Below are 69,778 nucleotides of genomic sequence, written 5' to 3'. Positions count from 1 at the left end.
TTTTTTTTTTCTTCCTTCCTTCCCTACCCCTCGCTCCTCCCCAAGCGGTGAGTTTTCAGTGTAAATACCATTTTATTCGGTGCTGGTATGGGATTTGGATCAAAGTGACCTATTTTAAAGACCTTTTCTTGCTTCCCCTCAGCAATGCATGTGGCGGCCGATTCCGTTAGCCAAATAGCGTTTCCCAACCATTTTAATTTGTCAGATTAAAACATCTCATGGAGGCTGGATTTCTGTAACCCGTGTGTGGGGATGGGATGTCTTTAGAAATACGGTTCAGCCTGCTTTGCTGCAGGCATCTGTGGAGCGTTAGAGTTCACCTTTGTCACTGTGAAAGAAGAAATAAATATAAAGGCAATACCTGGACGCCTGTAATGTGCAGTTGTACCATTGTGCTGGGCGCGGTACAAGAAAAGGGGGGGAGAAGCAGGGATTAAAATGGTTGTTGTCAAATGTAGATCTTTATGTGTCTTAGGAAAAATGACACAACGGCATTACCCTCGAGGACTTTATTTTCTTAGAAAAACACTTCGTGTTTATCGTGCTTGTCTCTGCTGCTTATCGTGGTACAGAGTATTTCATTAGGTGGCATTTTAGTGGCTGTGTGGGTTAAATAGCAGTTGCATTAACTAGTTGAACAAATTGTGTCCTTCACCTTAGACTATTGCATTTTGAGAGTCCTTAGAGCAGTGTGTCCATGCATGCCAAGGGTGGATTAATAAGATGTTACCTAAAGGTTTGGATCTTATTGATTCCTCACTATTAATGCTATTTATAGGGCATTTGGCATGGGTCTTGTCTTATGTATTTGGTTAAAGGTTATCAGGTTGGAGTGCTTCAAATGAAATGTTCCCAAAATACCACCCCTAATGCTATGCGTATGTATATTGTTGAACTGTATAGTTCAAATCTTCAATGTCTGAAAAATATCTTTAGTACCTAGCACATCATAATAGTGAAAACACAGTGGAAAACACTGATATGTTTTTGACACTGGTGAAGGTTTGTTTTCATATTTAAAGATTACAAAATAACCATTTCTGAACACTGGTGAAGGTTTGTTTTCATATTTCGAGATTACAAAATAACCATTTCTGTTGCAATAAATACAATTTTAGATACATTTTTCTTCTAACTACTTTGAGTCTGTGTTTTCTCTGCTTTTCTGCCTGTTCATAGTGAGCATGTCATAGTTTTTGCTACTTAAGTCCAAGGGCAAACCTAATCAACGGTTGGTTTGAGCCTTCATATTAGATTCTCCACAATATTGGCCTAGTTCTGACTGGTATGTTTGCCATTTTTAGGCCTCCTCTTCCTTTTATCTCTAGACTGAAATACATTGATAAACTTGAACCTTAATTTGTCCTTTGAACTTGAGAGAATGTTTTTGGCAGTTAAGAATGTCTCACTGAAGAGAAAGTGGTTCTGGTAGAGCATCTTATATTTAATCCTGCTGCAATACAACTGCCTGAAGTAAAAACTCCTTGGATAGTTTGATATTCTTTTAACTAGATGGAAATTAAGTGCTATATGTAGAGGACCAGATGTTGATGTTAAAATTATGTACAGATAAGATGACTTAGGCCTCAAGTTAGGCTGTTGGAAAAAGTTATCTATTGTATATCTCTCCATTAAATTCTGATGTAAGCTAAGCGGAAGAACTTTAACTGTTTACTGCCATCTAAATGACATTTCCATTTGTGAAGTTTTCATCTTCGCCCATCCGTTTTTGTCACCAGAATAACATATTTTTAATGAGTTGTAGGACAGCCTCAGTTTTTATGCTTGGTGAGATATGTTAGAAGAGAAGCAAATATCACACTAATAATTACATCCTCAGATGTATCCTCGTATTGGATTTCCTGTAGCGAGGGTGTTTTGTGGAGAACAATAGATAAGGCAACAAATTCAGAGATTTCTTTTAAAGATGTTTTAGGTAGCTGACTCTGCAGAAGAAGTGAGTTCCACTTGGACACAACCATTGCACACTCAACAGGAACATTAGGTGGTTTCCAGGTACTTTGTTTTCAGGTGCTAATTCTCTTTCTATCAAAGACAGACTGGATATACTACTGCTGTTGTCTCTCATTGATCTTTTGCAAGGATATACTTATGATCTAACTTAATAGAGACTACAATCATTTGTCAGATATGCCTGGTATAAGTTTATTTGACAGTATAGATGTTTTGTCACATAAGAAAATGTTTAGGGTTGACCTGGCTCTCTTTGTGATCCAGAAGTGGCAAGGAAGCTGTGATAAATACCACCTTCTTATTCCATTCTCCATGTATTTTGGAGAACATTTGTGTAATCACCAAGATCCTATCTTAAAAAACATTTTCTTCTGTTTTTCTGTTCATATTAAAATCATGTAAACAACATATTGTCATGTTGAAGAGCACACTAGGAACTATAGAATTCTTTGGTATTACTACTGGTGACCCAGGCTCTTGCTTCTGAATTAAGTTATGGGTGGACATCCCATTTTTCCAGTTCAAGTATACTGTGTAGTGTGAAGATTTTTGGTTTCATTACCTTTTGTGAACCTGGACAAAGGAAAGAAATTAAACTTCTACTCTGGCTAGAATCATGTCTGAATTAGAAGTTACCCTGGGTCTGACAGCAGGGCTTCAGTTATGGGAGACACAGATGTCCTCCCTTGGTTAACCAAGTGTGAGACAAGCTTGGCTGTATTGGTACAGAGTGAGGGGATATAACACCTGAAACTGATGGCAGCTCTTTCTTTGGTAATTCTTGAATATCTCTCTCACTCTTCTCCACAAACTGCTCATTCTTGACCAGTGTGACACAGGATGAAGCCCTGGTCTGTGTGGCCTCATGCTCACTGGTGAGTTCCTGTTGCACTAGAAGTTGGTTTCAGTGTGTGGTCCTCTCCTCCACCTGTTTGTCCATCTGTGTCATTCCACTGGCTCTGGTCTTTGATCCTGCACTGAGCCACAGCAGCAGAAACCTAGCCTAAGGAGAAATGCATAGAGTTTTTTTGTCAGTTTGGTGATTGGAAATGGCTCAGTGCAGTTAGGTGATGTTGGAGACAACCCAAGGGATTGGGCTGCACCACGACAGTCAGCAATTAGATCAGTTTATGCTGCCACAGAACCACAGCTTGTTCAAAGAGAAATATTTGAAGATGGAGGTGATTGGTGGCACTTAGGTTTCAGGAGTCTGTTTTCATTGTTCTTTAAGATGCTGAGGAGTTGTTCATCATACATTGATTTCTGTGTGGAGAAGAGACTGGAAAAAATCCAATGGATGCAGGGTCAGAAAACCACTAATCCCCTTATGTGAAGTTCCAGAGGGAGCTCAGCTGTGCAGAGCTGTGAAGCAGAGTCCTTCCTGTGAAAGCAGAACTTAAAATATAAAAACATGGTATTAGAGGTGAAGTGTAAAGTGTCTGAGGGGAAAAAGTGTGCATGAAATGGGAGGAAAGGATGCGGAGCTGTTTAAAAGCAGAGTTGGCTTTTAGACACCATACTCCCTCCTGGCCTAAGTGCTCATTTACAGCACAAAACATGGAGGGAGGAATACTTTCTGAAGGCTCTGAGAAACACAATGGACATTAGACAGCACAATGGGTGCTCCAAATGTGGTTTCTTAGAGCAGTTTTTAAACAAATATTTGGTGATCACTGGAATGACAGTATTTTTTTAATTACCAAAGGAAAGCCATTGAGAACTTTCAATACTTTGTCAGAAATTACTGCACTGTTACTAGTCTTGATTTGTATTTTTTTTTTAATATCCTGCTAAGTATTGTGTTCTTTGCCAGAAGAAAAGACAAGGTAGTCACTGTAAACATGCATGAAATTGCCAAAGTAGCAGTAAGTTTTGTCTAAATAGACAAGTTTCTTCAGTTTAATCAGAACTTGCCGAGCCCAGTGATGCAGTTAGTTGCACACCTACCTTGTAGCTTAGAGATGAGGTTTTCCTTCTCTTAGGGGTATGGTGAGGACAGTCCAGTGTGAGTTACAGTGACAATGGCTTCCTAATACTAGTGGACAGTAGCTAATAGTTTTACTGTCTCTTGTATTGCTTGGCTAGAAGCAGTTTTGATTTTTCTCTGGGGGTCAGGATGGGGTGACAGCATGAGATTTACATATTGAATATTTTCCTTAGCATGGAAAAGGCTAGAAATGTTTTGTTTTGGCAAAAACTTAGATCCTGAGGAAAGAAGTAAAAATCACAGAACTCTCAAGCTGGCAGGCTCTGCAGTTTTCTGTGTCTGATCTTCCACTGACCCTTACTACACTCCTGGCTACAGCCATGCAAATATTGTCTTTAGAGTGAGATGTAGTTTTATAAAAACAGTTTTCTCCTACGCTCATCAAGTGTAGTGTGTTTACAGGACAGCCTTCTATTAGAATGTGGGTGAGTGGTGCCTGTGAATTTAGTTGTAAGCTTTTGCTGCATGTCAGTGATGTCAAGCCATGTTTGAAAAGTAAATTGTGATGTTTAATGTTCATGTCAGAGATTCTTTCTTATAGCTTTTGGACTGAAAGCCAATATGTATTACACCTGAACTCTTAAAATGCCAATAAAGTTGCTTGTGGCCTTTCACTTAGTTCAGCTAAGCTTCAAAACCCCTTTTTCTTCCCTTTTATCCGATGGCAGTCACTGAGCATCTGTACACAGATTTGGGGAGCTTAGGTCCTTTAGGATCAGTGCTTCTCTTTGCATTGCTAGTTCAGCTTCATTCTGGTGTGGCTGAATGTCTAACCTGTGGAAGGCTTTGAGATCCAGGAGCATGGGAAAGTGAAGTATGTGAATGCAAGTATGTTGAAAGGGTAGGGAACATTTCTTGCAACAGTTTTTGGCTTGTTCCCCGTCCATGTGTTCGGTCTGTTTTCCAAGCATCCAGCAATCCTTCCTCTTCCCTGACGTACCACTACTCAAAGGCAATAACAGACCCATGAGCCTGTTCCCAGAGAATTGTTTTATTGGGATTTCTGGAGGAGAATCACATGTGGTATTGCACGTTTATTTTTGCCTCCCTCCCCCTTCTTAATATGCAGTTCTTATTCCCCGCCTCAGTCCCCTTTTAATTGGTGACTGTCACTCCCTCCCCCAGCTGAGGAGATGAGGAGAGAGGTTATTTTTGCTAATGCTCTTTCTCAAATAGGCCACGGGTAGACAGTAAGTAGTGCAGTAACTTTCTCCATGGGAAAGCATCAGCTATTAGGATTTCTCAAGCTGTGTCGCGGTGGCAGTGCAACATGTTTCTTCCTTAGTTCTGGCTTGCAGTTGTCACTAGTGTGAGCTCCTCCCAGTTCCCACTTCCTTGTAACCCAATCTGAATAAAGATCATGGGATTTGAATGTGCCTTGCTTTGCTGCTGCTGCTCTGGATGTTTGGGTTGTCTCTGTTGTTCACAAGCTGCATGCCGTGGTCTTTGCTTTTTGGCTTTGCCTGTTCCAAAGAGCAGTTGACAGTTGTTAAAATCAGTTCTTGGCCAGCCATGATTTGATGCGATTAAACTGTGTTAAATGTGTTCCAGAACTGTTTCTTGGCCTAGATAGCAAACTAGTCAAACCCTGCTTATGAAATCTATATATGTATGATTTGGCCGTGTACCCCTAGATAAGCTCAGGGGTCAAATGGAACCCAGGAGCTGTGCACAGCACAGGATCTTCTGCCTTTAAATCTACCACCCTCCTGCATCTCCTTGGGCTTTTTTATCACTCTTTGTGTATCGAAGTCATTACTTGAGGATTATTTACTGCACTAACTGTAGTAATGTGGTTTCACCACCCATAGAGACTAACTGTTGCAGTGATATGATTTTTCCTTAGCATCAGCTGGACTGGTACAAACCCCACTTTATACTTGCTCAATGTGTTCTAGGGTGCAGATAGGCTCCTAGATTGAGAGTTTTCTGAAGCTTTGCAACTTTAATTAAAAAAGAGGGTAACCTAGGCCTTGACAAAATTTCATGCTGGCTTCTAGAAGTGTGTATCAAAGTTGGGAAGGAAATAATGATATGTTTCAGAGGCAGTGTCTTGCTAGGAATGCCAAGCTCCGTTTTCATTGTAGGTTAATTGCCATATAGGCAAGCACTGAACTCTTACCTGGGTTTTTGGCTTAATTTTCCTTTTTCCCTTTCCACACAAAACCCCCTCTAACCCATGCTTTGAAGTATTTAAAACTAGGTTAGTCTCTGGCTGGAGGTGTGTGGTAGAACCTCCTGTTAATTCTTGCTGGGACCTGCCCGTTTTGCAGCAAGAATGCAGGCGAACCAATCTGAATGCTCATCGTCTGTCCTTTGTGGAGGGTGGAAGATTTGTTTTTCCTTCATTTAACACAACACAAGGGCAGAGGAATCCTAAAGCATCTCTGTTCCAAAAGCCACGTCAAGTGTCCAGAGCAGTGCAAGTGTGCCCGTGGAGGTGGGGAGGAGGGCTTCTTGAGGATGCCTGGTCTGAGTTTAGTTGATTGCATGACAGTCACTGGACATGCTTCATTCTCCCACTCTTAGAAGATGCTGCTGTGAGCTGCCAGCTCAAATGTTGACCACTTTCTTAGCAGATCAACCTACACAGCAGTCCTGAGCTGACCAGAACCTTAAAAACTTCACTCTGTTGCTGCCTGGGAAGTCAGTACAGGGTCACAAACATTAAAATAGCCTGTACTTCAGAAGAGCTCATGGTGTGTATTTTGTCCAGAATAAAATGGTATGGAAGAAGCAGGTTCTCATCTTCACCATTACCTTTGATTTCACTGCAATATTGATGTCTTGAAATAGTTAGCAAAAACAAGACTGGGCAAAAGATTTGTTCCTTATTTGACAATAGCAAGCAGAGTGTTCTAGATACTAGACTAATATTGAAAAGAGTTTACTTATAAAGAACGTGATTTACCTTCACTAGCTCATAATTAGTCACAAAAACATAACATCTAAATAATTATTTTCTAGTTTTATTGGAAAAGATTGGGCGTGCAGGTTTTGATGCACACTTTTTAAAGTATTTTGGAAAAGTCCCTACATTTTTCCAAATATTTTAATGGTAGGTACTTTTTCTTAAATAGCTCCTATCTCTTGGAAATATTAATTCACAAATTATTTTAAGTATCTTGTATATTCCCACATTGCAGGAACTGGTAATTGTGGGTGACTGCAGCCAGGCCATCACATGGGGCTCTGGAGTCTTTCCACAGTGGCTGATCTAACACCAGCACCAGGGTGTGTGATCCTCAGTTAAATATCTTCCCATTGCACTCTCTGATACTGAAAATTAATTACTGTAGTGAGTGTAAGTTTGTATAATCACTCTGCTTTTTGTAGGCATTACAAATATTTTTGTATAAATAGAAATAGCTATCATTAATATTTATATTATGAGAAATGAAATATTAATACACAAATAGATATTTAAGTAAGCTGTAATACAGAAAGATTATCTTACATATGTGATGTTTTTATTCTTTCCTCTGAGCTGGCAGGATAATAATAGTAATGCCCCATTCTGAATTTCATGCATAAATCTCAAGGTATTTTAAATGGATGACAAATGCATATTTATTTTTCACATTTATAAGGTGAGAATACTGAGGTGCAGGTGGAGGAGTGAGTGATTCGCCCAGCATAGCTGGTGGCAGAGGTGGAAGAATTTCTCTCTGTGGTCCTCCGCTAACATCTGACCAGTAAGACTGCAGTAACTCCTGAGTTATAAAGTAGAAGCAGAAATACATGAGATGCTGCATTGCCCATGGGGTGTGGTGGAACAGCACCGACCTCAAAGTTGAGCAGCACCACTGTCCTAGATCTCTTCCTGAAAGTCTGGCTGACCTACTAATAATGCAGGGGCTGGGTTTTTGTTTCATCGTATGAACCCTACATAAATTTTTTCTTATCATAATGTCAGTTTGATGCTGTTGATGAATGAGCTGGCTAAATCTTGAAATTTGTAATATTATATATTACTGTGATGTGACTTCTTGTTTTTATTTTTATATAAATCTGAAAGGGACCTTTAATGCATTGTAAATCATTCCCTGAAGCTGATGAACAACAAACTAAGTGTTTTCATTTGGGGAGTCAGTCACATGCAGGGATAACTGAGGACTGCTCACCTAAGTAAAAAAACTATTCTTGTGCATATAAAATTGCAGGACTTGGGGATTGTCTGGACATCTTTATGGAGATCTGTGGAGGCAGAGCATATCCTTTTATCCTGTTTGTGCAGTCTTTACTACAGGGGAATCTCACATCTTCTTAAGGGTCTAGTTATTGTGAAATGCAAATGCATAGTGCTTTTTATGCATGTTTTCTGTAAAAAGCTGAAAGCATTCTTACCTGATGCACCATGAGGGGAGAAGAGCTTTGAGCCCCTGTACCTGACAGGAATCTGTGAGCATTGCTGAGGGAGCCATTGCTCAGCTCATCACAAGTAACTTTAATCTGTTCTAGATATTCCTTTAACTGTCTCTGCAGAGAGGTTTACAGTGTTGGTGTTCGTTTAGAGCATATCTATATAGTAAAATTGCTGGGGCATATTTGGAAATAATAAAATAGAGGATTTTGTTGCTTCAGTCATGTTATTTTTAAACTGGAATAACCCCAAAAGCGTAAAAACTTTGAAATTTGAGTACCTGTGTGGAAGTCCTCAATATTTTGAGACCTTGATTTTTTTTCTGAGAGATTTTTGTTCAGTGTTGCCATAGTCATGGAATATGAAATTTCTCCAGGTTTTCTCCCAGATTTGCTTTCAGTGTTGGAACCTGTGCTGGTTTGAAAGAGTTCCTACCTGTTTATCATGCGCATTGCAAAATCTACCAACCTATTTACATAGGTGTTGGGGAAACAAGGATGATACGGACTAGCATGAGTGCTAGGGAGCAGCCTGAGTGGAGGGAGAGTGTGGTGTGAGTTGTGATTCTACTTGTCTGCTTATTTTCTGGTTTGGAGGCAGCGAGCACCTGCTGATTTAGGGTTTTTCTGTCTGTGATTTCATGCCTGTGATTAGCATTTCTAAGGACGTGACACATACGGTCTCACCACTAAAATACGTTCTGTAAGTTCCTGAACAGAAAATTACAGAGGTGGTCACTGTCCATCTGTCCTGACTAGTCTCCAGAGTTAACCCAGCAGGACCCGGCACGCTTCACTGGGCCCGTCCCCTATAACAGATCTTGGACTTCAAACTTAGGAGTAAATTTTCTTCTCTGAATAGTGTTACCATCTCCTTTTGATGCTTCCTTAATGGCAGTCACTTGTCTCATTTTCTTTCTTTTTAATCACTGGGGCAGGAGATTGAGATATTTAGATAGTATATTCCAGTGTCTTACCATTTTATTGTTCAAAGTCTGAAAGTCAAATGCTATAGAAACCTTCAGGTGATTCACAGAGATCTGTAATTGTATTTTATCTGAAATCAACCATTTGTTTTGCCAGAATTTCTCCAGGTAGATGATGAATAGTAATAAGAGGACTTGTAAGTTCTGGGGCGTTATGAGAGATCCTACATGGTAGTGTCCTTAAAAAATGTTTTTCTGGACCAAATCTGAGAATGTGGCCTGGTTAGTTGAGGTTATTGTTGGAGCATTGTCCCCAAGTTAATAGCAAGGCCATGTTTATTTTGCTGCTTGGAGAAATTATTTGTATTCTGTCTGAATTGAACAGGCTGCTAATACTGATTAGCTGGTGCTTAAGGTGGAGATGGCAATCTCTTTAATTTCATGTTTAATTATCAAAAAAAAAATCACAGCAAAGAGCTATCAACTGATTTGTCACCGTTGTCCTGTTTAGTAGCTATAAGTGGAACCATGTGACCATGTTTTTAATATCTTCCCCTTCTGTAATTATCTTTTTTTTTCTTTCTTTCTTTGCTGTTTTTTGTTGTTGCAGTTTAAAATTAAGTCCTGAATTGTTAGGAGCAAGGAAAATGGTCACGTGCCACCTAATCAGGTGTCTTGAATCTCCAAGAAACATCTCGGAGATTTACCTCTAAGATTTTGCAGGTATTTCTCACTTAAAGCCTGCTATTTCTGAGTGTGCCAGTCACGTCAAGGTGTTGATTTCGGGTATTATATGAAGGACAGATCTTGTGACGTGGAGCAGTCAGTGCACATGTTCTAGCACGGGCCTCTCCTGAGTTTTAATAAAAGCAGCCATGGCAGGATTGCCTCTTCACTGCAAGAGGCGTGGGTTTTCCCTCTGCAGGTGCTGCCTTCTGCACATGTACACATCTAGACATTGCTCTGCTTCTGGTGCAGCGTGTGTACTTGCTCTGCAGGAAGGATGGTTCTTAGAATGCTCACCTCATAGGAAAGAAATGACTTTATAAAGCCTTTAAGTAAGAGTTTCCTATTTACAGCGACTTAAATGCACTGTGCTGCGCTTTATTTCATCACGGTGAAAGCCACTTGCCTGTATAACTCAAAACCAATAATAAAGCAGGCATAAACAAGCATAAACCAGTGTAGAGTTCAAGGTATCTCTGTAGGTGAACAGTAACTACACACCTTTTAACTAGATTCTGCCTGGCCAGGAAAGCATCAGGACTGTTGCCTTCCCCATTTTGATGGGCTGTTCTCATGAGCCAGGGGTCTGAAGGGAATATTCCTTTATCTCGGGCATGTTGAGTTTTGGGTTGTCTAAACAGTAACAGCCAGCTGCAGAGCTGTTGTTCTGAGCTCTCCTTTGAGGGAGAGCCTCTTCCCTCCTGTTTGGGTTGTGCCTTTTTTTGCAGGCGTGATGTCATCATTCTGCGAGGTCTGCGCTGCCGCGTCCTCCAGGAAAACAAAACGGGGGACGAGAGCTGAATGTCAAATGCAAAAAAACAAGCAGATCTGATTCTTCCTCTCCTCCCTCCCCCTTTTTTCTTTGAAAGGAGCTTTCAAGCTGACTTTATACAGCAGGAATTAGCTTAATAGAAAAAAGAGAGCAAGAGAAGCACAGTTAGTTCTTTTCAGTTCTTCCTATCAAGTTCTCAAAAATAACTTCTTCCTGCCTTGCTGGAGGATGTGATGTATATTGTGTGCCAGATGCAGATAAATGGGCATTTTGTAAATACCTAAGGTCCTCCTTGCCTCAGGGTTGTTTTTTCTTAGTGTAGCCTTTCTCGATTTCATACCATTTTTGAGATATTTAAATAAGCACTGCACGGTGACTTCTTGTCACACTTGCATTGGTTTCTACCAAAGAACTGTCCCATACACTGCAGGTATTTGTATAAATTTCATGATATTAGTAACAGCAGCCTTCTACCAAGATTACTACTGGGTTCTGGCCATGGTCAGGGGAGCGGCCAAAACCAGCTGCAGGACTGATAGAACCAGGCTGATTTTGCTCAAGCCTGTGAAATTTAATATAAGAGAGTATCCAAGTTCTTCCTTCTTGATGGGAGCCCTTCTGTGGCCTAGCAGCAACTGGCTGTCATGCAGCTCCTTAGCTCTACTGAGCGATACAGCTCATGTAAATATGGACAGGTTTGTTCTTTTTTAAGGTTACAACTTTAGATATTCCCTCGCTCAAAATGACTGTGCAAAGTAATCTACAGAGAGGCTTTTCTATGTATTTGGAGGCCATAAACTCTTTAGTATTGCTTGTGAGAGGATAAGGGGGTGGTCTCTGGGAAGTTGTCCAGATGTAGTAAGAGCTCCGTGGGCAGCAAGCAGCACTGGAGCTGATATTCTTTGCCCTGTTACATTCAGGAACTGTAGTTACTTCTTGGTTGCTCTTTGTAGCTTGCATCCAGAAAGTAAATACTTTTTTTCTGGCGTGACATGTTGAGCTCTCAGTAGCTCCCTGTCCAGCTGGGCTGCATGGGTGATCTGCATGCACGATGAGGGAGCAGTTCTAGCTTTTTGCTGGTCGGTTGTTAGGGTCTATCTGCCCAAGGTATCAGGAGGTTGTCCTACTTTCCTATTTTCAAAAAAGCAAGATCCTTAGAATTTGTGAAATGGACACCTGACTTTCCCTTTGTTTATTAGCCAGCAGGAGCAGTCAGCAAATAGGCCTTTTAATAAAGGAAATGTTGCTTGAGACTTAGTATGCAGTTTGGAGTTATTTTTTCCTCTTACTTGTCTGTTCCTACTGACAAATAAAAGGCATAATCCATTATTCCAAACTGCTGAAAAAGAAGCTTCAAATTGCCAGGTATGAAATTAGGCTGCTTGTTCAGTTACCAGTAGGAAATGGCATGCGAGATGTTTCAGAACCTACAAAGGAGAAAGTTCTTTGTATATGTGAATTTAGTATTCACAAAAGATGTCAGATTGACAGCTTTGGAGATTGTGGAGATTGGAATTTTATTTATCCCAAGAGTAGGTGCAGTGCAGGCTGCAACAGTGCAAAAATTTCCTGTGTTACTCTGCTGTTACACCCCACTAGTGCCCTTCACAGGCAGCCCCTGGGGATAAGGAGCTCCTTCATTTTCTGTGCCTCTTGAAATACCTGGCTGCTAAAAGGATGTCAGGGTGGGTTTTATTATGTGCAATGTGGGTGCTTTGTCTTCTGAAATCTAAACAGATGTGAAAGGAAATTGATAACACCTACCTCTAAAGAGCTGCAGGAGCAGAGACAGCACTCAGCCCCTGGGTTCTCTGGTTGTATGCAGACTGGTGGTCTTGAGTCAGAAGATGCCAGAGGTCACAGTTCTGTTATTCACCATCTTAGCTGCTCTTCTGCAAAGGTTTGACACGCTGTCATGTGATAAATGTAAATTATACTGAGATAGAAAATTATAAAATCAGGTCAGTAATTAACTGCTCACTATTTTAATAGACTGGGCACTGGGTGAAGATTGAAAAAGAAACCCAGACCACACTGTGTATTTAGTGGTGGTGTGAGAATCAGGATGTCAGACCTTTCGGTTCTCGCTGTGAGCTTGTGTGGTCTTGGGCAGCTCACCTCTTAGTCATGTAGTGTATGTTTGTAAGGTAAGAATGTTTACTGCAACTCTGATAAATACTCAGCAGGTATCAGATGCTTTTTAAGCCTTGGTAATGAAAGTGTAGGTTAGCTGTGAGATTGTGAGTTTTGGCAGTTGAATAATAGCCTCTTAGGAGAAAGCAGTAGGAAAAGAAAACAGACATGGAACAACCTCTAGTCACCAGATCTCTGGTCTTTCCATGCTTTTCCAGACCCAGCAAAAGCACCTGTGAATGGAGGTCTCCCAGGTATGGTCTTGTCCATTCCATTGAGTTGACCCAGTTGGCTGGTGGTAGTCATGCAGAGCTATCCTCCTCAGTCTGCAGGATGAGAAACCATCAGCCTGGGCTGTAATCTGCATGCTTCAGTCTGTGTGGACGTTGCATTTAATACCACAGACTGATAATATTTCAGCTACAGAATGAATAGTCATCGTTTCAGAGAGATGATTTTATTCTACTTTTCACTAGCAAATACCATCAACCCCAGCACAAGGCACCACTACTGTCCCAAAAGGAAAAGCTCTTTGTGAAAGCTTCTACCATTCACCAAGACAAAATCTGTAATACAGTTTCTCAGTATAAGGGATCTGGGGCATGATAAAACCTAAATGTGCATAGCTCTCGTTAAGCTGGATTTTAGGTAACGACTGATTGTCTGTAATTATCCTTACTTCTTGAATTCCTTCTTGAATTCCATGACTTTCCATAAAATTGGAGTGAAAAATGCTGCTACCTCAGAATAAGGACTAGTTCACTGCAGCTGTAGCTGTGTATCAGGTAGATTCTTAAATACTGGAAGGAAGAGGGATCATCTCTAGGGAACCTGGATGGTGGTGGCAGTATTGAACCACTGAAGCAGCCAACTTCTCTTGTTTTGTCTAAAAATATTTGACAAACTCTCCAGGGAAATAGGAGGGTCTCTGGGAGGTGTCATGTAAGAATAGTGTAGTGTTTTGTGTGAGTTGTCTGTTACTACAATGAAAATGGAGAAAAAATACCAAGCCCTGTTTTTGGGTGGGTGGATTGGGCAAGGAGGACCCCAATGTTAAAAAACAGCAGGTGATTTATTTTTGAAGATTTCTAATGTCCCTCTGCAAGGTCTGTCCCTCTGCTCTCTTGGGACTCTTCTCATAGCTGTCTTTGTCCCCCATATCCTGATAGAGCCAGACCCCGTGTCACATGTTTGCAGACAACCTTAAGGAAGCCCTTCAGACCTTAGTTCTACTGCAGCTCTGCCATGTGGTTATAGCTCTGGGTAGTAGCTTTTATCCTCTCCAGTTACTGTCCTTTGTTAGATGGCATGATTGAGCACCTCTGAGTAACATGGTTTGGCTTTGACCAAATCACTGACTGCCTTCAGATCAGAGACTCCTCACTGCTGTGATCCAGCAAGGTGTGCAGGCTGCTGTGCTGGCTGAGACAAAGGCCTTGGAGCTCAGTCCCTGCCAGCAATGAATGCTTAAGGAGAAGTATCAGATTATTTTAATTGGCTTTTTCTTTGCAGTGCTATTCCTTTACTGCCTCTCTTGAAGATCAGGTCAGTCTTGGAAAAGTCACCTGTTGGCAGCTCCCTGCCTCACCTTGTGCAAAAGCTGAGGCCAGACTCCTTGAAACAGGCAGAGCAACCTTGTTTTCAGAAAGCCCAAGTGTGAGAGCAGGTTCTACCATATCTCAATTAACCTTTTATTTAAAGGCACAGAAAATGGTTCTGTCCATCGACTGAAGCAATCAAATTATCGTTCACCTCAACTAAAGGGTAGGAGTGGAGATGGTTGCTGATTATTTCTTTTTCATTCATTGGCTTTTGTGAATGATTGCTGAGAACAGCTGGACTAAGCAGCTTTGTGTGTGTGAGCACACAAAGAACCCATGAAATCTAAAGGTGTTTGGATTCGTGCTCTTGGAATAGATCAATTTCTGATTAGTTTTCTGTCAGATTTAGGATGGATACGTTCCTGCTTGAGCTGAAATTGCCTTTTCAGCCTCAAAATACTTTGATGCTTACTAGGTACATTCAAGCAACTTAAGTGCTTTCCTCTTTTCTTCAGGCCAGAAGAAAGATTGCTGTATTTCTTGCTTGGGAGCTGAAGAGCTGGGTATACAGGAAAAAGATTTTTAAAACACTTCCAGTAAGAGTCAGCCTAGGTTGCATGGACCTTGGGCATTAAAACCTGCATTGTGGGCTTTGTTTCTGAATTGTTCTTCCAAGGATTTGCTTCAGGTGCAGATGCTGACCTACCTCTTTCATCCCTTGAATTCAGGACAATTAGTAATACTGACAAAACCAGAAAAGAGACACAGAATTTTTTTTTAAAGCAGGTTTTTGGAGAAAATATGTAGTCGTTTACCTTCTGTGTGTGAACAGTGTTGTATTGCCTTAACCTGTCTTTCTAGTGGAGATGCAGTCAAGCAACAGGATGCCTAAGTCCTTGACTTCATGGACTTTTTAGTAAACCTTCTGTAAGGAGAGATCTGCTGAATTTATTGGGTGTGTTCCACTGCAATGGATTCTAGTCTTCACTTGTATAGTGCTTGCAGATGCAGGTGCTGAGAGAAAATGTAGCACTTGAGCATCCTACATGTGTCCTTCTCCTAACAAAATATATATTTCTATATAAAATAATGATACAGGCAGGTAAATCACAGAAGTTAATTTGTTTTATATAAGTTCTATCAAGATGGAGATTCTGTATTTGCAAAACACCTCCTGCAACAGGGGCTTATCCCTCAGTGGGCCCCACTGTTAGAGTGTGATGGTAGTAAGAGGGTAGAGGAGCACTGTGCTTAGGTGCTCTGCAGCTCCTAGTCCTGAGCAGGCAGTTATCCTTGGAGAGCATCTGAAGATGCTCCAGCCCTGGGCACTGGGAGATCAGAAGGACTTTTCCTTGCAAAAGAGGCCTCTCTTTTTTCCAGTTCCTAGACTGTTGGGAATCTCTGTCCTGTGTTCAGTGAATCATTCCTGGAGAGCACCCAGGCAGTGTGGAGGAGGAAAATGCCTGGTGTGAATGCAGAAGGTATAAAAGTCAGATGAGAGAGGAGAGATAAGAATGTCAGGGCAGAAGTATAGTGAAACTGGGGCTGCAGAGGACTCAGAGGAAAGAGCTACAGCTGGTGGAGAAATGGAGCTGGGGGTTTGCAGGAGAGGTGACTTGTGAGCCGGGAGATGGGGAGGGAGGGAGGCAGCAGGCGAAGATGGGTTGGCAAGGGAGATGGCAGGCTGAATCCTGACACTTTCTAATTTTGGAGTGCTTGCCTTTGTAACCTTAATAATTTTGTTCTAATACACTAGATACAAAAATCACATTATATGTTCTGAGGAATTTGGTTGCTATGGTAATGGGTATATAAGTACATAAGAGATAAGATGTCAGCAAGCAGAACAGCTGTAATGTAGCACACAAACCTGTGACAGCCTGAATTTGGGAAGCAGGCCCTTACAAACTTCTGCTTCAGACTCAGAGCTCACTGCTGGGATGCCTTGTCTGTTCCTGTGTGAAATTGATGTCAGAACTTCTACAATAAATCTTTCTGGTTTATGGGATTTCAGCAGATGTGCCCAAAACTTCTGTGTAAACAGACCACGTGCCTCCCTTCTGTGCCAGGACGGGGAGCTCCGTGGGTGCCCCCCCAGCTGCTGGCAGAGCAGGACTGGTGTGCTTGTGCTGACCAGCCAGACCCTGAGCCTGCAGGATGGGAGTGGGCTGCTGCTGCCTGCCCTCTGCACTGCCACCCTCCTTCCCCCTTGCTCAGAGGCTGGGGCTGGCTGAGCCTGGGTGGGTGATTTGTTCCCAGGGTCACACAACTGGTTTCCCCCTCCTTGCTGTTGGTGCCTTCTCTAGGTGGATCTGGGGGAGTGCAGCTGGTACCAATTTCTTAAGTCTTTGCCAGAAGTCTTGTCTTCCCTTACAGAAGCATGGTGGTGGTCTTGCTGAGCCATAACAGCTGGGGAAGGTGATGGGGAGCAGGAACATCTGGGGCAGCCGTGAGCACAGGAGTGGAAAGGATGATGGTTCATGTAATAAGGGATGGTTCTTGCACACTTCTCTGCAGCAAGGATACATTTTGTATGCCCACCCCATTTAAAAACTGTGTGTGCAGTATTGACGTGCTTGGGGATAGGTGGGTTGTGAGGGGACTGTCCTCAACAGGAGAGCATGGTGGAGAGCTGACAGGGCAAGGCACTGCCTGAGGTGAAGGAGCACTGCAAGGACAGCTTGTCTCGGCATCGTGTTGCGGATTTCCTGAAGCCCAGTACAGTGCAATGGTTTAGGGACTGGTGAGTTAGAGCTTTTGTAGGGAGAAACTGTTCTGCAGGGAAGCTGCTGATAGATTTCAAGGACCAATCTTCAGACAATTTGAAATGGTGGTTTGGGCTGGATGTACACCTGAAAGGACTGTGCTATTTACATTTTTGGAGCAAAGTTGGGGAGCATTTTCAGTCCGGAGGAGGACTGGGGTATCTCTCAGCAGGACTGAATGAGCTGGAGGATTTGCAATAAAAGAGACATAAATGGGGTAGTACAAAGTGCATGGTCATGCAGTAACAACATTATGTATAAATATATGAAATATTGAATGTGATTTATCAGTTAGAAATTGAAGGATGTGAAAGACTTGAGTATATCTACTGCTACCATGGTGATTTTAAAACTAATGCTGTGTGTCCAGGGAATAAGCAGATGTGGAGAATTCTGGTCAGGGATGTTTAAAAAAAACCCAAAGAGCCTTAGTTTGGGGCAGATGTGAGGAAGGGCTGTTAGGATGGTTTGGGAAGTCAGTTCTCCCTCCTGTATCATAAAGGGAGGCAAAACTGGCTTATTATATCTCTGTACTTGTACTTCTGCTTGTCCCTCAGTGCTGGAAAGGCAAAAAAACTTTAAGGACAGTATGGGAAAAACAGTAAGTCAGTGTAAACTGACAAATAATAATTACAAACTGTGAATCAGTCTTAATCGGATCTTAATCTTAAATTGGTTCCTAATCAAAATAGGAGTGGGGTTCTGGAGCAGGCTTGTAATCAGAGCAGTGGCTTTGAGAAGTTCTCAGGAGTTGTTATTATCCGATGATTGGATTCTATTATATAGTTGCTTAAAATAGCAGGAACAGGACTTAATAGGACCTTCAGTCCTATGATATGAACTATCCAATTGAGACTTACTCTGTATCTGAACCACTGCTACCTAAATTGTTTGGTATATTAGGTGAAGTGAGCATTTTCCCTATGAAAGCAGATGAAAGTCATCAAATTAAAAGGGTATGGTTGTTATCTTAATACATACTGAAAACTACTTTTTGTTTTAAGTGGAAGGCATAAGAGAAGTAATCTAGACCTTGCAGAGCCCACTGGAGAAGCATTGCTTCAAGTAGGTAAAAGAGTGAAAAAGGTGGGTTTTGATTTGTTGTTGTTTGCTTTCAGTTTGACTCATTCCCTTGCTGTGTGCTGTTGAAGAAACTGTTCTGCTCAGTCATGTGGAGACGGGAAAAATAAATACTCAACCTGAGCTGGAGTAAAACTGGACAAATTGCCATGACTTTGGGTAATTCCAGCAGCAGAGGAGCTGCTCATGGGGTCTAATAATGTGTGAAATAATTGCTCAGTAAAAGTACTCCATTTATGGGTCCAGGTAATCTAGTACAACAAATTAAACAGTTCTAGAAGGTTTTAAAATATGTTTGAACCCCTTTTTGAACCTGGTTTAGGTGGCTTTTCTGCATTTGCCCAGTCATGCATGTCCCATCACATACATGTACCTTACCTAGAGCCTCGTAAGGTACTTTCTCATTATTTCTGTGCACTGTCAAGAAACCTTTTTTTCTGTTCATTATAGTAGCCATATATTTTGTAAACTCCCGTGTTAAACAAAATTGACCTTGGAAGGGGTGCCAGGAGCATGCAGGAATACCTTACCTGGCCCATCTGTGGGTGTTCTTACTTGTGGAAATGGCTAGTTTAAAAAGCAACTTTTATACCTCTTGGGTCATACCTTGCAGCAATGTCTGCAGGTTAATTTTGTTCTGAATTACTTGATTGGTTGAATTCCTTCTCTCTGCTGTAAATGTGCTGCTCTTAACGTCTTATGGAATCTCCCCTTGTTCTTGAACTCTGAGCACTTGACATGGCCTTCTTATGTGTGATTCCTAACTCTCACACCTTTTCTCTCAAGCTTAGCTGGTTGTCTTGGGAATTGGCAGCTTCCTATTTCTGAGGCCTTTTTGTGCTGTACTTTCATTGTATGGCTAGATAGGAGTGAAGAATAATAGCCAGGAGCAGACCATGGGAGAGACTTCCTTAATGGATTGTCAGAAATCCTGTGTTATTTTCTGGATTGATTCTTAGTGTTGTGTTTGTTTTGTTTGTTTGCTTTTGGTTTTTATTTTTAAATAATTTGGCATTGTCTTTGCATAATTGTGGAGTTATTTTCACTGATCTGTCTGCATAAGGCTCAGCTCCCAGCCTACGTTTAGTTTAAGAGTAGATATGTGCTTGATGGTTCTTTTTGACCTTTCATCTCCCTCCTGGGTGCTCATTCATTGATTTTCAATGTTCCTGTGTACTTCCAGGTAGTGTCAACTGCCCTAAATAAAACTTGTCATGTTCTTTTCCCTCCCATTCCAAATCTTATATGCAAATATTAAGCAGCATCTGCACATGATCTGTGGTCACTCTGGTTTCAAGTGCCCTTTCCCTTGCTCATATGTAATTATGTATGTGGCCTCTTGCTTTTTTCAGAGTTTTCTATCAGTTCAGACATAATAATACAATAGTTCTGTATACAAAATTTTGCCCACTTGTTCTTAAATATGCTTTTGAGTTCTGTAACTTCAGTGACATACAGTCTAGTGCATAAGTGTTCAGCCTGTTAATTCTTGGTGTGTTACAGTCACCAAGCGATTAGCATGTTACTTCCACTAATTATTAGTTCAGTTAATTCTTTTGGCTGCAGTCATTATGGGGAGCTTCTCTGTAGCAGTAGCTGTTGGAAGGGGACAACAGCTGTGAAAAAAGTATATGACATTCTGGAGCATTCGTGATGTGTGGTCTGTGTCAACACCGTACCTTCTATGTAGTCACCTTCTTTGTGCAGATAATTTACCTTCTTACCTTGCTCTCCTACCTTGTGTGGCTTTTTCTCAGCCCAGTAATGGATCAGGGTGGGCCTGAGCCTTCTCCCTGTGGCAGTTTAGGATTGAAGATTATTTCTGCAGAATCTTCCAGTTTTCTCTTGGAAGTTTCTGTTTGCATTTGACTATATTCTACCTTAGCTTCTTCCTACTGGCTTCAGTTTTGCCAGGTTCATTCTTGCTTGAAATAAGAGTCTGACTTGTGGACTGGAGGAGCTGGACCTAGTGTCTGTCTGGGGTGGACACATGTCCTGGCATCCTTCTGCACTCCAGTAAATTCAACTGCAAGCTCAATTTAAATTTTTTTTTTTTTTTTTTTTACTTATTGGTCAGAAAGTCTTTGAATTACTTCCTTTCAACTTATTCCTGAGTTATTTATGCTGAATCCAAAATAGCTAGTTTGCTTATATTTACTACATATATTGTTCTGGGGCAAAATTGCTCAGGGGTCAAGAAAAGGTTTCTTTAAACTCAAGTCCTATTAGCATATCTGTGTAATTTTTCTTTTTTTCTCCTGGGCAGCTGGAGTTTCCCAGTATTTTTGCCTCCAGACTCAATTGACTCATCAGCTGGCCTCTTGCTAACCTCTTCCTGGCCAGCGTGCTCCCTGCACAGCATCTCCTTTGCTGGAATCATAACATGTGCTCTTTAGTACAAGAGATGTGGCCACAGTTGTCTGTAGGTGATACCCTCACAGAATGTGTACGAATGTGATACTTTATGTAGTAAAAGAAGAGTTGGCAATGGCTGTGAACTTAATGAATTGCAAAAGAAGGGGGACAGATGATTTCATTTTTTCCAGTTGCCTTCCTCATAGCTTTGCTAGCCTAAGGAATTACTAAATTTAGAGCTGACCTTCTTAATAAATGTACCAGAACTATCACAAGCAAAGACGTTCAGGAGATGTTCGTGTTGGATCTGTCAGGGTACAGTTAGCACTTCTTGAACTGCCATGACATTGGCTTTGAGAAAGGAGTGCTGGCTGTTCTTCAGCTCTTCTGTAGGCCTAACTTTTGATCCTACGGATGTTTTGTTTTAAACTGGCAAAAAAAATGCAGGCTGCTTTTTGGAATTAATATTTTTCAACTGCATCATTAATGTATTTTGTTTGTGTTATTTAAGTGGTAGCATTAGTGGTAGATTTGGTGTTTCTTGGGTGAGTGATGTTGCCAAAAGTGCCAGTTAACAAAAGGAGTATTTTCAGGAATACTGGTAGTGTTAGTTATATTTGTGTTCTTTTATAACTGGCATATGTAGCTTGTCAAAATAGATTTAATTTGTTCAGAATATCTGTCTTTAATACAACAACAGGCTTACCCAGTTAGAGTTACCATTTCCAATACTTGCAAGCCTTGAAAGATTGTAGAAATACAGAAAACTGTTTCCACTTTGTTTGAAATGGAAAGCCCAGGATAACTGTTGCACTGTTGGCAGCAATTGCCTGGTGTGTATCATCCTAACAGATATTTGTACCCAACCTGGCCCAACCCAGAGACACAGATCCTGAGCTTGTCAACGGAGCTTTTGGGAAACTTGGCTTTCCAACCCTTCTGCTAGTGACATTCCTGGAAAGTAAATATCTAAGCAGAACAGCTCAGTGGGATCAGAAGGTGTGCTGGGGTAAGTAATTCGGGGAGCTGATGATGGACATTTTAGTGTCAGAATCTTGAGAGGAAATCAAAGTAAGCCACAGAGTCTGCAAGTGCACATATGAGAGAAATGCAAGCAGTACTCTTAACATAAAAGTGTCTTCCTGAGGCTGTTCTGTGAAGAAGTATAATACAAGGCAAAAAAACACAGGTAGGGAAGCACAGGAAGAAAGAAAAGAAAATCTGCAGAGGTTTTTCCAAGATAGAACCATTCCTCAAAAATCTTTTTAAAAGAAATTGAAAAAGGACTCTTACTGGAATGATAGGCTTGCTTTTTGTCAGGTGAAGAAAAGTTTACTGTGTAGGGCAAGAAAAGTCTTTGAACACAAGTGCTCACACAGACAGAAAGCTACTGCAATTCACCATAATATCCAAGTGCAGATTCATCTTTTCTTTATAATCTATTCCTGCTAGAAATACAAGGATGAGGGAATGTGAAACACATAAAGGGGACAGCATTTGATGACCGTTCTTTGCTGTAAATGTCTGCTGCAGAGGAAGATCTGAGTTCAGGTGCAGTAAGTGGAACTGTTGTTACACAGGTATAGATGGGGTTGGAGACCACATGATGTGCTCCTCACTGTCACAACATGACTTATGGAAGTGTCCAGCACAGTGGTAAGATCTCACCTGCTTCAGGCTTTGGCAGCAGAAGGGGCTCCTGACTCGGAAACAGGGTGATCTTGTCTTTTCCCTTCTCCTGGGGACTGGCAGAAGGCAGAGGAGCATCTTGCCTACAGAAGCTTGAGACTGAAAAGCCATGTAGGAGAGAACAGTCTCTCAGTGGGGCTTTCTGAGGTCTACAGTCACCTTCCACGGTCCAGTTCTCTCACCCCATTCCAGGTTTCTTTGTTCTGCTTGTAGCTGGCACGATTTCACGATGGCTTCTTTTAAAATCAGTGTTGTGACAGCATTTTTAGTTTTTTTCTCAATATTAAACATTTTTCTAACATTTTCATAGAATCATAGAATCATTTAGGTTGGAAGGGACCTCCAAGATCATCAAGTCCAACCATTGAGCCATTAGGGCTCTAAAGTCCTCTGCTAAAACAGATCAGAATCTGTCAGGGTTGGAAGGGACCATTCACCTCCCTTTTCCTTAATGACAGATAGTCCTAGTGGATCCAGTGTGGAGAACAAGCATACCAAAAAGAGTGATTTTAAGATAATGAAGAGAAAGGCAAGTTCATTACTTTGTCAGCATTTTTTCTTCTGAGCTGCAGCTCACTACTGAGTGGTAAAAGTAAGTTAGCAGGATCCCAAGGGAGGTGTTCCAGAGTGCCTCTTGCAGGGCATGGGTGAAGCTAAATGCCACTTGTTGCATCTCCAGGTTTTTCTTGTTTCATTTCTGGGATTTTTTTTTTTCCCCTTACTTAATTACCATTCTAGGAAGATTTCCAAATTGCAGAACTAGAAGGAAAAAAAGTAACATGTTGTTAGCTTGGTGGGAGAGGCTTACCCAAGTACGCAAATGATCTGTGGTCTGTGGTTTCACATGAATCCAGTGACTAAAATTGCTGTCCATTCTGAGAGGCTGATAGACTCTCCATTGTGATGGTCACTGACATGCAACTGGCTTGATACCATCTGCCATGGAGTATGATTGAACATGGACAGTAAGCTGATCTTTAGCTGTTCAGGGAAACAGCCACCTTCTGCTGGGGGCAGAGAGTAACTTGTCTTCCATGTCTGCAGTGCATGTTAAGGCCCTTGAGAGTTGTGCTGCTTTTATCAGAACAGAAAAAAGGCAACTCAGTGGACCAGAGCCTAGGTCAAAAGAGGTTTTAAGGAACATCCATAGCAGTTGCTGGGTTCCCAGAGCATTTTATTTTAGTGGAAATCAATAAAACCCATGGTATATAGTTATGACAAACTTGCTGGAAGGAGAAATTAAGCACAGGGTTCAAGAATGTACTTTCCCAGTGATTATGAAGAACCTAATGAGTGTGTTTGCTGGGGATGTGCAGAAGGGTGGATAGAAGGTGATGCTGAATCTGGCAATATTACACTGATAAGCCAACAGATCTTCTATCTGGGCCCTTATAAAAAGGACCCACTGCAGCAGGCTGGCTAGCCCCTGGCTTTTGAGGGACAACATACAGTAGGTAATCACTGTCTGCCCTTTATTCTTCTGGGTAAGGTAACTCCATGCATAGAATTCATCAGGCTAAAATTTTAAGGGCTAATTTATATGCAGACTGCAAAATAAGTTAAAGGTAGTAGCATCATTCCTGGAGTCACATAGATCAGCACTGCCTGGTGAGATGAGTGGTCATCATCTTTTCTGAGACATTTCCACCAACTGTACAGTCCTGCTACTTCTGATACCAGACTAGAGTCAAACCATCATGCCACATCTCCGTGGGTCTGAGGGGTGGGTGTTGCAACATACCCTTGTTGCCTGGAGAGAGCACACAGTGTTGCAAAATACCAGGTTTTGCCTGAAGAGAGTACATTTCAGAGGAAAACAAGTAATTTTTTTTTCATTTCTGTTTGGGTGGTACATAGGCCATTGTTTGTTGCATTGTTTTCTCTTTCCATACATGGTGGCCTCCTTTTGCAGAGTTGTAGATCAGGTGTTTTGCTCTGGGTCAGGGAACAGCCAGAGCTCAGCCTCCCATGCTGGGCAGTGTGGGTGTGATCTGGTGGGGATCTGCCCGGTCTGCAACTCTGCGTGGTGCTGGGAGAGCCCCTTTGGTGGCTCAAAAACATGTCAGAGAAGATTCCTCTACCCAACAGGCAATGTTATGTGATACTGAAAGTTCAGCTAGGGTTTCCTCTGCATGGTTTATAACCAGACAGCTCATATGTGATGATATTTTTGGTTTGTATGCTAAAAAACTGTTATTTAAGGTGTTTTTTTTCTGAAAGCACATTGAATAGTGATTACTTAACATCTTGCATACAAGCAGCAGCAGGCAATCTATACCTTTGCTACTTGTTTCACATTACAGGATTTTATTCAGTGCCTTATCAAAAACAGGGAGTGTTTTTTTCTGCCACTTCCAAAAAAAATGGTGCTTTCAGGCCAAGCATTCAATGCTATACAGGAGTTTTTAAAAGTCAGTATTTTAAGAGTTCTTACTTTCAATCATTCTTTAAACATTCTTACCATCTAACTCTCACTTCAGGTATAATTGCAAGAAAAAGAAAAGAAAATTGAAGACAGTTCTTTCAATAGTTCCAGTTCACCATGCTTAAGATAGTGGTGGAAATTTTCAGTGTCAGCTGGAAGCCATTCAGGAAATTTTTAATAGTGTCTTGAGAGGCTAATTTAATCTCAATTTCATACACTCCCCGGATCTGACCCATATGCAACAGAGAAAATCCCTTTTCCCTTTTTCTACAGTTGCATGATGACACTTGTTCCCCATCTATTTGATGCTCTTGCATTAGATCCTGCCAGAGGAAATTACACTAAGATTTAACAACTGTTTGCTCTATATTCAATGCATATTCTTTAAAAAAAAGTAAATCTAAGTATCAGTTGCTAAATGAAGTTGTGTGTTGGGCTGTTGGTCTTGAGGTTTGTTTTTGTTGTTTTATTCCCACTCTGACTTTGAATAAGAAGACCTCCAAAGGACTCAGTAGTTTTCTGTGTTAATATTCACTTTATAGCCTTCACTGTTAGAGTACAGCTCTAAAGATCATAGGTGCTCTAACAGATCTCCTGGTTTTTCATTCTAAAGTGGCATGTGTGTTCTAGCAGAGAATACATAACACACCTATGTTTGATACTAGACATAATTTCTTACAGATTTTACTGTGCTAAGCGTGTCATACAGCAGACGACTAGAACACAAAACAAGATTTATATCTCAAATTGCAAATGATTTTTTTCTTTTTATAATTCGGTAATGGACTACAGGACTCCTCTTGGCCCCCCCAGCCATCATAGGAGTCCATGTAGTCTGCCTCCTGGTACCCAGGGAAACAGAGAGAGGCACAGGGTGATGGATGCATAAATCTGCTTGTTGCTTCCCTATTGTGCCCACATGACGTTTGCTTAAGTCCTGTTTGTAGAAGCTGAAGGATGTTGAATATGTTGATTTCTTGAAACTTCTTTTGTACTGACCAAGTGTGCTGCTTTTTAAATGCTAATAACCTACAAGCAAGCCTGTGGTGTGAGTTTCTGTGGACCTTTGAACCGTCTTAAGGAACTACAGATGCTTTGGTGCATCTGGTAGTTAGAGTAACCAAATACCTTCTAGTCACTGTCACTCTCACTTGGTCTGCATGGGAACTTGAGGAATAATATGGTGGGTAGGTGGAAATCTCAGTGAGTAGATTCCCTTCTCCTTTGCAGGGAATGCCAAGTACATTCTCTTCTTAGTACGTTGGTTTATTACATGAAAACAGTTATCTGTGACACTGACAGTCATCAGATATTTCAGTGTAGTGTGGACAGATTTTAATTTCTCCAAGGCCTCTGAAGCATAAGGCTTAAATATGCACTGTAAATATGTCAACTGACCATTTAGAGCTTTGCTTGTTCTGCTCTGCAGGATCCCAAGGGATGTTAGTCACAGGGTTGGGTCTTACTTCAGCTTGAGATGACATGGCAAGGAGGCAGAAAACTCAGAAGAGAACAGGTCTGACCCCATCCTCATCTTCCTTATGTCAGTGATTCAAGGGGTGGGTGGGTGTGTGCATTTAATATCGCCATAATTACAGGGTATGTAACATCTTATTGATTCATAGACTTTTGTGGATGCGTGCATGTGGTTTCTACTAACTAGTAGTTTTTCAGATGAAAGTAATTTGATAAGACACTTTGGCCTGTAGTCAGTATCATTTACACTAGTGATGGTGGCCACTAAGTGTAGTTAGTTCAGCCTACTATAGGGAAATAGAGCTGGTCCAGTCTTGTGCTTTGGACATACCCTGGTTTATTTTTGCATTTTTCTCATATTCCTGCATCACCTTGTTGGTTATGAGTGGAATTGATCTAAGTACCAGCAGTTGTTTGTGCAATGCAATGCTCTTTTTGTGAGAGTGACAGCTAGGAAAAAATGTGGAATTTTTAAAATCTAATTTTAGTATCCTGCAAGTTGGCATGTGGGTAAGATTGTACGTCATGGCTACAACCAGGATCTGGCCACCTAATCTGGGTTGCCTGAGGTGAGATAATCAGTCCCATCCACTGGGAACAATTGTGTTTAACAGTAGAGCTGCACTCATCCAAAAAAGCAGTAGTGAAGAGAAAGCATTGGTGGAAGAATGTAAAATGCATTATCAAGTGCAACTTGACTGTAATTTAAAAAAACCAGCTGCCTGCTGATATATGATTTAATTTTCAGTGCAGTTTAGTTGCAGGGGTTTTTTTAACTCTTAAAATTCATCTGTATTTTTAATGCATTTAAAGTAATGCAATAACCATGTTGTATGCCACCTCTGCTGATTTCCCTTCCATGTCTCCAAAGCATTCAGGTGTCATTTCTGCAAGGCAGGAGGTAAGAGCATCTCAGCTGCTGACACTGGCAGGCCTTGGCAGGCAGCACATGTAGGCTGAGTAAAAAGAAAACAGAGGGAATTTAATATTGTAGCATCCATAAAAAATGGGACCACTTTATTAAGCAAAACTGTGTAAAGCTTTCATATGGATGGAATTTACGTTAATGCATTTTATTGTTCCAGCTGAGCAGATCAAATGATGAGCATCGTGTCATGAACACACTTGTGACTATTCTCTTAAATAGGTTTTAATACTTAATGTTTTTATTCTTATGCATTTTGAAGCAGCAATTATTTCCAAGAATAAAGATAGTGAAATTTGTCTCTGCTCTCAGGATTAAAGAGGAAAATGCAGTATTTTAAGGTGTATCACAATCAGATGAGGAGTTCTCTGGTTTGCTATTGGAAGCCTGGCAGTGCCCTAGCCAGTCCCATTCCACTTCTGCCTCTGTGGTCCATGAGCCTGGTAGGAGTTTCAGCAGCAGTAAAAAGCATTGCCTGTTGATGGCATTCCACAGGCACGCTCAGAAATGGTGCCAAGAACGAGTCTGGTGGCTGGTTTGGTGTCGGGGGCAGGTGGGGAGGGGCAGAGGGCTGTAATCCACCCGGGCTGTGCACACAGGGGTTTTCTCCTGGCCCTGGCTCGCACCCGCACGCTCGCGGGGCCATGTGACTTTTGGCCATATTAGCAGGTTTATCCAAGCCTAGCCCCTCTGACTAACCGATGAAGGGAAAAGGGCATTCTGGGATTGCAGCAGTTGCTTTTGAACAACAATGTCCTTTTTGTAAGAATCTGATGCTTCTTAAAAGATGGAACATGACATCATCACCGTCGATCCAAGAAACATTCCTTCAATAATACTGAGTGTGCTGTGGTTATCAGCTCCCTCCCCCCAGCTCCTTTCTCTTGCTTTTCTGACTGATGCTTTTTGTCTATTGTTTTGTCGGGTGCTGTAAATGTGAAACAGTTGTCTTTCAGTGTTATGTGCTTGTTAAGGCTGAAATCAAGTGCAATATTGTTGGTTTATTTGAAAGAAAGAAAAATAAAATAAAAAAAAAATACTTTTCTTCCAGTCTTCATAAACGTAATGTGCTTCAGGTACAGGCTGAATTGAAGCTAATTATTTCCCTTCCCACGCGGTGTTAGTGGCTGGGTTATGCAACGGGAGGTGGGGATATCACAATCCTGCTCCTGGGCACCTGGGTTTGTCGTGTGCTGGTCCTCAGGGCTCCCATGGGGACCCTACGTCGACATGAAGTGTGTGTGTGTGCATGCTCACCAGGGCAGTGCAGCAGTTGTGAGCAGCTGCATATTTCCTGGGCACATATATCTGTGTCTTTATACTTCGTCCACCACTGGGATTTGAATGTCAGGTTTTTAGCCCCTCAGACTGAGCTATTGTAGAAACACATTTTGGGTTGCATTATAACTCTTTTCAAATGCTGACTGGAGGGAAGCTATGAAAATGCTGGATTTTGCTTCCCTTCTGTGTGTTCTCTCTCCCACACACATTTTTATCAGAAAAAGTGGAGACTCTTGCAGGCTTTACAAGTAGGTATGTCTTGGCTGTCTCTCTCATAGTCGTGCTCCCCATGTAGCGATGCTGGCTTTGATTTGAACTAACAAGGAGCAGGCAATCTTTGGCACTTCCACACGCTGCAACTGTCTAGAGAAGAGTACCACTGAGCATAGGCATGCAGGAGTGTGTCTTTTTCCATTCTTGTAGGAATTGTTCCGCTGGGAGGAGAAAACAAATGATTCATTGATGGTCTAGAGGCTTGGAGAAAGGTGGAGTTTCTAGTGTCCAGAAAAGGGGAAAATGGGCAGGGATAGGGCCTCCTGATATGTTGGTTAAACTCAGGTTTTTATTGTCTTATATCTTCACAATGGGGGAAAACAAACAAAAAACCCAACTAACTCTTTTAGTATCTCAAATTTGGTTTTAAAATATGAATAAAAAAACCACAAGTCTTGTCCAGACAAGGATTTTTGGAAAGAAGTGAGCTGTGTGATTCACTGTTTGCCAATGACACAGAAATGTTTTTATTGGTGACAATTTACAGGGAATTGAGAAAACTGCAACACACAGGCCTTTCCTTTGGGAGGAAGAAGAAAGTTTATTTTACTTATAATGGTGGTTTGGCTTCACCTGTTGTAAAGATACAATATAGTTTAGCACAACTTGAAAGTATACTTTTATTCTGGCTCAATTCCAAGACACAGTTGGAGCAAATGAAAGCAAATGCACAGTGCAAACAGAAAGGATTTTGTACATTCCCAATGGCATCTGAAGTTGCAAGTCCTTCTGAAGAAAGTGTTTGCCAGTGGACTATTGTAGAAGGCCTGTTCATGTGCTATCACAGTTAAAATGTTTGTCTGCATCTGCTGAAGCAGGGTAGGAAGACGCCTATCATGTGTGGAACTGGGTGTCTCCTGTTCTGGGTGCTGTTCCTCTTTAGAAGGGAGTTGCCAATAAGACTCTGAAGAGCAGGCACTTTAAGGTACAGGTTATGAATTTAGATAAGAGAAAAAAAAAAAAAAGACCATTACTTAATTAGTTGTGGAAGGAGATGATTTAGAGATGTCTCCATGTGCACATTGAAATGTGTAAAAATGGATCATTGGCTGCTTCTTAATTGGAGTACAATTGCAGGAGGAAAAAACACTGAGCTGAATTTAAAAATGTAAATATGGATCAGTGAATGGCAGTGGTGGCTCATACATGTCATACTTGTACTGTATGTCTTGCCTTGCAAGGCCATGATGTATGTATGCAATTGTGCCATCCACTTCACAAAGTCCAAACAATACTTGAAGACATGGTGAGTGTAACTCTGCAGAGAGTGGATGTCAGGGTAATACAGCCTCACTGGTGACAAAGTGGTGGTCACTGTAGGTCAGAGAGATTCTGTTGACTACTCTGCTGGTGACAGAGCGAGTGCTGGAGCAAGGAATGTGTCTCATTTTGTTTTGATTTTGGTTGGTGTTCTGTGGAAATGCTTGCCTGTTGTCCCAGTGGGACGGTGACGTTATCCCTGCAGATAGGTTGTGTTGCTTCACACAACAGGGATGCTTGCTGTGGAAGAAGTGGAAGCTGCTCTGCTGTAGCTTTGTTTTGGCTCTTTGAGAAGAGGATAATCAATGAAGAATTGCAATCTTTCTCTTGCAGTAATCCATGCTGAAGAGGCTCCATTCATACAGATGAACCAAGGGTTGAGGCAGCACTTTAAACCCAGATAGTCAATCAGCTAAATGCCCAGCAGGATGCCATCAATCAGCCAAGCAGGCAGCCTGAAGGACCCAGAAATCGCAGAGCTCTTCTTCATAGAAGATCCAGAAAAGCTATTCACAGATCTCTGAGAGATTGGCCATGGAAGCTTCGGAGCAGTTTACTTTGTAAGTAGCTCCATGACTTCTGAATTTTAGCTGTGTCTCTTTTTATCTTTAAACTGCAGACAGATTTTTTTTAAAATCTACTGATGAAAAGAAACTACTGTGAACCTTTTTATATGGTCTTTGGGACAGAAATGTTTTCTGGTGTGTCTATACAGTCTCAGTCCGTTCACAGACAATTCGATAAGGTGTTCACAGACAAACTGAAAATGAAAACTGGAAATGTGGCCCTTGCCTAGTCCTTTTAGGTGCATCGTTACATTGCAAGTGGGAATTTTATCTGCAGATTAAAACATGGGCTTCTGCTCCATCGATTCTGACCAGCAATACAGTTCTCTTGGTCTGATCCTCTCCTTAGCATCTCTTGTCCCTTGAGAGAAGTTTTCTCTCTCCCTTAATGCACACCCCCAGGCTTCCTTAAAGCCATTCTTTGAGTTTGACACCTGAATGTTGGTGCTTTTGTTGTCATTTGTCCTGTCACATCCTTCCCTACTGCAGGCAAAAATCCCAGGATTCATCTGCATAAAAAAATTATTTGACATGAATGTCTGGACAGCAGAATTTTTCTCAGACTGCTTCTATAGCTCAGTCAGAGGTGGGATGTCTCACAGTAACCTCATTTGGAGGTGGCTATGTTAACCAAAGTGCATACTGTGAGACCCTAGTTAAAAAACCATTTTCCTCAGAAAACCTTTTCACATTTATAATTATAGGAGGTGTGGCCAAAGCTGCCAATTTTCCTTCAGAAAGCCGTTTGTGTCACTATTTTATGAGATGCCTATTCATTGTTAATAATTGCAGCAGACCATGTTGGGAACCTTCCAGCACAAATTTAATGCAGCACAGATGAACTAATTAGGAAAAGCTTCTTAATTTTGTTCCCTGCTTAAAACTATGAGCCGCCACTGTCTGGGAACAGATCTGGGGGAGGAAGTGTTTCCTGACGAAACGGGACTCACCTGCCGTGCTCACTTCATCTCATGTACTCCTGTTGGTTAGAGTGGATAGAAAAGGAGAGAACTGACAAATCTATCTTCCTGCTATGTGGAAATACTGTGGAAGTTTTCCAGGACATTGTATCTTATGGAGGGATGTATGAACCATGTGGGTCTGGAAAACCAGCAGACAGCTCGAGGTATCCTGCAAGCTGTCTGCTAAAAACATTCCCAAACGTTGGCAAGAAGCTGCCATCAAGGTGTTTGTAGACTGCCTGAACTTTGTAGCTGTGGTAAAGGCTGATTGCCCATTACCAGCTCCTTCTACAAAGAGACTGAAAGTAAGAGTTGAGGTTGTTCAATGTGGAGAAGAGAGAAGGCTCTGGGGAGACCACCTCACAGCCTTTCAGTACTTAAAGGGGCCTGTCATAAAGATGAGTATGGATGTTTTAGCAAGGCCTGTAGAGACAGGACGAGGGATGATGGTTTCAAACTACAAAGAGGGGATTTAAGCTAGTTAAAGGGAAGCAGTATTTCACAATGAGGAGAGTGAGACCCTGGCCCAGGTTGCCCAGAGAGGTGGTCAGTTCCCCATCCCTGGAACTCTTCCAGGTGAGGTTGGGCAGGGCTCTGAGCAACCTGCTCTAGTTACAGATGTCCCTGTTTGGTGCAAGGGGGTTGGACTACATGATCTTGAAGGGTGCCTCCCAACTCAAACCATTCTGTGATTAATTTCTATGCCCTTCTTTCTCTTTTTTTTCTCATCATTTTAGATTACCAATTCATTACAGATTGGTGTTTATTAACTAAATAGTGCAGTTACTTGCTTGTGTTTGGGTTGTTCTGCTTTGAAAGAAAGCACTTCTGATTTGGCACTTGCAGAAAGTCAAGTGTAAGCCATGCTTTGCACTGCTCCAACCTTCTGGGGGCTTTGTTTTGTCAAGTCAGAGAGAGTTTCCCACAAAAAAAAAAAAAAGATACTCTTTACTAGCAGGTCTAAAATCCTGAATCTCAAACTTTCATGTGATGTACTAGATGCCTCAAACAGAAGCCCAAAAGATGAGAAAGGGAACACGGAGAAAGAAATTTAGTGTGAATTAAACAAGCATAATGAACTAAAGTAGGGTAGTGTGTGTCTTGGGCCCTTTATTCCTCTGTAAAGCTAGAGGAAAAAAACCTCTCTCTTTAACAAGATTTTGATTCTGCTAATGCAAACAATTAAACTTTCTCTAATCAGTGTAGTACTAAAATATAGTTAATAATTGCTTAAAAGCATATTACCAGAGCTGATGATGTACTCCACCTTTTCTTTGCTCATGCTTTGCTCGTATCACTACTGAATGTTGACCAGAAAACTCTGCGTGGAGTTTTCAGGGGAAAGCAGGATATATGCACAGAAATGTCTGCCATAAAACCAGCCTTGCTCATTTGGATCATTAAGTTTTGCTGGCCTTGTAACATCTTCATGGCTTTTGTCTAGGAGCTCTTTTTTTTTAAATTATTCAAGATCACAAGGAAACTAAAAAAGAAAATGAAACTTCCTGATTTTAACATTCATGGGGCATTAGCTGTGATGATTCTCTCTCTGAGCCTCTCCTCATCAGGCTGCTGATTTTTTTACATACAAAAATACTATTTTTAAAATCCTATTTTTAACATACAAAAATATTGGTGATAAATATATGTGGGAGTAATTAAGTAGAAAAATCCATATAATCCAAAAATTTCCCCCTGCCATTTTACATGCACTTTAGTCTTTCACTGTGAGTTGTACCTACCTTTCTTTCCTTCTAGTGGTGATCCTGAGAGGGGGTGATATATTTATCTTACATGATAACTGGACAAGAGTGTTCATTTGTGTCTCTTTCTGTCTCTGTTGTATCCTACAGTGACAAAGTTTCTGGCTTTTCTTCTTTCTTAATTGACACAAATTTTGCTGGTTCACCTCATGGTTATAGTTTCTTAGGAACTGCAAGTCTGGCACCTCTGAATCATTTTGGTATTATCCTTACCCTGCTCAGCAGTGTAATAATAGCTTTTGCTTGACACAGGAAACCTACTACACTGGAACACTGCAGATGGAGCAGAAGAATAACCCACTCTCTTTTGTTAGAGCTGTGTTCCTTCTGCTCTGCTTTAGTAATTTGCTTGCCTGGTTTATTGCAGGTCTTCACTGGTTTGAATGTTTCAGAGATTGTCTGTAATTAATAAACATCAAAGAGAATTTTATTCTTAATTTAGTCTACTTTTTTTGCTTCAAAAATCCGAAAACAGTTGTCCCCTCAACCTTAGAAGCAGTATCAATGAGACAGTAGGAAGGATCCTCTCAAACAGAAAGAAAACGAACCAATACTATTTCTAAAGCTTATCGTAACTGGTTGAAGTAAAGGCTGAGGGAATTCTGGGAATCTCTTTAATGAACAGCAGAATTAAAACATGACTGAAAAGCCTTTTTACAAAAAGCAGAGTCCCAGTACTTCATTAATCCATTTTCTGATAGGCTGTGCTTGATAGTACAAATATGTTAAAAATCAGCATTTTCATCAGTCATCAGTGAATGCTGTTGTGCACATTATTCTGATTTATATCATTTGACTTTGTATCCAAGTTGATTATTCCTACCAAACAGACTGGGAGATCTTTTCCTCCACCAACCTCTTGTCGCGCTGAAATCCTTAACAGAGATGGAGCTGGGGTCTTGTCTGGAGCCACCCTTCCTGGGGGTGAAGCAGCACTGCCTCTGTTCCTGGCAGCCTGAATGAGCCCTTGCTTTGGTGCTCAATTAAACAAAACTTCTTGTCTAGATTTATCTTGGATAGTTGCTGTCTGAAGTCATGAAATCTGCCTTTGAATGTGAAAAAAAACATGTACAGTCATTGTGCAGTGTAAATAGTGTTATTGGACTGAGACAGTGAAAGACTGAATGGGAATCTGAAGAAGGGTTGCTTAGATCACTGCCATCTACCATCTGCTTTCCTTTAAGACACTGTAGCAAATTTGTGGGAGCACTGGGGAGAAAGCTGCTGGTATCTGGAGCAGGTATCTCTTGGGCATCCTGTGACATCTTATGTTGGGAATGTACCAAGGGGTTGAGCCTTGCTTCTGTTGTATTTGGAAGGGACCTGAGCAGGGACAGAATCTGAGTTAGGGAAAATCTGTTCCACTTGAATCAGAGCTGCTTTTATAAGCTATGATTTTTGTTTAGAAGTGATGGTATTTGACTCCTGCAGAGACTTGCTGGATGCTGAGCACAGAAAAAATGTCATACCTTGTCTCACAAACAGGAGGGTGATATTTAACTTGGGGAGAATATTCCTAATAGATGCAGCAGTCCCACCCCTTGGAAGATATTTTTAGCTTAACTCTCTGCAGAAGTTAACTAATGGATAAAGATTTCTTTATGAGTATGTTTGGTTGACATCTTATGGGAAGTGATGATCTGAAGAAACTGATGCATGATGTTTTCATGTTACAGGCACGTGATGTGCGCACCAATGAAGTGGTGGCCATCAAGAAAATGTCATATAGTGGGAAGCAGTCCAATGAGGTATGTAGAACATGTTGCATATTAAATCTTAACCATTGTAATTACTTGCTATGTGTGATCATTTTAATTAGCTTGGGTTACAACAGGAGAAATCTTTCCTATAACTGTATAGGTGGAATGAGGGTACTGTGTAAACAAAACAAATTAGTTTACTGTTCACAGTGTATTTCTGCCTAACCTGCTCCTAGAGAACATGGGTAGGACTCTTTTCTTACAGACATAAAGGGCTCTTTTGTGGGATCACATAAACGTGTAGAAAGCAAAAAAAAAATTAAAAATGGTAGGCTTGTATGTTAGCATGTCTTATTGCCCTTAAACATCCCATTTTAACTACATTTCAAACTAACCACATTGCTTACTGGACAAAGGAGTAATAGCACTGGATGCAGTAGTCAAGGATTCAGAGGGAATCTTGCCTGTACAAGTGGTAAGGCAAAATGTATCCTTCCTTGGAATGACTGCAGATGTGGAGCTAAGACAAAAGCAAAACAGCAGTGAGTGAACGAGTGTGAAAATCTAAACAGCAGTGTAATTAGGGAAGAGCTGCCAGAGCAGGGGATTGAGGCAGTCTTTGCAGAGAGGTCTGTACAAGTAGGCCTCTGAGATGTGAACGTTAAGTGTTTTCATGGCCACCCCAGATGTGCTTTTTCCCTAGGACGCTCAGCAGAGATAATTGATTTTATACTTGAAATGTTTAAGTGCTCATACAGCTTCTTGAAAAGCCCAACATGACATGAACAGCTGATTTTGTATTATTTCTGGTAAACGACATCTATCAAATTGTGGCAGGATTTTTCAACAGAAGTATTTATTGTAAGCATATTGTTCAAGGCATTTATGGTTCCCTCCCTCCATTCTCTATATTCCAGTCTTAGAAGCAGTCTTGCTCCGATGAGTTTGACTAACAAGTCATTGCTTTCTGTGCCTGCCTTTTGTGTATTGATCCTTTGAGCTACAAGAAGCTGAACTGTTCCTTCCTTTCAGTGTGCATGTAGCTGTGTGGGAGGGAGAGGTGGCAGCATCTCTCCAGCAGTCCTAAATTCTAGCTTCACAGTTAAATTTGCTATGTGTGTTTCTATTTTATCACCACAGTGACTTGTTTAACTGTGTATTGATGAAAGAATAATTTCTACTTACTACCTGTCCTACTGTTTTAATTACTGTGAGCTATAAATAACTCTATTCACATGAATGAAACAAACTGTGCATGCTTCAGAAATAGCTTTTATTTGTCTTCTGTGCATATGTTTCTTTATTTTGAAGAAAGTAATAAGGCCAGGATTAAAACACTTTGTTTGCCTTCTGTATTTATTTTGTTCAGAAGTTTGCTTGAGTTATGATCTAGTCTCTGTAAAGAAAATTGATTAAGAGCATTCTGGTATATGTTTATATTTATTCTGGTTTTGTAATGAGATTTTATCATTGGTGGGAAATGATTATTCTCTAAAACAGGGGCCTATTTTAAACTAAAAATGTGTTTTAAACCTTTGAAATATGTAGTGTCGTGCACTTGATGTGATCTCAGAGATTTTTTTATGCAGGAAATTACGAATACATCTTGAGTAATATATCACCTCTGCCTTCTCAATACAGAAGTTTAGTGTGGCACTTTCTTGGTTTGGCTTTTATTGCTTAGAAAGGCAACTGTGTTGTTCTTGTACTGGAACAAGGATATTGGTGAGAGAGTTTGTGTTAGTATGGCTGCACTAATGTCATTCTCATGAAAATTCGGGTGTTGAGAAATACTTAGTCAATCAACTGCCTCAGTTTGTGGCCACCATAGTCCCTAGTTTAATTTGTTCCTCTAACCCTAAAAGGTTTATTGAGGAGGACTTTCATTTTGCATGTTTTCCAAAGCATTTGGGTATCTGGGACCTCTGTGCATCTATGAATCCTGACCACATAGATATGCCTGAGGAAGTGTGTGCTGGGGGATTAACAGGGCCTGGAAAACAGCTTTTGAACCTTTTGGTGTTGGGTGAGGTTGCTCTACCTCTGATTAACTTCAGAACCAGTGCTCCTTCTCAAAACATTTTCAGTGTCAACACTCTTGTGTTGAAGTCTGCATATTTAAATGGTTTCAGCTACTGCATTTGTTCTTGAAAATCTTTTCCGGTAGTTGTAGTTTTGTTGTTGTGCTTGGAAGCTTTTACCTTTCTTGCCTGAGGAGGTGTGGATGTGCAGCAAATGGCAGGGCTTGGTGATTTCCTCCGAGGGGAGCAATGGCAGTGTCTAGGCACATGCTGGAACATGACATTTGGCCTCTTCTGTGCTTCAAAGTTGCACTGGCAGAGCTCCCCTTCTTGTAAACATGGATTTAATTTTATCTGTTTATTCTTTTACTCCTGCAGAACCATTCCCTTATCTAGTAGGTAACTCATTTTAAATCCATCCCAGTAAAAACTAAACTAGTAATGGAGAAACATTATCAAGAATGTAGTCAGAAATTGGGTGATAAATGTAGCTTCATCTAGTGTAATGCAGTTACTAGTAGGGATAGCTCTTTGTAGTTGTAAGAGTTAAGTGAGAGACAGCTGAGCCTGCTGAAGGACACAGCATCCACATCTCTTTAAGGCTGGGATGTATGTTTGATTTGACAACAGAAATGGTATCCCTTTAAAAAAGTTCACTTCTTTTTTTGAGGACTTGCTCAGATATTGTTTACCAGTATAACCTATGCATGTCTATAACATATTACATTGATGGGAAATCCTTACATACAGCCTAATCAATCAACAACTTATCTTGTAGATCTGTTAAGAGTTAAGCTGTGAGCATGGTGTTGTGTAAATTTATTTTGATTTGGAACATTAAGATGGTTTTACCTCTTAAAGTAATTAAGTGACATACTAACTTAACAACAACCAAAAAAAAAGGTAACAGTTTATAAAGTCTTTCTATTCCTTTTATTTTCTACAGAAATGGCAGGATATTATTAAGGAAGTCAAGTTCCTCCAAAGAATAAAACACCCTAACAGTATAGAATACAAAGGCTGCTATTTGCGGGAGCATACAGCATGGGTAAGCATCTGCTGCACTCTGTGCTTCTCTTCCCTTGGTTAAGGGGGCTTTAAAATATCTCCAGCTGGCTTTCAAGAGGCACCTGAACACTCTCATTGCACAGAATTGGGTGAGAATAGCCAAGGATCTTCCAGATGCTCAGCAAAACTGGATGTTGTTTTTGAAAACAAGATCAGGGGAAATTTTCCTTTTGCTTGCAGAGTAAGGTGATTGTGTTGTTGTTCTAGAGTATTCAGCTTGATGGACTGAGTATTTAGAATAAATAATAAGCAACAAATGTATCCCTCACTTTTCCTGCTGTAAGGAAAGTTGAGAATTTCACTTGTGCTGCCTTGGGAAGCAAGCGTGGCAACTTTACTATAGATCCTTGCAGGTCCTTTCACACTGCATTTGGTAGGCCACTGAATACTAATGGTTCAGCACTTTACAGGTTGACTCAGTATATTCCAGAAGTAAGTGTTCAGTCATACTTTTAATAGATTAAAATTATCCTACTGATAGTTGTAATTAAAGTATATTTTGAGTCATTAGTATTTCTATTTAACTAAATTCTTCCCTTGTTTACTTCTGTTGTAATTTCTTTGTGTGTGTGTGCGTGTTCAGGTGACAAAACTGACAACTTGCTGGGTGTATCTCTGTCATCTCCTAAGCAATTTCATACATTTGATTTAAACATAGAAGAAAGGTCCAAACCCCCCAAACTAAGTTTGGTTTATTTGAGTCTGTGTGTATAAAAAGTGTGTGTGTAGGAATAGATGGGATTGGCTACAGAGAGGAAGCATTTTATCAGATTAAATGTGTTTGTCAAAAGAAAACCTTACTGTCAAAGTTTTTGTAGTATGATATACTAAAGAAATCCTATTGTTGGACTAATAGTTTAAATTGTAAGTACTCTTCATGTATTAGCTTCATTAAATCTGTAGGACAAAGTTCTAGTTTCTTTTTTTTTAAATCTGACTGGGACAAAATCTTCAGCAAATCCCTAAATAGCCCTTTAATGCTCTGATAAGCTTGTTAAGGGCAATTTAACATTCCTGTTAAGTGCATGCATATAAAACAAGATCTGTACTACAGCACATAATGGTTATGAATATGCTTTTGCCTTCCCTACAAGTTTTGTTGCTTGGTGTCTTACACGGGAAGACTGCTAATTCCAGCTAGAGCTGTCCTCGTGGGAGGGGTCAGTGTGATAGTGCTGGGATGGGGCTTATCTTACATGCAGCACTTGTTTTGTCATGGCAGTCTGCACTGTATGCACCAGTGATTGCTTCTAGGTTTCTCTGCAGAAATCTAGAAAACATACATTTACTATTAGAGATCTTTTTAACAACTATTGTGATTTCTTCCCATGCAGCTTGTTATGGAATATTGTTTAGGATCAGCATCAGACTTACTAGAAGGTATGTCATGCACGTTTATTTGATTGAAAGTAAAAACTATAGTGCTGAAGGAGGTTACAGCATCACAGAATTGTCCTTGAATATACAGTTTTATGTGGGGGCAGAGTGTTTGGACAGTTGCAGTTTTTCAAATTTTTGCATGGCTGCAATGTTTTTTCTGTAGAATATCAGCTTTCCTAGGTGCCTAGTTTCTCCCTGTTTCATAATATTTTAAAGCTGTCAGTGAGCTGTTTATTTTCTTCTGAGTTTTAGGGTCTCTTGTCATGACACTTCGAGATTTATTTCTGAAAACCCTTGCTGTTGATCCTAATGCTTACTAACAATTGTAGGGCTGTGGACTAAAATAGCACTGCAGCAGTATTAGGGTTTTGCTTGATGAGGTCTTTTGTTAAATGGTCATTTTTCTATCAGACTGCTTGAAGTGAACTTTCTTTGAAGATATATGTGTGGCCAGTAAGTTGTTCATCTCCTTTCCTTGCCAGAAGCATTTCAGGACAAAAGGCTGAGCTGCCAGAGAGTCATCTGTATTGCCACAGTTTATTCATGTGTGAATTGTCATAAAGTTCTAGGGCTTGGGATTTAGCTTCTTTAAGGGAAAATTGAATGTTGAGTCCCAAATAGGTTTTTGGGAGAATGGTCACAGAACTGACAGGAATGTAGTTTATGGTTGCAATGTAGTCTCTTTCTGATGGTAAATAGCTGCTGCATTACAGTTAGGAGGTTCCATCTGATAATAGAATGTATGCTGTGAACTATTTACATTTGCTTCTCACACTGAACCTGGTAAAAATGAACGTTTAGTATTTTCTCTCAGTTTACATTGTTATCAGTACTCACTTGCATGCTGCAAACTGCATTGTTTTCTTTAATATTGAATTTCAAATAAATTCTTTCCTTAAGTTCATAAAAAGCCATTGCAAGAAGTGGAAATAGCAGCAATTACCCATAGTGCTCTCCAGGGATTAGCATACTTGCATTCTCACAATATGATCCATAGGTAAGTGGTTATACTTCTGCTGTCTCACACACTTACAGGTAATTTATTTTGTTGATTGTATTCCCTTCATCCCAAATTTAATATTTGTAAGCAGAGATTCTCTTTTCCCAGTGTCCATATGCTGCCAGGCTAGTGATTTATAGTAGTCAAATACTAGCAAACACTCTCTCTTTACAGCTGGTGTCTGTAATTTCTGCAGAATTGCTCTGATTCTGCTAAGCTTTTCAGTGCTTGATACAATGCTGATTGTTCCCTGAAGCAGTGAGCAGCAAGGCAGGCTGAGTTCACCTCAAGAGCTTGCAGCAACTGCAAGGCAAAAATTGCTGGGTCAGGGGGAGCACTAATACTTGAAAAATTAGTTTTAAGTAAACAGATGTGTTAAGAAGCACACAGTAAGTATGGGATGCAAATGTTCTTTATGTTTGAAGTACCTGCTGCACTTTAGCAGGATGAAGAATTTGAATAGTTGCATTATTAGGGCTTTCTGAACAGCATTTCTGAAGGATATAGTTGGTTCAGAAGGTTTTGCTGAACTGTATATGAAGCTTTTCCAGGTGTGCCATTCTAAGTTGATTTTTAAGACAAACTAGATTCCAAGATCAAAGTCTTTGTTAAGCAATTAACCTAAAGGTTAAAGCTTTTGTATTTGGAGGAAATGTTAGTGTTCTGCAGCTTGACCATGTGAATACTGATGTGGTTTATAGTCTGTCCTAGAAAAGGTTTTGTTTTTTGGAGAGGAGTAATACTGACACTTGTATTCTATAACCAGAGATATCAAGGCAGGAAACATCCTGCTGACAGAGCCAGGACAGGTGAAACTTGCTGACTTTGGGTCTGCTTCCATAGCATCTCCTGCCAACTCATTTGTGGGGACGCCATATTGGTAAGCCAAGAGTTTTACACATTTCTGGCTTCATGAAGTAAAAGGATCATTTATTAGGTATTTAATATATTTGGACTTTATTTGAGCTAGCTTTGTGATCTTCCAGTTGTGGTGGTGATAAAATGCACTTTGCAATAAAGAAAGATTAAATAATAAGTGAGCTGTGACTTCAAGAAATTTGGGATACTTGTATCTGTAGTTCACAAAATGTAATAAAACCATTCTGTTGTTCTACCTAGGCTGACTTTAAGTGGTGGAGGTGAGATTTAATCATCTGTAATATACTTTAATCACTCCCCCTGGTGGGTTTAACAATTCATATGTTCTCTTTGCATCCGGTTGTTGAAATAACTGAAGTGTTTTTTCTTTCATAGGAAAGGCCAGGTTCATTGAACAAAACCCTTTGCAGATCCCTTGTATGCTTTTGATCTCTTACACCTAATCTGTGGTGTTTACACAACTGCATGCTATAATTATTTCACCAGAGTTGGGCAGCCAGCTAAACTATTGGAAATGTAGGAGGGCAAGAAGGGGGTAATACTCTTCACTGGAGAGGTGGGGAAAGCACAGGAGAACATCACACAGCCTCCCTGCAGGCTTGTACTAGTGTGGGTGCCTTGTCTTTGTTTCCAGTATCCCATGTTCATGCCTGATACTTTTGAGAATGATTTGTTCATGGTAGCTGAAATCAGTGAAACAGCCTGTTTCATTGAAGTGCTCACAATGATAATGTATTCTATTGCCTGGAAATTTATGAGCATCAATTTCCTGTTTTAGGATGGCCCCAGAAGTGATTTTAGCCATGGATGAAGGGCAGTATGATGGCAAAGTAGATGTTTGGTCTCTTGGAATTACCTGTATTGAGTTAGGTAAGTTACTTTCTTCTGAAAAATTATAAAATTGGGTTGTATTAAATACCTAGAAGTTACTCAGCTGAATCACAGTGCAGAAGATCTATGATTCCTTCCTTGCCCTGGTTTTAGAGAAGAGAGCTAAATGTGCTCTCTAGAATTCTAAAACAAGTGCCAATTTGATGCTTATTGAACTGGTGTTACCATTACCTGAAGAAAAAGTTATATAGACAGAGAAAATAGCCAAACTATATCACTAAAGGTGTTCACATTCTGTGGAAGAGGCAGTTAACTTTTGAACTGAAAAACAACTGATTTGCTGAACAGCTTTAAAAATGGACCATTAAAAATATCATTATGAAAATATATTTGATTATATAAGTAGATATTGTTTGCATGAAATTTTAAGATGCATAAGTCCTGCAATAATAGAAGTTTTGGATAAGTGGACCACTTCAAAGCTATATTCAGTGTATGTTGTCGCTTGTGAATAGATGTCACAGGAAAATATTTTTTTTTAATTTAAGAAAAAAAATACAGAATAGTCCAGTTTTGAAGTGGTAAACAAACTCAGAAGAAATTACAGTATTGCCATTAGAACAGACTCTGTAAAGCAGAAGGACTGTTTAAAAGGACTGTGTTACTGTGGCATTCTATTTAAAATTAATATGTATTTTCTTGGAACAAAGCATACTGAAGCACAGCACTGTGCCCAGCATTAGGCAGGTTTTAGGCAGGCTCCAGCTCTCTAGAAGCATTTAGCTGTAAGTTTTTGTCAGGATGATGAGGTTCAGTGCTGCTTGTTGTACGTGAGGCTGTCCCACCATCCTTGTCAGATCTCATTGCTTGTACTCCAACCCAGCCTCAGTGGAGGAGCAGCCCGGGCAGCAAGAGCTCTCAGGAACATGCTAATCCATGTGAACTGCACAGTTTAGCTAAAAATGCTGCCTGGCATTCCAAACTGTCAACTTCATTTTCTTCTAGGACGTGAAGTAGATTCTTTCTTCAGAGCAGAAATTTTTTTGGTTGCCAATTTAAAGCAAGTTGAAGGGGTGTGACTGTCATGACAGAATCCTGCTCTGAGTGGAGTAAGGAGACTTGGCTGGCTGCAGTGCTCCAGGAATGCAGTGAGCTCATGGCCACCACACCCCCGGGTGCCTTCCTGCACGCTGAGTTTTTGCAATAAGAAGCGTTAGGCTTCGTCTATGGCTTCTAAGTGTGGTGGGAGGTGAGACTAGGTCAGAACAGTACAGCGTTGTAGGCTGGGTTGCTGTGATTATCTCATTTGTGTTGGTTTGAATAAGCATGGGAAGAAAGCAAAAAAATGGGTGTTGAGTAGTCTTCTCAAATTATCACTTAGTCTTAGAAATGGCCTCATTGAGGGCTCGGTTTTAGTTTCTTGAAGATTTCTATTTTATTCAGGTGAGTTAAGACAAAAAAAGCCAGGGAGAACAGGCAGTCAAAATATTTTAAGGGGTCAGTTAAAATAGTTGAATGGATAATCAGTCTGATCCCCGATAAAAGCAGCTAGTTACTGAAGAGATTAGAGAAGGCAAAGTGCCTACTTTACTTTAAGGAAAGGCTTACCTCTTCAAATTTACCTCTTCTGAGCTATTTGTAAGGCTTAGTCCATCCTGTAATAGCAATGCATGAACTCTGGTCTCTAATACATGAATTACTGCTATTATTCATCTCAAAATGGAAAAGCAGGGTAAGAAAACTGGCATTATTTTTACTTCATTTGTGTTTTTTTTTTCAGGAAGGAAAGTTTCTGTTGCATTTTCACTAGTGTAGGAACGTCCTCGTGGCCTGACTGGCTTCTCTGGAATGTTTATGGCAAGGCTGAGCTTTATAGGTTTACCCCATAAACATTCTGATGAAGCTTCAATTTTGTTGTTACAGTGAGATCATCTCCTTCCTCATTAAGCTTTCATGCTGTGTCAGTCTATAAGAGTAACACAAGCTTGAAAGAGAGAAGAGCCAAAGAGAATGCAACTCTCAAAATAGTATAAAGAGTTGGCCTGTAACTGACTTCCTGCCCATGTGCTTAGTCAGTTAAGTGTGATTTGATGGTTCTTATAACCAGCTTTTTCTTCATCACTGCTCTGCTGCTAGAATTAAATATTTGTTAGCTTTTTAGCAACTGTAGCTTAAAACAAAAAAAAGGGGGGTGGGGGGGACATGAAACCAGGAATGCTTAGTGGCTAAACATCAAGTATAGATCTTACTGTTAACCTACTCCTATTTTAGTCCATTGAAATGAGTCAGAGAACTCAACTATGATAAACCACGTAATTTAAAAGCCTGAGAGGACAAAGCATTTGATCTTCAAAGTCCTTTCATCTTCTGCAATGGTATAGGACATATGCCAACATATCTGTCTGATTGCAGGGTAGGGTTGGTTTGGGGTTCCACGTTCAGGCAACAGCGATTCTGCTGATGTGGTTTTCTTTTTAAAGGGATGTAAAGGAAAAGAGCAAAACGATGAGACTATCTCCCTGTATAAAACCTGTTTTGTTCTGTGTGCAGCGGAAAGGAAGCCTCCGTTGTTCAACATGAACGCAATGAGTGCCTTATACCACATAGCGCAGAATGAATCCCCTACACTACAGTCTAATGAATGGTGAGTAGTACTGAGGGAGGAATGTTGTAGGGAATTGCTGTAAATGGAGTGCTTTGTCATGCTGAGTTCTTGAAATGGCTGGATCCCTGTCGGGGAGGATGTGAGCTGGAAAGTTCTATATTAGGGTCGCTGTACACTTCATAGACAAAACTGACCTGTTGCTAAATACTCGGTTTAGACTCTTAGAATGTAGCAGAAACAGGACGTGCTGCTGGAAGAACGGGAGATACTGTAAAAAATTCAGTTTGAGTGTCAGTAAACCTTTGAAGCTTCTAGGCTAGCCAAAAATGTGGCTTTTAGGTTTTTTTAAACACAAACCACACTGAATTCTCAAATCTTGTTTGTTGAAGTGTTGCTTTGCAAAATGAAGACACCACTTTTGTGGCAAGTGTCTGTTGCATGAACTTCAGAAGAATAAAGCACAGTAGTCGCATTTTGTGCCTCCCAGCCTTGACAACTATCTTTTCAAACAGCAAACACAGTAAACTAATTTCAAAAGTTAAAAACTTCCTAATTACATTTTTCTAAGCCACAGTCCTAGGACTTTAAGAAATACATAGTGCCACATTTTTATAAATCTTTTACTACTTTTGAAATTTTCTGCTTGGGCTGTTTCACTCCCTGGTGCTTGACAAAACATTCAAATCATCATTTCGTGCATTTTTCTGACCAAACAAATGCAATAATTTAATTTACTGAAAGACTGCAGTAGCAAAAACCCCCATTGCATGATGGGAGTTGGGGAGTGGTGATGGGAGGGGAAGAAATAAAACTTGTACAACTGAAGTGCTGTTGTTTACTAGGTATAATCCTGCCCTTCTGAAAATTGTGTTCAGAGAAAGAAAGGGCAAAACACACAGTTTTAGCTTACGGAGGGAGAAATGTTACAAAACAAATCATGACTTTTAAGTGTTACTTGTGACAGATTGCACAATAGTGAGGAAGCTGTGTCTGAGGGGCCAAAGGCATTTTGGGAATTGTGTGTTAATACAGTTTGGAGATGAGACACCTTCACACAGAGGTGGAACGGGGCAGGGGCTCTGATTAGACCTTGAAGAGTTTGTGCAGTATAGAATTGAACGGGGTTGATGCTCACACTGAGTTATGTGGGTGTCTGCTTTTACACAGAACTTCCCTTCCTCTTGAGCTACCCTGTATTTTTGCATTCTTGGGCTGAAATATTTTGTCTGAAAGCTGAGTTTAAAGGGATCTACCTACTAATAGTAGTGGGCTTTGGCTTGACTGAGCATGTCAGAGGCTGTAGTATAAACTATTGGGGTCTGTGTGATTCCTTCCCACTCTTTCTGCTAGCAGTGCCCAAAATGTGAATGTTTTGATTCTTTAATGAACTTTGAAAATTAAACTGGGTAGTTAACAAAGATGTTTGGTTTTTTGTGCTTTATTTTTTTCCTTTCCTTGCCACAGGTCTGATTATTTTCGAAACTTCGTAGATTCTTGCCTCCAGAAAATTCCTCAAGACCGGCCTACATCAGAGGAGCTTCTGAAGGTTGGCTTGATCATCCTTCTTGTTTTCCATGTGATATTAAAACGAGTCCCTGCCTTAGGATGCTCTTCTCTCTCACTGACCATGCTAGGTTGCAGTTAACAATGCTCTCTCTGCCCATTATCCTGAGCCCCTTTTTGCTGAGGGTGCTGTGGAGCATACCCAACTGGGAGCCCAAGCTTTGCAGCCCCTATGCAATGCCTGGGGCAGTTGCCCAGCAGACTCTCCAAGCCAGCCTTGTTCTTATCATAAAAGGATGTCCCAGCAAATGACACTGGATGACCATGAACTGGTTGAGTTTCAGTTTCTTAAGATCAGTCTATCCTTCTAGTGATTTTAATTAATCCTGACAGAGCTGCCATGCATTAGTTAATAAATACCTTTTGTTACTTCCCTCTTTATTTTATGCTATATGTACCCTAAAGGCTTTTTATCCTCTCCTGTCACCTATGTGCTTTATATGTGGAACTGAAATTTGCTGTTCTAATAGTATCCCTTGGGGAAAGGGGGCAGAGGAAAGCAGGTTTTCTTCTCCATACTTTAACTTTACATGAATAAGCCTCAATTGTATGCAGGTTTTTTCCTGCTTTATTTCATAGGCTTTTTTAATTTCAGTTGTATTCCTGTGTGCTGCAGATACTTCCTTGCTTTACTCTGGAAAGAGAACCAATGTGGCAGAATGTTGCAAAAAGTTGATGTGTTCCTAAGTGAATGCAGCTCACAGAAGTTAGGTGTTAGAGCTGCTCTATTGTAACTGTGACTTTGATGGATTTCCTTGGAGGCATCAGCTGGCAATCAGAATTTTGCTAGCTTGTCATTCTCTTTACAGTGCTTGTGACATTATTTTTTGGGATCTTTATCCTGGCCATGTTTGTGCTAAACAGAGATTTTTCCAAAATTTTGCATTACTGGGAAATGGATTCTATTTATGAATGTTTTATCATCACCTTCTTGCATGTTTTTATGTAAAGGGTTCTGAGGACTTTTGCCTCTTCAAAAACTGCATTCAGAAATAAATGCAATTATCCAGGAGAGGTGTTGGTGTGGGTGTGTAGTCCTGCCATTTCAGAATTCTGCAGATTGGATTTATTTTGAGCAATGCACTGCAATTAAAGAGAACATTGATGGAAATTAAACGTTTGTGAATGTATTCCTTCCATATCTATAGTCTGAAACATCTGCATGCCACTTCACAGGGACAGGTAGGGAATGTGACATGTTGGAAATGGCAATGCAGTTCTCCTGAGCAACAAAATGAAACTAGCGGTGGTGTTAATAATGACTCATGCTTGCACAGCACATTTCATCTGGAGACTGCAAAAGCTGCTTCTGACACACACAGACAGCACTTGTCTTACCTATTGGCAAAATGTAGCCACCTTTGCAGTGAAATGCAGTGTTTCCAAAAGAAGAGCATAACATGGCTAACTCTTCTAGGGCTGGGCTTGAAGGTTTGCAGCCTATTTTATGACTCAGAGTTTAAACTGAGCCTGTTTTCATGGTATGTGAAATACCATTTCTGGTTTTGTTTTTTTTTTTTTTTCCTTCTTTGTTTTTTGATGGATGTCTCCCATCAGAAAGCAATCATTCTGAAATCTCTCTGGATTGTGAAGTCTAAAAATAGTGCCAGTGTAAGCTGGGGAAGTATTCTCCTCCTGCACAGGGAAGAGGGCTTACCAATCCAAACTAGAGCTCATAGTTGTACCCTCAAAGCATGTGCATTGAAGGCATAAGAGGTCACTCACCTATTTGCATGTTCTACAGCACATGTTTGTTCTTCGGGAGCGGCCCGAAACAGTGTTGATAGACTTGATTCAGAGAACAAAGGATGCAGTGAGAGAACTGGACAACCTGCAGTATCGTAAAATGAAGAAGCTCCTTTTCCAGGAGGCACACAATGGCCCTGCAGTCGAAACACAGGAGGAGGAGGAGGTGAGAGGAACTTCGGATTCATCACTGAACCAGAGAATGATGCTGTCATTTAAATAACCACAAGTCAGATATTGCTAAAACAAATGGAAGCTCCTGACACACCTGGCTATAAAGTCTGTCTTCCTCTCTGTGCTTGGAATAAAGCTGCCTCAAGGCACAAACAAGGACAAACAGGGTATATGCCTACTGCTGGCAAGAGGCAGTGCTGTGTGTTCATGCTTGACCAGTTAGCTTCCAGTTCTGTACCTCCTGGCTTTTTTTCCCCTGTTTGTAAGGCTTCATGAGGGCTTTTTCAGCAACACAGTTAACCTCTATTTTGACCAGATGTTCAGGGCACTTGACACTCTTTTAATTTTGTATGGAGAATATTGTTCTGAGTCCAAGACACAGAAATCTGTACTTTTTAAAAAAAAAAAAGTCGTCAAGGAAATTAATTTGTCTTTTTTTGGGTTGCATGCTGTAGTCACAGTGTGCAGAAATTGAGTCTGGATTGAGTTCCCTCGTATACGGAAAGGAACTGTGTGAGGTTCAGGGCCCCAGCTGAGCATTTAGATGTTGCTGGTGTCAGAGTAGTTTCTGGTGACTCGCTGTTGCTGGTAGATGATAGAGTTCAGCTTGTTAACAGGCTCACTGTTGAAAAGAGTCTGACATGAGCCAGTTAATCTTGACAAGGTTGATTCTTTCCCCAGCATCCCACAAGATAAATGTTTCATGGCAATGCCTGGAGGGTGGGAACTGCAACGACATGGCAGATAGATGCCTTTAGATAGGAATGGAATGAACATTTCATTTGGTAATGTCCATAGATACAGCTCTGCTGGATTGGATTTTCATAATAATTCCTTTCTCCTAGGAACAAGATCACGGTGTCGGCAGGACGGGAACGGTGAATAGTGTCGGAAGCAATCAGTCCATTCCTAGTATGTCTATCAGTGCCAGTAGCCAAAGCAGTAGTGTCAACAGTCTTCCAGATGCCTCGGATGATAAGAGCGAGCTGGATATGATGGAGGGGGACCACACCGTGATGTCAAATAGCTCTGTCATTCATTTAAAGCCGGTAAGCACTGGGCTGGAAGATGTCAAATGGGAGAGGATTTAGCTGGCACAATGACTAAAAGTTGAGAGCTTCCAATCCCAAGTCATTATCTACAGGTTCAAGTATTGTCCCCTGAATATAACAGTGTACACTGGAAACCTCAATTTTTATGTAAAATTTGTTTATTTTTGATGATTCATTAATAGTTATTTTAGTAATTGAATTGTTTCAAAAGCAGTTTGCTTTACCTTGAGGAGTTGGAATGGCAGGTTGTGACTATTTATTATTTTTTTAAATTGGATTTTATTTATGTGGATTATGTAGTGGATGCCCTTCATTTGTTAAGCATTGGTTCATGAGACAAAAGGATGTGATAGTTCCCCCTTTTTACCTCCTAGTCGGTGCATTTTTAAATACAGGACCCACAGTAGTAGCTGAAATCTGTTTCTGAAGCACCCAGCTTCCCAGCACTTGATTTGAATATTTGGTTAATGAACAAAGCTGCATGGAAAAAGAAACACAGCACTCTGGGCATGGCAAGCTGTGAAACTTCTTCCCCTGCTTTACCTCTGCATGATGAAGGGCAGACTGGGGAGCATTGCTCCCAACTGTGCTGCTCTCTCTCGCTGCAGAAGGGTTTTCACACCTCTTCTCAAAGCAGTAGCATTTTCCCAGCTAATGATAGGTGTGGTTCCAGTGTTTTGTTCTTTGCCCAGATATGCAGCAGACATGCAGGTATTTCCTCGGGGAGTTAATTAATGTATCATATCTAACTCCTAATGGCTGTATGATGAATGACAAACTCAAAATAAGAATGTGGAATACACCATGACAAATTTTAAAATTTGCTTTGAGGTATTTCTGTAGTGGGTGTAATGAAAATCTTCCTCTGTCTTTCAGGGTTACAGAGATGCTGTTTTCATCTTTCAGACTTGATATCATCTACTTCATAGCTTTTATGTTTTGTTGAAGTAAACTGTTCAACTTGGTTTCCAGTTTTCAATTTATCTTCCTTGTTTTCAGCTTTAATTAGTAATTTTCCTCTTAGTAATAAAAATGCACAATGAAATTCCAAAAGCAAAGACCCTAGATCAGAGCTCTTATTGCAGTAGATTCCTTCATCCAGTTTATTGGCAGGATGATCTTTCAGGGCTGATGAATGTAAAATAGTTTTTCTTCCTGTTTTTTCTCCCTTTTAGATGTCTTCTGAACCAGACCCAAAATAACAATCTTTAGTAACGCAGATTCTCTTTATTCTCTCCTGTTAATATTTGCTGATAAGGAGGAAGAAAACTATAGAGAGGAGTCAGATCCTCGAACAAGGGCATCAGAACCCCAGTCTCCTCCCCAAGTGTCTCGCCACAAGTCTCATTATCGGAACCGGGAGCACTTCGCTACTATACGCACAGCATCGCTGGTACGTTAGGGGGTTATTGTGGTGGAGTGTATAGGAGGGGATGCCTTTGAACACAGCTTGCTGAAACTACTTGGAGCTTTTAGGATTTCATCAGAATATGAGCTATCCTCGGTGACTGAGAGATTATCACTGAAATAGTTTCATGTAAGTGAATAAAAGCTTAAATGCGACACCTGGACAAATGTAATTTGTGTGAATTAGATATTTTCAAAAGCAATCTACTTATTAGAATGTAGGAAACCATTTATAATAAGCTGGCCTTTATTTTAATATGCTTATTATGTGTATTTGTGTGTGTATATCTGCATCCTCTTTGCAGTGGGCTAAAAAGACATTATTTAGTACCAGCTTAATAGCAATTGTACAGTTTTTCTACTGGAGCCCATGTGAGCTTATCTTCTACAGCAGAATTCAGTTTTTAATCTGTTCTGCTGCCATTAGGATGTGTGCTTTTCTTTACAACAGTATCATATTGCTTTACTGAATGGTGTTCTTTTGTGGTTTAAAGACTGCCAAAAAGCAGATTAGGAAATAGTAGCTTACTTTGGCCTGATGTGGTTATCTTCCTAGGTGACAAGGCAAATGCAGGAACATGAACAAGACTCTGAACTCCGAGAGCAGATGTCTGGCTATAAACGCATGAGACGGCAACACCAGAAGCAACTGATGGCGTTAGAGAATAAACTGAAGGCAGAGATGGACGAGCATCGCCTCAGGTTGGACAAAGATCTTGAAACACAGCGTAACAATTTCGCTGCAGAAATGGAAAAGCTGATTAAAAAGCACCAAGCAGCCATGGAAAAAGAGGTAGGAGGTTACAGTTAAGCAGACCGGTCTGTATTTGTTAATTACATTGAATTGTCCACTTCCCCTTGCTGATGAAGAGATGATATTGTAGTCTCTTACATGTCTGTTTTCAGGAACCAAGCAAATTGCTAATTAGAAAAAGGCTAATACATCACCTTCTTACACTAAGGGGTTTATGTAACTAGAGGAAAGGTACATTCTTCATCACAGTGCGTTGTACTGAATGTTGGTATACTGACCCCAGAAAAAGTACTCTAAGGGTGTTCCTTTCTTTTGCCATGTGTACGCTCTCAATAACTGACTGCCCTCAAGTGTTAGAGGCAGACAAGCCTGCAGAGAAATGTGCCAGCTACTCTTAAATGTTCACCATCTAGTTGCTTATGGATATGGGGGGTTTTGTGCTTTTAAATAATTTATAATGAAGCGGAGCCGCCTACAGCAGTTATTATTGATTCTGTGTTCATCTTGGATCTCTCAGTGGAGGGCTAAGGATACGGTTTATCATAAGGTGTTGACTTTGTTAGGCAAGGCTAGCTGAACAATAGGGCTGAGGGAATGAGGCACTGGAAAAGGACCTCCTGCTGGGGGCATTGATGGGGAGGGGGAAATGAGAGTGAGGGCAAGCTCCTGACACTCTCCCTCACTCGGAGTCACGGTGAGTATCATGGTGACTGTACCTTGAGTTCCCGCTCTTGGGGCTGTAATGGAACATCATCTGTAAGCCACTGGGACTCAGACTGATTTGCTGCTGGATTTGCTGTAGGCTAAAGTGATGGCCAATGAAGAAAAGAAGCTTCAACAGCATATTCAGTCCCAACAGAAAAAAGAATTAAACAGTTTCCTGGAGTCGCAGAAGAGAGAATATAAACTCCGTAAAGAGCAGCTGAAAGAGGTAATCCACCTGTAATGAGATATGTGGATATAGTACAATGTCCCGTACAGTGTGAGAGCAGTGAGCATTCAGAAATAAAGTGCCACTGTGCACAAGAGAGCTGTCACTGGATTGCAGCAACTGCTGCATTTCATGAGCAGACTTCTGTACGTGCTGTGTTTTTTTCATATCTTTGACCTTGGAGTAAGAGGGTTTATTTATATACTGGCACCTATATGTTTATCTTGTGAATGTATAAATTTCTTCAGTGTTTAATATTACTTTTTAGCCAGAAACATGTACATTTGGCAATTCTTATCAATGAAAACAAGTAGCTTAAGAAAGGTCATGAGCATTTTTCTCACAACTTTTTGCTGCAGATATTGACTATGCGCTGCAGCAGTTAGTGAGGTTTCTTATCACTTAAACAATATTTCTGTAGCAGCAGCAAGAAAACATTGCAGTAAAGATGACCTGCAGATCTTTTTCGAAGGAAAATATCTGTAAAACACCATTTAACTTTAATGGCAAAAGCTGTGTAATAGTTTAATACTCACTATATTGTAGTGAAAATCATGACCTTTGTGAAATGCAGAGGAATTGTATAATCCAATTTCCTTCTTTTTGTAGAGTGGCTGAAACTGTAAGCACTATAAATAATTATTTTGAAAGAATCATTTAGTGCTCAAACATCAGCTTGTGTGACGCAACTTTGGAACTTGCTCCAAAGGGGAGTATTCCCAAACATAGACATTTCCCAGGAGAAAAAAAGGCTGAAGAACAGCAGAGCCAAAAAAGATCTAACAAAAACTATAGTAGTGTGGGCTCTTCATAATAACATAGAATCTTTTTCTAAGTGGGCAGCAGATCAGAGCAGCAAGAAACACTGATGAAATACAGAGGAGTTCTGTCTCATTCTGAAGTTGAAATGCATCTGTATCACAAGTCTAGTTGCTCTGTGGGCATCTCTAGTGTGCAGTTTAAGCAAGCAGAGTCTTTTGCCAAAGATGCTTCAAGCTATGTATCGAATTTAATACAAATGTGGAAACTGTGGCCTTAAGTTTTACCTGTCAACTTCTTCATGTTGTTTTTGTAAGCTACATCATCTCAGTGAGTGGCTCTGCTTTGATGAGTTACTTAGAAAATGTAAGTTCTGATCAAGCAAGACACAAAAACTTTCTAATGTGCTTCATGTGATTGGAGTTTTGTTTGAAGAACAGGATGACAATGCTTCTCCTCTGCTCTCAGTCCTTTGGGAGCATGTCAAAACATGTCAGGCACTGTGGCAGGACCTCTTAAGTGTCTTTGCTTTCAGTGGCAAACCGTCATTTTTACATTTTGAGCTAATATATACGTCTGGAAACTGTGGACACAAATCACCATTTTGGCCAGTTAAAATGGCCAATGCAGTTTGCTCCACTGTGAATTGTCTCCTGGTTTTCCCTTAGATACATGATACGATGTGTTTTGCAGAGGCTGGGATGGTTCTGGCCATGAGAAGACAAGGTGGAACAGCTTTGAAATGTAGTTTATTGGGCAGGTCTGTCCAGTTGTTCAGGACCGAGTTGCTTAATGTGACTACCCCTCAATTAATTACCTTGCTGTTATCAGGAGCTGAATGAAAACCAGAGCACTCCAAAGAAGGAGAAGCAGGAGTGGCTCTCGAAGCAGAAGGAGAACATCCAGCATTTCCAGGCAGAGGAAGAAGCCAACCTACTGAGGCGTCAGAGGCAGTACTTGGAGCTGGAGTGTCGCCGCTTTAAGAGACGGATGCTCCTTGGTCGCCATAATCTGGAGCAGGACCTTGTCCGGGAGGTGAGAGAATAGGCAGAGATGAGACCTGGAACCACCTCTGTGAAATGCATCTCCCAGGAGCACCTGCAACCCAACTCCAATCTCACCAAAGTGTTAATTACCACATCGGAAGGGTTTTTTTGTGAAATCATGGTTTGGTGTGTTTTGCAACACCATCTGGTAATCCCTGTGGCGTTTAGGGGATCATGCAGAATCCAGTGATAGATTAGTGCCCTGTTGAGGAACAATTGTTAGATGCAAAAAGTCAGCAGACACAACAGTTACAGGCCCTTCCAGCAAATGTTTACTGTGAATCCTGTTGAGCATCTAGAACAGGAAGAACAAAAGTGAAATGAGGAAGGAAAAATTACCGGTCGTGGTGCTGTCTGCTTCTGATAAGACATAGAAACTCTGCTCTGTCCTCAAATGCCTTGGAAAGGGAGAAATGCCCATGTGAACAAAGTGAAATGCGATGTTGTGAGCGGAAATCCAAGTAAGTACAAAGGATCTAATAATTCCCTCTGTCCTTCTGTTAGGAGTTGAACAAAAGGCAGACACAGAAGGACCTGGAGCACGCCATGCTGCTGCGTCAGCACGAGTCCATGCAGGAGCTGGAGTTCCGCCATCTCAGCACCATCCAGAAGATGCGCTGCGAGCTGATCCGGCTCCAGCACCAGACCGAGCTCACCAACCAGCTGGAGTACAACAAGCGCCGGGAGCGGGAGCTGAGGCGTAAGCACGTCATGGAGGTCCGGCAGCAGCCCAAGAGCCTGAAGGTACTAAGTGGTGTAGGAGCTCTGGGCACGAGCTGCTGGTAGTGGTGGAAAAGTGGTACATGGCAGCTCGGTTCTCGTTGGCAGCGTATGCAGGTCCGAGGTGTTCTGAAGCTCATTAATTTGAAGAGGTGTCTCATTCTGTAGTGAATGCCTTTTAAAAAGTGCCGTATTTGTCAAGTGGTGTAATTGCCAGGGTGCAACTGCAGCCCTGCAAGCACCGTATGTATGAACCATAGCACTGGTGATTGTAGGCAGGCCACAGCAGCACTATTCTCTCATTTATTTGAAAAGCTCTTGTTCTCAGCAGTGTGCCTTCCTTTTTGTGGTACTTTAAAATATATTTAATCTTTATGGTGCCCTTTTTTCCCTATCTTCCTCCTACACCATTTTCTGAGCCTCTTCTCCCCCAGTATACAGGACTAAAATCTATTTTTCTGCCATGAAGCAGCTTCATTTATAAACAAACAAAAGATTTGTGTTGCTGCATGCACCAAAATGAGCTGCGCTATCAGTCTTGGCTAGTTCACCTTGTTATTGTTTTTCTGTTAAGGCTGGTATGCTAGCGAGTGCAGGGGGACAGAGGGACATAGCAGCCAGCTGCAGTGTCCTCAGGAAGCTCCTAGCGCTGACCTGAGCTGTGTGGTGCTCTCAGGGGTTTCTCATGTTACCCTTGGATCTGTGGTGGCTGACTAGAACTATTGGGCCTCTGTAATTGAGGCTTTTGGTGTTCTTACTGTAAGCCTTTGCTTCATCCAAAGTCCAGTGGCTTATTCTGAAGTGTCTGAGAAGGCAGTATGAGGCCTTTCAGGAAGCTGCCTGGTGCATTTCCTTTGAGGAGGCAGACTTCTCTCCACCCAGTGTTCAGCTCTGCCAGTAACAAGATGAGTGCATGGCATACTGAGCATGGGGTTTCTTTGTTGTTCTAGGTCTTTCCTCTCAATAATATTTCCTATCTGACTTAGTTTTCACCACCTGCAAGTTATCTTCTTACAGAGAAAATAACCAACTTGAAAGTAGAACTTTAGAAAAAAAAAAAAAATTACCTGATTCAATATTAGAATACTGTTAAATAGTGAAAACCTAGCTTGTGAGAACAAGGGACGATCTGATCGCAGTTGAGAATCTCCAAGGATATAGTATATAAATAGCTGATGACTTCACAGGGAAGCTGTGCTGCACTCTGAGCTGAAGAAAACTGAAGCAGCTGTATTAGGTTGATCCTTCTGAGATTAGCATGAATGAGTTCTGCCTTCCCAAGGTGATGTGGTGCAAACACAGTGGGCAGCGCGTCCATCCTCGTTCCCTGGCCAGCGGGGGGGAGGGGCAGCAGGATCAGCAGGCTTTTGGGGCTGCAGGGGCTTGGCTGCCTTCTCATCTCACCTCTGCAGACTCTTCAGCCCCTTCCCTTTTCCAGGGAGGGCAGGGCTGGGGCGTTTGGCGGGGAGCATGGAAAGCTTGCGCTTTGCTTTGCGTGGCTGTTGTGCGATTAGCGAAGGATTTCAGGCTTGAGCTGTCAATCCAGCACCTTTGCGTACACACAGTGCTAATAATGCAGCCTGCTGGACAGCCGTTGGGTTTGAGTACAATCCCCTATTTATCAAAACTGTTCCCTGGTATTAATTCTTCTCTTGCTTCTGACTAATGCAGGCAAGTATTCTTAATTGAATTGATAATTTGACTATTTGTTCAATTTCTCTCTCCAACAACGTTTTCCCTCGAGGGCACGTGTTTCAGGCTTTGCCTTTGTCATTTAGTGAGGTCCTTTGTCCTGGAAGCAGGTTTTTTAACGGTCAGTGTCTGGTGCCACTATTACAGCACCAGAAGGACCGATAACTCCAGTTGGACCTTCAATGAAAACTGCTCTGTTATTATTTCAAGTGTGTTAATTGTGATGCAAATACCCTCTTGCTGGTATTTCACAATACTAGGTCAGAATGATCTTGTCAGGAGTCTGACTGGAAATCTTACCCCTCCCTTCTGTTTCCTGTTGTTAAAGCCTTTGGATTGGAAGCCTGTAAACAGAGTCTGGTGCCCAAGTAAGACTTCACAGAAAGTGAGAACAAAATAGTTTGCTAGTGACCAGGTCCCTGACAGGAATGTGTAACCTGCTGACACTGCCCTTAAGGGCAGGGAGGAACAACCATAAAGGCTTCCTGGAGGGAAATAACTTGCTGTGAATTTAGAAAGGGTAAAAGTGGTGTACTCCTCTCCATGATACATAGTTTAGTTTGAATGAAACCCATCTTTGTCCTGTTTTCTGCATCAGGATAGCAAAGTGGAGTCATTGTTTTGTGCAGCAAAGCATGCTGATGTCTAAACGGGGCTGGATATATTGTGTGGTCCCTCTGCATCTTTCTAGGTAGCTACAAGTGCTGTGCTTATCACCTACCCTGCTGAGCCTTGAGTTAGTGCCAGGAGCAGGCAGTAGAGGAGCTGACAGGAGACATGTGCATGTATCTGCCTTGCTGGTTCAGATCCCAGAGCTCTTCCAGCTTATTCCAGGGACAGGAACCTGGCCCTGTGCTCTGTTCCTGCCCCTAGTGCTTCGCAATTTGACTGTGGTGGCTGACGGGGGGAATGACCCAGAGCATGTGCTGACTGCCCTGATCTGGGGGGTTTAGGCATTTGGTTTGTTGTGTTTTTTCTTACCATGAAGAACTTGGCTGTCTGTCAGTTAACCAGCATTGCTCATCACTGGTGGATTTTGCTTAGTTAGAAGTATCCCTGCCAGCCTTCCTGCAGAAAGATACAGAGTACTACAGAACACCTTCCTTTGCAGGGTCTTAAAGACCTTAGTAGATGTTATTCCCCAAGAGCTGCTCTGGCAGCAGGTAAAAGGGAAAAAACTCATTTCCTCAAGGTCATAGAGCAAAGTCAGGTCCAGACACTGTTTCCAGGACTGATGTCTCCCAGCCCTGTGTATAATCACAGAAGTTCTGTCTCCAAACAATACAGAGATCCTAGCAAGTGCAAAGAGAGAACTCAAATCTCCAGTAAGCCTCTGTCGGGACTGGGGAATTGTTTTGTTTGCCAGACTAGCACAATGCTGATGTTGCTTGTCACGTACATCTTCAAGCAACTCATCTTTCCCAGGCATTTTTTTAGTATCTTTATGAAAACCAGGCTCTTGATATCAAGGGATAGAATACATCCTATCTTCATCAAACCCTCAGTGGAAAAAGTGTTGCTCTTTTTCCCTGTCCCTTCCCATGCACCAGATCTGCTTCTTTTCATAACATTAAGTTCTGTTCATATGTATGTGCCATACAAGCACAGTCATGCGTAAGTATGGCTTTTGGTGCTAATAAATATTAGTCCTGTCCCTCAAGAACTTTTCTTGAAAAGCAACACCCAGGACTGGATCCAGTCCAGTGACAAATGTGAGGCTCTTTGTGTAGAGACAGCTGTATTTAGGCTGGAGCTTTGTTATAAAAGTGTCTGTATCGTAATTGTTTTGCACAGTGGCAGTGTCAAAGCAGCTGCAGCAATAGTCATTGCCTCTTGTGTATTTTGCTTCCCTCCTTGCACTGTAGATGTTAATATACATTTGCAGATTCTTGAACTCATATCCTTAATGTAATCCCAAATATCCATTTGAATGGATATTTCTCCCATCTGAAACATGCTGGTTTTTTCTTTGTTTGTGTCCCCTCCATCTTTCCAGTCAAAAGAACTACAGATAAAGAAGCAGTTTCAGGATACATGCAAGATCCAAACCAGACAGTACAAAGCACTGAGAAACCATCTGCTGGAGACCACGCCAAAGAGTGAACATAAAGCTGTCCTCAAACGGCTCAAGGAGGAGCAGACCCGGAAGCTGGCTATCCTGGCTGAGCAGTATGATCACAGCATTAATGAAATGCTCTCTACACAAGCTGTGAGTCGCCTCTGAGGGACCCAGAGTTCCTCAGCCAAATAGGGATGTTTGCATTTTAACCGATCTGTATCCTGACAGCAGGCTGGCTGCTTCCTTGCTACACGTGCCATACCCTGCACAGGCATTCCTCTGTATTTAAAAAGCAGCTTTCAAACATGGAGGAAGGAGGTGTTACCCCCTGTAGGAAGGTGGAAGTTGAAGCTGCTGTTGCAGAGATGCAAAGTGATGCATCTGTGTGGCCAGAGGACTGCTTTTGCATGAAGTTTGACAGCATAAACGTCCTTGCTAGAGCACTGCCATGTAACATGCAGCTTGCTGTCTTAAGTCATTTAGGCTTTGATTTGTCAATGATACCAACCAAAGCATGTCCCACCAGTGGAGGGTGCTCATTGAGTCATGGAGGAGTCCAGAGTTTTGACAGTAAATCTGCAATAATGGTAAAAGTGTTGTGAAAGTTGTGTGATTCCTTCTTTAAGAGACTCCTTCTTTAAGCAATGACCACATGAGCAATGCTTTGAGTCCTTGCTACAACTGAATGTGCAGTTTCCTTCACATTTCTTGTGTATGGCATCCTGCTCACATCACTCTGTACAAATTTGACATGGTGAGGCAGGGTAACTGGCTTAATTTATGTATGGGAAGGTTAAAAGTTCAGTATCATATTGCTTTTAGGCTTATGTCATTATATTCTTTTGCCTGAAACCCTGCATTGGCAGGGATGTGGATTTAAGTCTCCTGCGTGTACAGGTAATTGGCTAATCCAGTTGAACAGAGCCAGAAATCTTCTCTTTGCCTGTAGTGAAAGGGGAGCTGTGGATGTTGGCACCTCCAGCAGTCTGGTCTCTGCAATATGGATTGTGGCTCCTGAGGCGCCACTGCTCATCAGCACCACTTGGATCAGTGCTGGGGGCTCACTGTCACCAGTCTTTGTCACTGTGGGTCCTCTGTTCAGTGAAACGAAGTACAATAGAGACCAATTGTATCGCTAAGAAAACAAAGTCCCATCCCATTCTCTCCCCCTCCCTGCAGTCCTCCCCCGGAGTGTCATGAGTGGTTACCCCATAGTGAAACGTCTCTATTGTCTGTCTTTACCAGCTGCGTTTGGATGAAGCACAGGAAGCAGAGTGCCAGGTTTTGAAGATGCAGCTGCAGCAAGAATTGGAGCTGCTGAATGCATATCAGAGTAAAATCAAGATGCAGGCAGAAGCCCAGCATGATCGGGAGCTGCGTGATCTTGAACAGAGGGTATCCCTCCGTCGGGCCCTCCTTGAGCAGAAGGTAAACTGGGCACACAGACATCATTAGCACGCTCCGTATTTCAGATCTTGTGCTGTACTGACAACAGAGAGAGAAATTGCTTTTACCTTGCTGTATATAGTCACACAGACTGGGTATTTGCCTTTCTGGGATGATAGCTCAGTGACACACAGGCTAAACTTTCTGCCAGCTCAGCTGTCCTATGTGAGCAGCTTCTGGCTGGGATAGAGCTGCTTGGAGAGTGCCAGAGGGAGTCATGCCTCTCTGGGCAGAAGGGAAAGTGAACTGTTCTTTCTGTCTCTGAGCTGCAGATTAGCTTCCCCAGCTCATTGGAGGACAGACAATAACAACCTAATATTAGGGGAGGGGCTTTTGGAATTTGCATAATATCAGTAGTAGGTATCTTTGGGGAGGGGGAAAAATGGTAAAATGTAATAGAGACCCTGTGTTTTATAGTAATATAATTTTACTGCAGATCTGTTCCATTTGTCAGTCTGGAGAGCAGGCTGCCCATTTCCCTATGAAAATTATGCTTGTTCTGAAGCAAACTGAAGTAGCCAGACCCATGGGCATGGGGTGGCTGCTGCTCCCTGGATTTCAGCTTGTACTTGGCTGTGTGTGTGAAGGTGCTCCTTGCTGAAGTATGTTTTTCTGCGCAGTGCTGGACACTGGGGTGTATAGAAGTGTGACTAGCCAGGGAAGGGTAACACCAGTCAGCTGAAGGACATACACAATCCACCTTCCTCCTGCAAATGTTTTCCTCTTTGATTTGCCCTGTGGGTGCCAGCCATCACCAGTCACACAACAGCCCCTAACTTCACTGACTGGCAATGATTTTATTAGAGCAATTACTCTGTGGCCTCGAGGTTCTTTACACTTAACTTCTCCCAGAGGCTAACAGATGGATGCTGGGCTGATGGAGGGCCCTCCTCAGGATAAAACTGCTCCACCTCACGGTGAGCCAAGGAAGCAACTCCGAGAAGACAGCACAGTCCTGTTGTGCTTCAGTCTCCTGCAAGTAGACATAAATCTCTGGAAGGAACTGAATTTGTGAAAAAATAGTTCCCTTGTAGTGCTCACATGTGCCAAAGTTGTTTTTAGACCACATCACTAGTTATTTTGCTCTCATCCAGAAGAGAACAGCTCTCAGCACAGCCCTGTGTTTGAGTATAATTATGCTGGGTGTGCATTGCCCTCTGGTGGCATCATCTGCCGAGATCTCTGGAAAAAAGTGAGCCTGCTAGTGGTCTTTGCTTCTTGTTTGTGGCAGCACCATGTATTACACTGCACATAGTGTTATCTTAAACGTTGAAGTGAGTCTGGTGCCTTGAGGCAACACACATCAACCAGTAGTAATGTTGTGTAAGTCTCTCGTTGTGGACCAGGATTGAAGTCTCTGTGCATAGAAAACCCCTACGAAGCATTTGGCATCAGTAACGGTGATAGGAATTTTAGTGATGTTACTTCAGAGAGAGGAAAAAAAGGATAAAAATAAGACCTAACTTAATCTTTTGTGTGTATGTCCCTGTGTTGCCTCAGAATAGCAGAAAATTGGATGGCGCTTCAACTTCCATAGGTTTGTTTGCAATGCAAGTCCTAACAGGGTCCATAGGTTTATTTAGCAAGTCCTAGCACTTTGCAAGTCACAAAGTCATGGACCAACAATGAGAGATGACTTTTTCTTGGTGGGGTTACAGGCACACAGTGGTAGCTAGAGGGAAAACGTGTGGGCACAAAGGTAGATGTATCCTTCCTGTGCAAGGATATGTTTTGGGAGGAGAGGTGTTGCTCTGTTTTTGTAAGAATTAGAGTTGTGAGTGTTGTGGTGTAGGTCGCTCAGCGATGTCACCTGGTGTTTGCTTGCATGGGCTAAGTGAAACTGGCAGCCAGAGAAGCAGCAGGTACGTGTGCAAGATGGATGGTGGAATTTATGTGCACAAATATATACGTAGCCTGTGGCAAAGTCAGTCCCTGATGTTCAGTAATAAACCAGATTCCAGAAGTTAGTGTGTGCAAAGGACTCTGCCTCCTTCTCAGCACAGTGCTCTTTATTTTTGCTGGTGCCCATCACCATGGTAACTCAGCAGAGCATACATGTCTGACTTAGGCTGGGGGGGAACAGCCAGCCCCACGGACACACAGCTTTAAGTGCCAGTGACTGAGGTGCTGTACAAGCCGTACCCTGATGCTGTCTTGTTGAGTTGCACCAGTAATGAGCACGTCCCAAGAGTGTCTTTAAAAGACTTCAGATTTACTCATTTCCTTCCCACATGCCTCCAACACTTCATCTTCAGAATCCTGCATCTTGAGGCCGTTTCTCAGTGGTGTCACTTTGAAGCTGTGTGCCAGGAGTGCCTCTCTGAAGTTCAGCTGCATTAAGTCCTGTGCGTTACCGCGAGCGCTGGACGTGCTGAGGACATTGCAAAAGGAGGATTCAGCTTAGGTGGCAGGGCTGGAAAAAACAAATGGAGCATTTTAAAGAGCTAACGTTAGAGAAGGCATCTTCTTCCTCTTCTGCCTTTTCTGAGGCAGCTGACCACTGCGTGGCTTCCAGCAGGAGTGAGCGAGGCTCTCGGGGAGAGAGTCTGTGTCATGCACCTAGTGCTCACAGACAGGCAAGTGGATAAGTCTCTGAAAGCCCCAAATGGCTCATGCAGGAGGTGAGTCACGCTGGAGCAGATTGCTTCCTAAATTCCAGATGAAATCACTTTGCATACTCCCCGACTAAGGCAAGAGAGTGCTTAGAAGCACAACGCTCTGCCCAGGACCTCCAGCACAGACCGAGATAACACCTCTTGGCCACGTTGCTGCTGACAGCAGGGGAGATGCCAGTTAGCTATGCTAAAAGTCTTGGCTGCTGCTTTTTACCCATTTGGCCTTTTCCACCGAGGTCAAAAGTAGCTTTTTGAGTGCTGGCAAGAAGATAATGGAGTGATTCTTTGGTTCTTCACCTGACTGCAAAGATGTCAATAAGAAAGGTGTTCATCCCTGTCTAAGGGGTGTCCAGAGCCCATAGCCCTGTGCTCTGTACTTAGAGAGCTGCTCCCAGTGCCCATACCAAAGTACTGTTGGAAACCGATTTGGAACAGGGTTACATGGGAATAAATTGGAGTTGCTAGCTTGCATGTCATCTAGCTAACAATCTGCCATGCAACTCAAACATCCCTGCCTACTTTCTTCAGCCACACACCCTGGAGAAAGTGTTAGGGTAATGAAACATGAGAAACCAAATTAGGAAAGGGGCAGATAGGAGGTGATAGGCATGAGCTAAAAAACCTGGCCAGTGAACAATAGAGAGGAAACCAAATGTGGACTTGTACGTTGATTCCTGGTGAAAATAGCAGTTGTCATCACCAGATTCAGCTGCAGGTCATGTTAAGCTGTGTTGGCAGGTATCTGTATAGGCACTGTGCTTGGTGGTATCTGAAGGTGCTTTCCTTCAGAACAGCAGGTTCACATGGAAGCTGTAGATTTTTCTGCATCTTAAGAGGTCAACCTATGCCAGGGTGTTAGTATTGCTGCAGACTGTGGATTTGCATCCTTAAAACTTCTGTATTCACCAGGGAGCAGAGACCAAGACCCTCCAACTGGTGTTCACCATGCTTTGGTGTGTGTGAGTCTACAGGACTTCTCCTTTGGCATTCAGAACAGATTGTGTGTTCCGTGAACATCTGCTTTAGACCCAGGCTCCTGTAGAAACATGGGGAGAAGGTTCATCCTCAGCTTGCTGTTACAAGCCCTTGAGAGGCTTGAGGCCACGCCCGTGGAGGAATCCTTGTCACTACAGACTCTCTTCTTTTTTCCTTCCTAGATTGAGGAGGAGATGCTGGCGTTGCAGAACGAGCGTACCGAGCGGATACGAAGCCTGCTGGAGCGCCAAGCTCGCGAGATCGAAGCCTTTGACTCAGAAAGCATGAGGCTAGGTTTTAGTAACATGGTTCTCTCTAATCTCTCCCCCGAGGCGTTCAGCCACAGCTACCCGGGAGCTTCTGGCTGGTCCCACAATCCTACTGGGGGTGCAGGACCTCACTGGGGTCATCCCATGGGTGGCCCACCGCAAGCTTGGGGCCATCCAATGCAAGGTGGACCCCAGCCATGGGGTCACCCCTCGGGGCCCATGCAGGGGGTACCTCGAAGTAGTGCTATAGGGGTCCGCAACAGCCCCCAGGCTCTGAGGCGGACAGCTTCTGGGGGACGGACGGAACAGGGCATGAGCAGGAGCACAAGTGTTACTTCACAAATATCCAATGGTTCACACATGTCTTATACATAACTTAAACAATAACTGAGGGTGGCAATTCCACTGGAGCTGTCTGCCAACAGAAACTGCCTACAGACACCAGCCCAGCAGCCTCCTCAGTGCGGTGCTGACGTGTGGAAGCTGGGTGCACATGGAATATTGTATTCATTTTGTAAAGCATTACGTTTTGTGTTTACTAACTGGGATGTCATAGTATTTGGCTGCAGGGGTTGGGGGGGAGGGATGGTTTTCTGTTTTGTTTTCTTTTTTTTTGTTTTGTTGTTGGTTTGTTTTTTTTTTTTTTTACTTTTCGGAGGGGTCTTGGGAGGGCGTCTGAGAAATATATGCAATTAGTCAGAAGAGTTGGCTGGTGGTCGTCACACTGACAGGACAGAAGGGCCTCAGACTGCCCTCGTCACACCATCCGTAGGAAGTCTGAGGGAGATTGGAGACCTCCTCCCATGTCCATGAATTTCGAACCGTCACCCTGCAAAAACCAGGCGAGCTGCCTTTAAACCACCATCCAGGGGAGGAACAGCTGGATCTTCTGTTCCATTTTTATTTGTCATTAAATTGGATACATTTCTAGGGTATTGCCTCTGCCAAGAGGCTTTTTCAAAGACTTATAGGTGGGGAAGAAGGGTGAGAAGAGAGGCCAAGAGACAGCAGGGCTCAGCAGGGCCCTTCTACCCAAGTGCCCGCTCTGTGTCATGTAAGAAGTGACGTTCTCTCAGAAGGCACTGGTCAGCTTCCCAAGAGCTGTGTAGGTAAACCTCTCTGGAGGGAACAGGCTAGAAATGTTGGAAGTTGTATTCCTGCTTTGGCACTCCCTGACTGTGCTGCTGGTAGCTCAGATGAGGTTGGGCGGAGGAGCGTAAGTAATGCACTTGTACAGCTAATACTGTGACATCTCATTTTAGCTAAGCATCAGAATAATTCTTGGAGCCCAGTGTAGTCCTTTTGCTCAATTCAGAAACGTTAGACTTTCAGCCAATCAGTGTCAAATGCCAGAGGTATTTTGAAGGATGCCATAGTCACAAAATGCCATTGAACAGGTTTTTCATTATTACACTACATCCACCAATTTATTACCTTTTTGGCTTGTTGCAATTTCCTGTTTACACGTAGAGTGTAGCCAACTGTTTAAATGTTTAGTTGCCACAGTGTACCAGGAGGAGCTGAGCCAATGCCTCTTTCCCAGCTGATGACTAACCCACATCACCACTGTAGATCTTGCTGCATGTGAGGCTCCTTTTTATTATTTTCGTTGCTGCAATACTTCACAACTTTTACAGTCCCTTGAGATGCTGTGATGTTTTGGCAGCGTAGCACACCACGTGAGAAGGCACTACTTCCAGAGGCTCTTTGGAGCTGCTGTACTACTGAAAGGAAGTGAAGGAGTTTGTGAAATCCATACGGTGATAAAGGGGTCAGGGAGTCTCGTTAACCGAACGACTTTGTGGCATCGTGTCATCCCTTAGTGCTGGGAACTGGAGGTGCCCCTGTGCTCCTGTGCCAGTGCCAGGGCAGTTCGAGTCAGCCAGAACTGTGAGGCTAGAGAAAGACCAGGTAGATGAAGTCTGGCTTGAGGCAAAGATTTCCATCTTAGGGACTGACCAGCCAGGGTTCTTTGTAAATGTTTTTCCTTGCACACTAATCATCTTGAAGAAAACACTAGCTGCTAACTCTAGGATTTGCCTTTAATATGTTTATAGGGCTCAAAAGCAAGGTTTTCCGAATGTGTTTGTCCATGTGACATATTTATATAGTGAATACTCTAGTGTCTCGCTGCTGTTCAGTACTCTCAACAGGGCGACGTTCTTTCGTTAGCTAAATTAACATCTGCTCCCAATCCTGAATTCTCTGCCAGTGTCCGGTGAATCCAGCTGGGATTTCTAGCATCTTGACCTAGCATATCACTTTAATCCAAGATGGAAGCTCTACCAAAATACGTTCAAGCAGCCCCTTAGTTAAGGAGCTTTGTAGTCCTAACTGTTGACAGAAGCCTGGGATGAGGCAGTGGTCCCGTGGAGGTGACTCTGGTTGCCCCCTGGGGCAAGTGGTGACTGTGAATTGTCCTGTCCTTTCCTCTGCTATGTTTTTATGTGGAATTGGATGTTTTGGGGCCATTCTTTTGCATTGCAGTGTTGTTGAAATGCAGCGAAACTGATTTAGGAAAGATACCTGTATTTTCCTGGGTTTGGAAGGAGAGACAGAAATGAAAGGCCAAAATTGTATCAGGATTTCCTATGTGAGTGTGGAGGGTGTGCCCAGAGCATGGTGCTAACACAGTGTTTTGAAGTTCAGCTCCTCTATCTCAAACAGCAGCAGCGACAGCGGGGACAGGCTATTACCTGCAAGTTCAGTGGGTTCATTCTTTTGCTTCTGTTATGGTTCGAATTTGGTCAAAGTCTCTGGCTTAAATTGAGCTACTGAACAGAATTCTCTCAACCCATCTCTTTGTGTAATGTCAAGCATGACTGAATGCTGAATCCAAACGATGGCTATCCCATATTGGCTTTTTTGTATTCAAAAAGAACTGTGTAGTAACCATTTTTACATGTATATCATGTGCAGACCTGGACTATTCCAACAAGTTAATATTTTAATTAAAATAGTTTGCAAAAACTGATTCAGATCAACTGGTCTAAATGTGTGTGTCCCTGTGTGTACGTGGGGGAAGGAAAGCTGTCCCAAACACGCCTGGTCTTGAGAGAAACCACCCCATGACCAGCTGTAGCCAGAGGGACTCAGGGTCAGGCTGTGCTTGGAGAAATACGAGGAGGCTCTTGGTGTTGAGAAGTTTGATGTATCTCAAGTATATTTCTGAGATACGTGAACAAATCTACGCTAGAGAGACGCAAACACTCTCTGAATCAGTTTGCAAACTCAATTTTTAAAAGTAAGACTCCATATTGTACTCATTGCAGTCATGCCCTAACTTTGATTTTAAAAATACTGTAATCTGTAAATTGTGGAAACTACTCCAGTACCTCAGCAAAGGTGTTCTCTTACATCTTTTATGTTTGTATTTAACACTGGGGAAACTCTTCTGTGTGGACTACTTTGCAAACTTTATTGCAGTATTTTCAAATCGCCAGCTTGACCCCTGAAATCTCTTCATTCTGTGGTTTTTTTCTCCCCTTTGCAAAGACCTGAAGTTCTGATGTAGTTTAGGCCAGAGATGGAAAAAAAAAAAAAAAAAACACCAGAGGAGAGCCGGCATTTTCACCTCTTTGGGATTTGAATTTCTTTTGATTTTATGTAATTAAAATCAGTGAAAGGGACCACATTTTTTGTTGTTGTTGTTCTCCATGGTCCCAGGGAGCCAGCAGCCACCTCTCCCTTCCGTGCTGAACGTTACGTGCTTGCTTCCTCAGATGCAGCACTGAAACAGAGGCCGCAGCTCTGTTTCACCTGCATTCGCTCCAAGCTTCTGAGCTTCAAAGGGGTTGAAGAACTAAACGTGGTATGATACCAAGCTTTCCACAGAAAATTCCCTGCAGCCATTCCTTGCCTGGCTTAGGGCCAGGCTGGCATCGCTCTGTGTCCCACCCAGCCCTCCCGCTCCAGGAGACTGTGCAGCGTAACCTGCACGGGTGCACCCTGCCCCGTCCTGGGCCGATGCTGTTCGTTAACCCCCCCAGGGAACGGGGCCCCTCGCACGTGGGGCTGCCCTGCCCCTGCCCCTGCTTACGTGCCATTTCTTGAGAGGCAATAAATTGTATTGTACCACTGTCTACCATTACTCTGTTGAATACGCACATCTCTCTGGATATATATATGGTATCTCATGTGTATATATTTAAATACTCCGTGTGGACGTGTGTGTGGGTATAAGTGCACACACCCCTCATGCTGTGCAGTTCTGGCAGGGCACTTGGCCTCTGCTGTTCTCGGGTGCTCCCGTTGGCGAGCAGAAGCCACCCCTGCAGCAGGGCTCTCGAGGGCAGGTACATCTGCACGCTCTGTGCCAGGGCTCTGCGTGGCCAAAAGCCCTCGCTTGAGTACTGCCCTGCTAACGGTAGCTTGCTTCTTGTGGGGCGCGGGAGGGTAGGATAGCTGCTATGGGTGTGCTCTGAAGGAGAGAGCGAGCTCCCAGAGGGTACCGGCAGGTCGGAAGGCAGCAGAGAAGAACCCAGGGTGGTTAGCGAGAGGAAGGCAGTGGAGGCAATGTCCTGATCCGCGGGGGAGGCGGCGAGTGGGCCGGTGAAGTGCTCAGCAGGCTGAGCTCAGAGTCCCCAGCTGCGTCTCACCACGAGAGATCACGAGCCTGGCGAGGTCTTGGCACGCTGCACCGGCACGAACTTCGGGCACTCCCCAGTTCAAGCCGCCGCTAACTCCCAAGCCTGTCTACCCTTGTGTGCGTCTAATAGTGAGAGCAGGTGCTGTGGAGGATCAAAAGAGAAGCTAAACTGGGCGATTTAAATGTGTGTGTACTGCATACACATACGTGTGTATACACACATGGACACTTCTGGTCCCTTCTCCAGTCTGCTGGGCGTGCGTGTGTTGTTAGGTGGCTGCAGCAAGCAGAGGACAGCCTTGTTCTTCTCCTGGGGGCTTGCGCTATGTTTCCAGTAAATCTTGCCCTGGTCTTCCTTACAGTAGAGGGGTGAGTGCCACGCTGGACACCACAAGCTCCCCAAGCTGTGAAGACCATTCTGACCTCCTTTGTTCCCTGCAGACCCCCATCTTAGTGAGGCGTCAGACGGTTGGGGGGGGCAAAAGGTTCTTGAGTGTGTCAAGTCACAACTGTTCATCCAGCTGCGGTATTTACTCCCCAAGGAAGCCCAGCCACCTCAGCCAGGTGCCAACTGCAGGCTCTCCTCTTAGTGCTGACAGAGAATTTGGAGGCAGTTTTACCCCCTGTCCCTTTTGGAAGGTCTCTTGTGAGTTTTTTAGGAAGGGCTTGGTTTTGGTTGAGACATCCTTACCCTTTCACAGGGAGTAGTGTCATCATTAGCTGTGCTTCTGCCTGTGGGACTTGCCCACCCCGGTGGTGCTGGCCAGCAGTGAGCCCAGAGCCACGTGCCAAGGATGGAGGAGTGGTGGATGCCAGTCGGTGTCCCTCTGCTGTGTTTGTTTCAGTTTGCACTTTTTCAAGTCGATTGAGCCGGAATCTGTTGAGAAATATGTGTGAAGCGCTTTGGAGGGTCGTGGGTAGCTGTTTACAGACAAAAAAAAAAAAAATGCTGATAGATCTAGTGGTTCTAGTAAGCATGGCCCCCCCAGGGAGCGATGGCAGCAGATAACCCGGGTTCCTGTTGCACAGTGAGGTTCAGGAGCTGGGGCCATGATGCTGCCTGCTGATCCCTGCCCCTCTGCCAGGCTTTTCTGGGGAAGGAGAGGCCATTGTCAGCTAGAGAGGGACTTAGGAAATCAGATTTGCCGGCAAACAAGCACCTTAACCACCGAGCTGTGGGTCTCAATACTTGCACTTCACCTGAAGGCTCCTCTGGCGGGGAGGAAGGAGTTCAGTATGTGGCTGTTTGCTTTACAC

General features: G+C 42.2%; 1 protein-coding gene across 1 annotated transcript; it reads left to right on the top strand.

The window, feature by feature from the left end:
- Positions 1-30,378: 30,378 nt before the first annotated feature.
- Positions 30,379-64,498, top strand: LOC103771812 (serine/threonine-protein kinase TAO1-like). Its single transcript, XM_008939128.1, is given in 19 exon segments — positions 30,379-30,510; positions 34,918-34,989; positions 37,909-38,010; positions 39,365-39,410; positions 40,311-40,407; positions 41,177-41,290; positions 42,068-42,159; positions 44,671-44,764; positions 46,190-46,271; positions 48,033-48,200; positions 49,054-49,257; positions 50,519-50,653; positions 51,224-51,460; positions 52,224-52,352; positions 53,943-54,146; positions 54,662-54,901; positions 58,566-58,778; positions 59,874-60,056; positions 63,847-64,498. Coding segments are annotated over 19 exon segments (3,006 nt in total). The 3' UTR covers positions 64,309-64,498.
- The last annotated feature ends 5,280 nt before the right edge of the window (positions 64,499-69,778 follow it).

This window comes from Merops nubicus, unplaced genomic scaffold (genome assembly GCF_000691845.1).
Source record: "Merops nubicus isolate BGI_N331 unplaced genomic scaffold, ASM69184v1 scaffold7714, whole genome shotgun sequence".
Taxonomy (NCBI): domain Eukaryota; kingdom Metazoa; phylum Chordata; class Aves; order Coraciiformes; family Meropidae; genus Merops; species Merops nubicus.
The sequence above is the reverse complement of the archived record's forward strand: the minus strand, read 5'-3'. Positions and strand labels throughout refer to the sequence as shown.